This window comes from Homarus americanus, unplaced genomic scaffold (assembly GCF_018991925.1).
Source record: "Homarus americanus isolate GMGI-L3 unplaced genomic scaffold, GMGI_Hamer_2.0 scaffold54679, whole genome shotgun sequence".
Classification (NCBI taxonomy): domain Eukaryota; kingdom Metazoa; phylum Arthropoda; class Malacostraca; order Decapoda; family Nephropidae; genus Homarus; species Homarus americanus.
Genome location: NW_024722701.1, coordinates 3,017,678 through 3,089,766, shown reverse-complemented (window position 1 = coordinate 3,089,766; position 72,089 = coordinate 3,017,678). Strand labels below are relative to the sequence as shown.

General features: G+C 43.5%; 1 protein-coding gene across 1 annotated transcript; it reads right to left on the bottom strand.

The window, feature by feature from the left end:
• Nucleotides 1–14,872: 14,872 nt before the first annotated feature.
• LOC121863084 (protein crumbs homolog 2-like) lies at nucleotides 14,873–70,014 on the bottom strand. Its single transcript, XM_042361583.1, has 5 exons — nucleotides 69,951–70,014; nucleotides 37,104–37,185; nucleotides 25,646–25,779; nucleotides 21,538–21,667; nucleotides 14,873–19,252 (listed from the first exon to the last, which is right to left on the bottom strand). The coding sequence occupies exons 2-5, from the start codon at nucleotides 37,165–37,167 to the stop codon at nucleotides 19,179–19,181; spliced, it is 402 nt and encodes a 133-aa protein (XP_042217517.1). The 5' UTR covers nucleotides 37,168–37,185; nucleotides 69,951–70,014; the 3' UTR covers nucleotides 14,873–19,178.
• Between the last annotated feature and the right edge of the window lie 2,075 nt (nucleotides 70,015–72,089).

Genomic DNA, 72,089 nt, shown 5'->3' with positions numbered 1-72,089 from the left:
GGGTGGGGGGGTGGAGGTGGGGTGGGGTGGGGTGGGGTGGGTGGGGTGGGGTGGAGGGGGTGGGGTGGGGTGGAGGTAGGGGAGGTGGGGTGGGGTGGGGTGGGGTGGGGTGGGGTGGGTGGGGTGGGGTGGGGTGTGGGGAGGTGGGGTGGGTGGGGGTGGGGTGGGGTGGGGGGGTGGGTGGGGCTGGAGTGGGTGGGTGGAGGTGGGGTGGGGTGGGGAGGGGTGGGGTGGGGGGTGGGGTGGGGTGGAGGTGGGGTGGAGTGGGGTGGTGGGAGGGTGGGGTGAGGTGGGGTGGGGTGGGGTGGGTGGAGGGGGTGGGAGGTGGGGTGGGGTGGGGGGGTGGGGTGGGGTGGAGGTGGAGGGGTGGGGTGGGGTGTGGGGTGGGGTGGGGTGGAGGTGGGGTGGGGTGGGGTGGGGTGGGGTGGGAGGGGGGTGGGGGGGGGGGTGGGCGGGTGGGGTGGGGTGGGGTGGGGTGGGGGGTGGGGTGGGGGTGGGGTGGGGTGGCGGGAGGTGGGGTGGAGGGGGTGGGGTGGGGTGGGGTGGGGGGGGGGGGGGTGGGGGTGGGGTGGGGGGTGGGGTGGGGGGTGGGGGTGGGGTGGGGGTGGGGTGGAGGTGGGGTGGGGTGGGGTGGGGTGGGGTGGGGTGGGGTGGGGTGGGGTGGGGTGGGTGGGGGGAGTGGGTGGAGGGTGGGGTGGGGTGGGGTGGGGTGGGGTGGGGTGGGGTGGGGTGGGGGTGGGGTGGGGTGGGGTGGGGTGGGGTGGTGGGGTGGGGTGGAGGTAAGGTGGAGGGTGGTGGGGTGGGGTGGTGGAGGTGGGGTGGAGGGGTGGGGGTGGGGTGGGGTGGGGTGGGGTGGGGGGGAGGTGGGGGGGGTGGGGTTGGGGTGGGGTTGGGATGGGGTGGGGTGGGGGTGGGGTGGGTGGGTGGGGTGGGTGGGGTGGGTGGGGGTGGGTGGTGGAGGTGGGGGAGGTGGGGTGGAGGGGGGTGGAGGGGGGGTGGGGTGGGGTGGAGGTGGGTGGGGTGGGGTGGGGTTGTATAGGATGTTCGTCCTACCTTGGTTCATATTTGCTTGCTCCCCCTCCCGCCCGTCCTCCTTTGCCCTGGAGAGGGAGGAGATGGAAGGAGGAGATGGAGGAGGAGGAAAGAGTGGGAGGAAGAGGAGTGGGAGGAAGTAAACAACAGTGTGCATAAGGAACTTTCTCATGCAATATTGTCCTTCGGTAGCGTGCGTGTTGTCGGTACCCTCCTCCTTCCTTCCTTCCTTCCTCCTCCTCCTCCTCCTCCCTCCTCTCCTGCAAGCAAGCAATATCGTTCTACGAGTTTGCAATATCGGGGACTTGGTTTTACGAGCCACAATGTGTAATGTTGTTTGTCTGTTGCATTGCCACACCTGTTGACACCCCTACACCCCCTACACCCCTACACCCACTACACCCCTACACCCCCTACTCCCCTCCCCTACCTGGGCATATTCAATAAAAAAAAACATAAATATAAAACACCTTCACCTTATAAATGGGTTAATTAATATAAGAAAATATTAGAAAATTGTACTTACATTCCAGTTTATATTGTAGTATAGTTAGTGAGTTGTCCGATGCGTTGACGAGCAATATGTGGGGGTGATGAAAGATGTTTTGTTTGAAGCTCCAACACACACACACACAGGCCACAGTCAACGGGAAGTGATGTTGACACGCACTTACAACACATAGTTCTTACTTGAAGGCATTGTTTTTTTGTATCTTAAAGCTGTTAAAACACAGAACATATTCAGGCCGCACAAAACTTATCACTATTATTTTATCACTATTTTCAAGTCTTATATTGAGTTTAGAACTTGTTGATCGTGTGGAAGTCCTTGTAACACTGAAGGTACAAGACAACTCCACTCTCCTTCCATCACTTCGTTATATCTTTGAGCCGGGGCTCACAGTGGGTGGCGGGGAGGGGTGGGGAGAGGTGGGGTGGGTAGGGGAGGAGTGGGGAGGAGCAGAAGGGAGGGGAGGAGTCAGGGAGGGAGCAACAGTCTTTAGGCCTAATAATGGTTGCCCCTTGTGTAAGGAGGAGGGCCGGCCCAAGGGCCACCTAGGCGTGAATTTGTTTAAGGTGTAGAAGCTGTCGCCAACACAACAACCACACCCTGAGTTACGACCTGCATGACCCAGTGTCAAGGAATAGTCCGAGAAGACCGGACAACTCGTCAACTGCACTGGCTAACCATTACCCCGGAACACGATCCGCAAATCGATTAACATCCAGGTCCCCAATTACTGCTGGGTAGACAGAGGCAAATGGCGTAAAGAAACTTACCCATATTTTCACCCTACTCGGGGATCGAACCTGGGTCCGCTCGTTTGCGAGGAGAGCATGCTAACCATTACACCACCTCATGATCTGGGTTCTGTTTCCTGCCCATCATTATCTTCACCACCCAATACTATATCAATGCCACTCAGATCAAACAACTCTTGGTGAACAACACAACTGTCAATCAAATGTCTTCACTTGGGTGTAGAGGAGTGAGATGGGTGACAAGGGAGGACGTGTACCCTCACTACAGCTGGCTGGTGGGTAACTGACTAACAACTTAACTGACCATGACGAGATAAATACACTTGAGTTGCCAATTACCCAAATATACAAAGTTTTTCCTCCCGCCTCGACTACTCAAAATAATGCCACGAGAATTAAGAATGTTCAGGTCCGTCACCATGGGTTTGGATTAGGTTAGGGTCTTCTTCTACTACTCCAACTCCTTCTTCTACTCCTCCTTCTCCTAGTTCTTCTTCTTTGACTCCATCTTCACCTACCCTAACCTAACCTAAGCCCCTGTTGTTGACGTCTTACAGTGAAGTTAAATATCGTATTTTTTTTACCCCTCAAGTCACCTACAGTAAAAAAACCCCAAAGCGACAGATATTATAAAGAAAGTTACCTGTGCCGCTAATTAAAACGTCCAGGTAAATTTGTTGAAGCCTTCCTGTTATCCTCACTACCGCCCCGAGCGTCCACTTAGGGGAACAAGATAACGTCATTACAGTAGATGTCATTAAGATTGGATGTGTTTTTTTGTTACGTGGTTTCATCCTCATCTCCACTCCATTCCACTCCACTACCTCCTCCTCCACTACTTCCCCCCCCCACTCCATCTACCACCCCACTCCACCCACTACACCTCCACTCCATCCACACACACACACCTTTCACCTTTGACCTTTACCTAACAAGTTTCGATGGTCAAACTCTACCGTCGACCAGCCTGTTATTGTAGACCTTCTCGTCACTCCTCAATGCTTACCTTGAATACCTGGATGGTTGATTGCTCTGGCTCGCGACACTGTTACTTCTCTTTGCGTGTGTTTGAGAATTTGTCTGTTTTTTTATTTTACGTGTGTTCATTGCTTACTAAAACTGCTAATATGGTTTTTACTCTCTCTCTCTCTCTCTCTCTCTGTCTCTCTCTCTCTCTCTCTTTGGCCAATTATCTGTAATGTTCGTGTTTATTGTTGAAATTTAATGGAAAATAATTCATATATGGGCAAATTTGTTCTCATTTTGAATATATCGTTTAGTATATTGTATATATTATATCGGAAGAGTATAGTTAACTACTAAAGTCTGTTCGCCTCTCTCCCTGAACCACGAACCCACGAACCCCCAAGAGATTCAGACTCACGAATCCGAAGCATTTATAGGCAGAATAATATATCAATCTATGGTATTGGGTTCACGAATCTGAATCTCTGGGGGAGGGGGGTTGTGGGTTCTGGGTTCGTGGGTTCGTGGGTTCAGGAGGGATAATCGAAAGGACTTTATATAGTAATTAATGGTACAAAAGTATAAATATCCACAACTTATAGCAATATTTCTCAACCATAACAAGAGCTGAGGTTAGACTTTACAACAAAGGTGGGGGTAACCGCTGCCTCTGGTCTCGTGTTAAAGGAAAAAGTAATTGAAGTTTTGTTTGGTCTAAAGTTGTAGGTCACCTTCCATTGTGTTTTGTGATGCTTGGTTTAGTGGTGCTCTGAGTGGCTGTCTGGTGGTGTGTGTGTGTGAGAGAGAGAGAGGCAGAGATAACGTGTGTGTGAGAGGTGTACGAGAGGATATATATGTGAGAGAGATGCGGTAGAAGTGAGGGAGGGTTCGGAAGGGGAGATGGACAATTTGCATGAAGGTGTGAAGGGGAAACAGACTCAATATAAAGAATAAATAAACCTTTATTAAAAACATTAAAAAATTTCTGCTTAGTGTCCAGATTAAATGTTATAGAGGAGGATTAATTTAAGCGAAGGATTAAATTGTGGAAATATGGACCCCCCCCAAAATATAATCTAATCTAAGCTAACATGTAACTTAGTCGACCCACCACTTAACATAATCCAACATCTAACCTAATCTAACCCGTCCTTACCCAACCTGTCTGTCTGTCTGTCTGTCTGTCAGTGAGAGTAAGGCAAGGACTGTTGGTATCAAAGGAAAAAGTTGGCCGCCTGTCTGGGGATGAATGTATGTATGTTGGTGACAACTGTGTGATTCTGCCTCCCCCTTCTGTGTCCACACTACCGTACTGACTGTCTCTCTCTCTCCCCCTCTCTCTCTCTCTCTTTTTTTCTCCCTTTTATTCTCCCTTTTCTCTCCTCCTTTCTTTATTTTTCACCCTTTTTCATTCGTACTATTTTTCTTGGTATCTTTTCCATTTTTCTTATTTTTTTCCTCTCTCTCTCTCTCTCTCTCTCTCTCTCTCTCTCTCTCCACCTCCTTCACTCACTCTCTCTCTCTCCCAAATTTATACCTATATTTTCACACAGAACTTACTCAAGGAGAGGGTCGACTTGCTCTTCGTAAACACATCCATAACTTTCCTATAAATATTCTCAACCTAACGTAACCTAACGTAACCTAACGTAACCTAACGTAACCTAACGTAACCACTATAGGTAGAGAGTTATTAGAATTGGTTTGTTTGTGGTGGTAGTGGTAGTGGTGGTGGTGGTGGTGGTGGTGGTAGTGCTGGTGGTGGTGGTTGTTGTTGTTGTTCTGAGAGTATCTAATGATGATGATGATGATGATGATGATGATGATGATGACGATGATAATGATAAGACAAATACATTGTCTATTTATCTATCAATCCATCGATGACCTAACACTACCACTGCCCTGTCTATCTGCCCAACACACTTCTGTCTACCTACCCACCACACCTGTCCAACACACCTGTCCACCACACCTGTCCACCACACCTGTCCACCACACCTGTCTACAACTCTACCTGCTCACCACTGCTCTGTCATATTCCATCCTACAATAACAAACCCGAGTACTCACCTTTGCATATATTTCACTACACATGTAAATTACTATGATTCTCTACGTCCAGGTCACACAACAGGGAGTTAGCTGGTTAAGGCTTATATAAACAACAATATTAAACCAGGTGTAAAACATAAATTAAAACATATAGGTTTATTAGTAAGCATAGCCACGTGAATTAGTTTTGATGATAGTGACGATAATGATGAGAATGGTATTAGTAGTAGTAGTAGTAATAGTAGTAGTAGTAGTAGTAGGGGTAATGGTAGTAGTGGAAGTTGTTGTTGTAGTACTTAGCAAGAACAACAACCATAACAAACAAATATAGACTCAAAACACATTATTCCCTAGACAATAACACTACAGTAAGGAATAAGACAGAAATATCCCTAACACTGGGGGGAACTGCTGTGATAGCTAGGGAGATTCCATTACTGAGCATTAGTGATATTGAGTGTGTCTCGTAGCTGTCAGGAAGAGACAGGGTGGTATTGGTAGAGAGACAGAGAAACAGAGAGAGAGATAGAGAGACACACATACAGAAAGATAGAGAGAGAAAGAGAGAGAGTGAGACAGAGCGAGCGTGGACAGTGTGGCGGTGACATTTCTAATTGTTGTGTTGGTCTGGTTGTCAGGTATGCCATGTGTGGTCAAGGTGGACGCAGCAGAGAGCAATGGTTGACTAGAGTAAACAACAACGAATATATATTATTTTTGTTTTACAGGTAGAAATTCGAACACCTGTAATCAACGGAGGGATTACCTGTCCTAGTAAGACAATATTCTGCTGGGTTGGGTTGGCTTGGGTTGGATTAGACTAGATATTCAGGGATAGAATCGTACAGTCACGGAAATGTCAGGTTAGGTTATTGGTAAGTAGACCCTATGTTACTTTAAGGGGATGGGGGGGGTTAGATCAGGTTAGGTAGGAAAGGTTAAGTTAAGGGTAGGGGTAGGTTAGGCTAGATTAAAAAGGGGGGGGGGAAGGGGAGGGGAAGTTTAGATCACGCTCCAAGTGCTTTTAAAAGACACTTCCAAGATGTTTACCAACTCCTCAGGGTAGTTTTAGTAACGTTTCCATGCACCCTAATACCATATGTCTCTAGATCGACTTGGGAACGCTTCAGAGTGTCGTCAGGAGGCCGTGTACTAGAATGACATTTTCAACAACCAATGCCTGCGTTTGGGATCCGTACTGCTGCCTCCCCTGCTCTACTAAATCTCTCTTATGGTGCGTTTAGCGAGTAATTTCGACTAAGAGATCGCTTTGGAATGTCTCTAAATTGGATGTTTTCTCGTGTAAATCGAAGTTGGTAAACAGTATTGCTAGAGGCTGAAGCTTTAGCGAGGGGCGGAGGACGTGTCTCATTCGGTGTGTCCTGGAAGGTTCGTGTTTATAGTGATGTGAATATGATGTGACTTGGAGTTATAGGTAGATAAGACTGGGATGGGTCTTATATGATAGTGACTTGGGGTGGAATTTATATATAAATGGTATTTTATATAAATTTGGAATTATGGTTCGTCATCGTACTCAAGAGGTTAAGTCATCGTACTCAAGGGAATTCAAGGAGAGAGAGAAACAATGGGAGAGAATGCTAAGGAAGAGAGTGCGGGGAGACAAGTGAAAGAGACAGGGTAGAGAGATTGGAGAGAGACACTGTACAGAGTGACAGGTGTACAGAGTGACAGGTGTACAGAGAGACACTGTACAGAGAGACAGGTGTACAGAGTGACAGGTGTACAGAGCGACAGGTGTACAGAGTGACAGGTGTACAGAGTGACAGGTGTACAGAGAGACACTGTACAGAGAGACAGGTGTACAGAGTGACAGGTGTACAGAGCGACAGGTGTACAGAGTGACAGGTGTACAGAGTGACAGGTGTACAGAGTGACACAGAGTGACATGTGTACTGATTGACAGGTCAGAGACAAAGGTCATACAATTAGTTTTGTATAACAGATTGAATGAGTCCATCAACACACGTCAACGGTACCATATATTGTGAAGTATTTAGTGTGTGTGTGTGTGTGTGTGTGTGTGTGTGTGTGTGTGTGTGTGTGTGTGTGTTATAAACAATACATCTACGTATAAGAACAAGCAGACAGACAGACAGACAGGCAGACACAACAATTAGATTAGAACGTCTTCCTGCCCCACTACACTTACTCTACACGCCTCCACGACCTCTACACTTACTCTACACGCCTCCACGGCCTCTACACTTACCTTACACGCCCCCACGACCTCTACCCACGACCTCTACACTTACTCTACACGCCTCCACGACCTCTACACTTACTCTACACGCCTCCACGACCTCTACACTTACTCTACGCCTCCATGACTTCTACCTTACTCTACACGCCTCCACGACCTCTACACTTACTCACACGCCTCCACGACTTCTACACTTACTCTACACGCCTCCACGACCTCTACACGGCCCCACCTCACACTTACCTTACACGCCTCCACGACCTCTACACTTACCTTACACGCCTCCACTACGACCTCTTACTTTACACGCCTCCACGACCTCTACACTTACTCTACACGCCTCCACGACCTCTACACGCCCCCACGACCTCTACACTTACTCCACACGCCTCCACGACCTCTAAACTTGCTCTACACGCCTCCACGACCTCTACACTTACTCCACACGCCTCCACGACCTCTAAACTTGCTCTACACGCCTCCACGACCCCCTACACTTGCTTTACACGCCCTCAGCTGAGTTACTGAATCTTGTATATATACCTGGAGGGCCTGAGAGGTGGTTGAGAAAGTGGTACATTCTTCACAGTCGCCTACAGTAGCCTAGATTACTCCTACGTTACTTAAAGGTTTCGGCGAGTAGGTCGATTATATAAACGTAATTTATATTATATAAAATTAAATTACATCACGTCAATTTAGGCCATATTACGTTATATTATGCAATTTCCCATCTAGGTCAAATTAATTAAAACTCCAATATCAATTATACTCAATATGACTTAATATCAAATGAGCTTCCAAACTCAATGAAACTTTTCCAAAACACTGACTTCATTATGACCTCTGGCGGAGTGTTAAGCTTCACAGATAAAATAACTCAGTAGTCACACTCAACTAAAGTATTACCCTGAATGCCAAAGCTGGATAAATTTCCATTTGATATTAATCCATCTATTTCTATCAACAGCAAGTAATTACGCAAAGTCCAAATGGCATATTGAAGATCATAGCCAATATGAATAGTTTTTTTTATAACTGGGCATAACGTTGAGTCCCAAATAACATGTTTCTCCTGACTTGACTGATAGATTTTGTTTATTGATTTATATTAAGGTGGAATTCGTAGATGATAATTAATTCGTGTTTATTATTTTGTACTATATAATTATTAGATTGTTAATGTCAATATTTTCTCTTCGTGTAAATAGTAAACATCATATATTAATATTACAAAGGGAAAATATTTAAAACTTTTTTTTTTTTAGATAATGTTACTCCCAAAAATTATTTTTTTTAACCTCGAATGATAAAAGATTTAAACCATAACTTATTGTTAACTTTAAGCACAAAAATCTATTATATATAAAGACAAACAAATAAATAAATAAATAAACAAATAAATAAATAAATAAATAAATAAATAAATAAATAAATAAGTAAGTAAGTAAATAAATAAATGTTGTTTTTTTAGGAGCATAAAGTATTGGTTAAATTTCGAAACCTAAATAAAAAAATGGTTTTAAAAAATGTGGTCACTGTTAGAGTAATCCTTTTCACGTGTGCTGTTCACCTAACCCTCTCAGCCTGAAGGATTTGTGTGAGTGTGTGCGTGGTGTAAGTGTGTGTGGTGATGTGAGTGTGTGTGGGGTGATGTGTGTGTGGGGTAGTGTGAGTGTGTGTGTGTGTGTGATGATGTGTGTGTGTGGGGTGGTCTGAGTGTGTGTGTGGTGATGTGTGTGTGTGGTGACGTGAGTGTGTGTGGGGTGGTGCAAGTGTGTGTGGGGTGGTGTGAGTGTGTGTGTGGTGACGTGAGTGTGTGTGGGGTGGTACAAGTGTGTGTGTGTGTGTGTGTGACGTAGTGTTAACGTAAGGGTGGTGCAAGTGGGGTGGTGTGAGTGTGTGTGTGTGGTGACGTGGTGTGTGTGTGTGGGGTGGTGCAAGTGTGTGTGTGGGGTAGTGTGAGTGTGTGTGTGTGTGTGATGATGTGTGTGTGTGGGGTGGTCTGAGTGTGTGTGTGGTGATGTGTGTGTGTGGTGACGTGAGTGTGTGTGGGGTGGTGCAAGTGTGTGTGGGGTGGTGTGAGTGTGTGTGTGGTGACGTGAGTGTGTGTGGGGTGGTACAAGTGTGTGTAGGGTGGTGTGAGTGTGTGTGTGGTGATGTGAGTGTGTGGTACATCCCCTAAACCCCATTACCACAACACCACAAAACTCCCCCACTGCACCACAGTAAAACCACATTACTGCGGTTATCGTAGGCCACACACACACCGCAAGCGGCAGTGATAACAAAGTTAGTATTTGCCGCAGTATTTATGAACCACAGCGACAGCAAATACATATTCACACATCGTTTACCGTAACGGGAGACTCAGTGTTAGCAGCTTAACAGAGACGGACCATCTGGCACTGAGCGACTTAACGGAGGGTGTGGTGTGTTGTGTGGTGTTGTGTTGGTGTGGTGTGTGGTGTGTGTGGTGTGGGGTGTGTGGTGTTGTGTTGGTGTGGGGTGTGTGGTGTTGTGTTGGTGTGGTGTGTGTTAGTGTGTGTGGTGTTGTGTTGTGTTGTGTTGGTGTGTGTGGTGTGTGTGGTGTGTGTGTGGTGTAGTGTTGTGTTGTGTTGTGTTAGTGTGGTGTGTGGTGTGTGTGGTGTGGTGTGTTGGTGTGGTGTTGTGTTGGTGTGGTGTGTGGTGTGTGTGGTGTGGTGTAGTGTAGTGTCGTGTAGATTTTAGGAAAAAATTCGATGTTTAAGATGGAAGCTTTAAACGAGGTATTTTCTAAGTTATTTATTTTCATTTTGATAATTTCTCAAGTTTCAAAATTGACTTCATTAATATAAAACTTTTTAAATCCTAATTTTCTATATATAGTAAAAATTGGTTTTCGGTATTCAGTCACAACTGCATGTTAGCAGCTTGTGATGATGAGACTAACAGGAGAATTTTTTCACCAGGGGAGACCAAGAGAATTAAGGTAATATTATGAAAACTGGGAGACATATTAACATTTATTAAGTATATTTAACACAAATACATCGTACGGTTAATATGTTACTTTTAAGGTCAGGTCACTGCTGTGGGCCACTCAACACGATGCCTGTAGAGGTCAGGTCACTGCTGTGGGCCACTCAACACGCTGCCTGTAGAGGTCAGGTCACTGCTGTGGGCCACTCAACACTGCCTGTAGAGGTCAGGTCACTGCTGTGGGCCACTCAACATGCTGCTTGTAGAGGTCAGGTCACTGCTGTGGGCCACTCAACACGCTGCCTGTAGAGGTCAGGTCACTGCTGTGGGCCACTCAACATGCTGCCTGTAGAGGTCAGGTCACTGCTGTGGGCCACTCAACATGCTACCTGTAGAGGTCAGGTCACAGTGCATGATGAAGGCCTCAAAAGTAACTAGATACCAATATTTCCTTCGTTCACATGTAAAGAAAAAGCAAACAAACTTTCTTTGTTATGGATAAGTTGTTCATGATCCTTAAAAACAACAAAATCTCCTGAAGTCTTCACTATATTTAAGTACTTGAGGACCACAGATTCGACCCACAAGTTAACACCAAATATTAACGAGTGTTCCAAAAATATTCTAATAAATTAAAAAAAAATAACAACTCAGAATTTATACGGAAAACATTAAAAGATGAATTTATATAGATTTAAAACCAAGATATTTAACTCAATTTATGAAACTAAAACTTTATATTATTGGTGTTAAAATGAATGAGATTTTAACAAGATTTTAAACCAAGTTAAATTTAGATGTCCTTTTGAAAGTTTTCTATTTTAAAAAGCAAATTGACTTCACTAAAACTTAAGAAACTAAACTTAGTGGTTTATAGAAGTTAAATCGGTAAACTAGTCAAGTTACATTCAAAAATATAAAAAGTCAGTGATAAATTACCTTGCCAGTTTGGTGAAGGAACACTAGTTGATACTTCTCGTGTGGAGTGGAGTAATTCTTCAAGGATCTACTTCACAGTGCTCCTCCAGCCTACACTCCACACACACACCTCACACGTTATTCACTTCCTTTCATCTGTCACCAAACTGTTGCCCCAACCAGTTCTCCCTCAACAGTCTGTCCCGTGTATTAAAACATACTGCATAATCTAACCTTCCTCCATGTATGTCGGTAGGTTAGATTAGGTTGAATTACTACTGTTTGTCGTTGTTTATACACCTGTACTGTCATTTTTGGAAGTGAGTGAACCTTATCTCCTTCCATTAACGTTGCTGGGTCCCATAGTGCCCAGGACTTCGTGTCTACCATTAATATCACCAGCACTAGCATCATTAAATAACCACTCACGCATGACATCAATATCTAAACCTTGAGGATTTACATAGATGTTAACAATACATATAGACCTCCCTGGGACGTAGATTTTAACATACTAATTTGAAACCCCATTCTGCTTGTCCGCCATTACCAATTCAACCGGTACATTGTTCCCAACATAAGTTAACAGACCTCTTGTATTATCTATATCATTAGCTGATAAACAGACATTGATAATCACGTAAGGTCCTCGCATCACCATCCTCCGTGCCCGTCTCTTGTAAGGGTATAACATCCACCTTATACAACAGTACATAAACATCTGTGGTCCGAGGAAGTACAGTAAGCTATTTACACTCCATGACTAGACTTAAACTAGTGTCCTCCCTATTAACAGAAACTAACCTTATTCTCTCATTCTGTTCCATTACTTCTTTCACTCGAGCTAATACCTTATGATATACTTCGAGGATGTCACTCCCACTTGAGGGTTATCTCTTCCCTCATGTCCACATTTCCGGTCCCTCGAAGCAAAGATTGTCAGATTCTATAACAGTATTATTCTCAACCTTCTCTCCTCTTAGGTCAACATCCACATTTCTATGTTCGCAAAAATGGAGTTACTTTCTGGTTGTCCTTTACCTTATTTCTAAGCATCTGAATTTCTTGCCTGAGTTGAACTACTACACCAAACACATCACCAAACTTGTCAATTACCTTCTCTTCCTGAACAACTTTTGGTGCAGCTCTTGTACCATTTACTGTTACTTTCAACGCGTCACTCCGTTCCATCCTCTTCTTCCACACGTTCTCAGTTGAAGGTAGAGTTGTCTCACCTGCAACTCCTCCTCCTTCCTCCTTTTCTCACTGTTGCACTTCCCTCAGGCTCTGCCACCGTACATCATGCATCTGCGGCTTCGTATTGCAAATTGAGGAGCCTGCATTATGGGCGCCGCCACAATTGCACCAGCACGGCACAACATGTTGACCAGACTTTAATTTATTCCCACATTATATTGAATTATGATTTTTTCCACAGTAACGAGACCAACATTCACCTTAACATTTCCAGTCCATATGGCCCCACCTGCTGCACTTGTAACACAGAACAGGTCGTTCAATAAACTTTGCAATTCTCCTATATCTTATTCCTGAAATGAATATCTTTTCCGGAACGTCTCCCTTCATCAAGGCGACCACTTGGTTGTTCTCACTCCGGATTCCGTGTAACAGAGGAGAGAATTAACGGCTCCTACTTCACCTCTGCTTCCTGTTGACTGTGGGACTCGGGAGACGTGTGAATGAAGCCTCGACTCCTCCATAATGAACCACTGAACCACCAACTATCCTCGTCCCAGCTTAATAACGTAACAATAACACTATTACTGAACCACAAACGAGAAGAAATAACAACCTTAAGTAATAATAAGTAACCAGTTTACTTAATAAAGGTCAATTACTTATTAGATTACTTAAAATCATCAAGGGGATTCATTTTATATTTCGGATCCTTGGTATTTTGTGGTCCTGGTAGTGACGTCATCAGTGGGAGGACAAATAAAAAATGTTTAGACTATCAATTGGTTATTGTGTTTGTTTGTAGTTGTTAATAGTTTATTTATATAATTATATACGAGGTTTATGATCTAAATCTTGTAAAATGTGAAGTTGTACACACATATACATACACGTGTAGACACTTACACATATACGGAGATGTACACATACACACATACACGTACACAAAACCTAAACACAAACATACCTCACCTCAACACCACTCACCTCACCTCAACACCACTCACCTCACCTCAACACCACTCACCTCACCTCAACACCACTCACCTCTCCTCAACACCACTCACCTCTCCTCAACACCACTCACCTCACCTCAACACCACTCACCTCACCTCAACACCACTCACCTCACCTCAACACCACTCACCTCTCCTCAACACCACTCACCTCTCCTCAACACCACTCACCTCTCCTCAACACCACTCACCTCTCCTCAACACCACAATAATCTAAAACAAGAACGTAAGGAAGAAATTGCTCTAAAAATGTAAATCAATTGAAATTACAAGAAACGATGAAATTACAGGAAGTGGATACAAATGGCTGTCTCGTTCACTAGTAATGGAGTTTGGTCTAGGATGTGAGGGTAATATACTCATACAGACACACATACACACATACGTACAGTACACAGACACACATTCAGTACACACACACGTACGTACATTACCTTAGCAGTAGATTCGAGGTGGTGACCCATGGTAGACGTAAACAGCTTGTCGTCAATATCTGTGGCGTCAAATTCGTTCAAATCCCCACAGAGGTGAGCCCATGGGTACCTTACTCTGAGGTGAATGGTGTGTGAAGGAGTCGACTGTGTGAAGGAGTCGACTGTGTGAAGGAGTCGACTGTGTGAAGGCGTCGACTGTGTGAAGGAGTCGACTGTGTGAAGGAGTCGACTGTGTGAAGGAGTCGACTATGTGAAGGAGTCGACTATGTGAAGGCGTCGACTGTGTGAAGGAGTCGACTGTGTGAAGGAGTCGACTGTGTGAAGGCGTCGACTGTGTGAAGGAGTCGACTGTGTGAAGGAGTCGACTGTGTGAAGGAGTCGACTATGTGAAGGAGTCGACTATGTGAAGGCGTCGACTGTGTGAAGGAGTCGACTGTGTGAAGGAGTCGACTGTGTGAAGGCGTCGACTGTGTGAAGGAGTCGACTATGTGAAGGAGTCGACTATGTGAAGGAGTCGACTATGTGAAGGAGTCGACTGTGTGAAGGCGTCGACTGTGTGAAGGCGTCGACTATGTGAAGGAGTCGACTATGTGAAGGAGTCGACAGCACTGATGGTAGACAACAAGACTAAGGCAGGAACCATAAATAAAACACAGTCGTTTATTATTAAAAACATTGTTTGGGAGTAAAAAAGGCACAATGACAGAAGATTGTCCGCTAGACACATGTTGAATCCTTCTACCGTCAGGGGGTGGGGGGGGGTTGGAGGGAGGGGGTTGGAGGGAGGGGGTGGGGGGTGGTGAGGGGTGACATGCAGAACACGAAAGATCATATTTTTTTTTTACATTCAAGTCCTTTGGTTAACAGTATATACTAAACGGTGTCCATTGATATCATAACAGTGATTTTTTTTTAATAGCTGCTTCAGTCAGCTCCATGAATGTAAATCCATATTTACTTGACTCACTGAACTGATCTGATGCAGCTTTATGACCTGACTTCGGGTCACCCATAGACGGATGACCTGTGACGTAAGAGGAGATATGTCATAAAGGTGTATTATATCATTAATTAAATAAGAACAAATCTCATTAATCTTCATGGCTTTGCTTCGAAGAAATTACTTATTTTTTATTAGAAATAATCAGTTTATATCAATAATTAATTGGAATAAACTTCAGTAATTAAACAGAATAAATCTCAATAATTATCATAGTTTTTTAAAAGTAATTACTCAGTTTATAACACTATTATAAATGGATACCAAACAGCATAATATTTCTCCACTGTTTCTGGGACACTTTTAACCCTAACTAAACACTATTAGACATAACATACACTTCCTTATGATACGTGTGGTGACGTTACACACAACAGTAATCACTTAATGATACGTGTTTACTATTTACCATCCCTCGAGGCTCTCCTATGCTGTGTGGTCGAGCTGTATAGTCACCCCTTAAAATGTCCTTTCTCCTCTCCCTCCCCCGAACCCACGAACCCCAAGATTCAGATTCGTGAACCCGGAGCCGTAGATTGGTATATTATTCTATCTATAATTGCTTCGGACTCGTGAGTTTGAATCTCTTTGGGTTCGTGGGATCAAGAGGAGAGGAGAATGGATTTTTAAGGGTGACTGTTGACCCATACACCTCACCTTAGGTACAAGTGATATGTTGATATATACAAACATTAATTGATTATGTATTAACTCCAGAGTGTCTTATCCATGAATTTTCTAAGGGCTATGATGAGTTGGATGATTAATTTGTCTATCAAGCTGGATTTGTTGTCTGGTCTGATTAGTTTAAGATGTTGTTGTAATGTTGACGTGAGCTGTACAGTAGACGAAGGACCCATGATATAAAGAATCAGTTTTGGGTATAATTTTCTCGTGTTGTCAGAGTGAGGATAAAATGAGAGTTGTTTTACTATGAATGCTCTCTAGTAAAGTCACAAGTTTCCTGTGTAATAAAGCATTCAAGGTGACACAGCCTCCGGAGTTGTCCCACGGGGTGACCAAAACAGTTCACCAGCCGGAGGAAATTGTCTTGTGACTGTGAGACGCAAAATTGCACATGAAGTCAGCAAGAAGTTGTATCCTGACTCAAAAAAATATACACTCCATGGCTGAACTTGTTTCATGCATATCTGACAAGACTAAGTAGAGTGCAGTCCGTGTTATGCCGTCAGATAGAGTCTCTCTGATGAAATTCGCTACGTAAAATACCTCACAAAACTCCCTAAGTGGCAAAAACTTCCAGACAACCACGAGACTTGAAGCAACTTGTTTCCCCAGTCGCTAGGAGAACACAGCACCCAGAGTAGAGTAGGTTTTGTAGTGTGTCTAGTCTCCCACAGCAGCGAGTGATGGTCGTGGTTCCCCCAGATAACATTGGATGAGTTCAAGTTCACACAAGAGCTGCCGTGTGAGGATGTGCTAATTGCTTGGCTCTCCTGACGATTCCTAGGTCAATGACGGGCCGGACGCTCATTCAGAACGAGACGGTCTAAATATAGGCCCCCCTCGTGGGTCTATTTTCCTGTTAGAATGGGACCTATTAAGACTGGGGTCTGCTAAAATAGGGTCTATTGTAATTGGGGCCTGGTAAAATAGGGCCTTTTAAGAGTGGGGCCTGGTAAAATAGGGCCTTTTAAGAGTGGGGCCTAATAAAATAGGGTCTATTATCAATGGAGCCTGCTAGAATAAGGTCTATTATGACTGGGGCCTGTTAGAATGGGTCGTGTTAAGAGTGGGACCTACTAGAGTGGGATCTATTAAGACTGGGGTCTGCTAGAGTGGGTCGTGTTAAGAGTGGGACCTACTAGAGTGGGGTCTATTAAGACTGGGGTCTGCTAGGATGGGGCCTAATCAGACTTGGGCCCCAATTTAACGTTACAATCATTCAGACGCGACACGTAATCACACCAGAACATTTTGATTAGCAAAATATTGATGAAGGAATCCAAGACCCACAGAGGACCCACGGAACCTAACCCACGGGACCCACAGGAACCCACAGGAACCCACAAGGACCCCCACAGGACTCACAGGAACCCAAAGAGCCCATATATCCCAAACACAGAACCCACAAGAACCCACCAGAACCCACAGAACCCACACACATAACCCATGGTAGAGCTATAAGAGTTATGGAGTCATTCAACATATTCATTTCGGCGTTCAGAAATTTGTGATATTTTTTCTGTTCACTTAATTCCGTTAGTTTGATATATGTGTACAGTGAAACTTTTATTTAACGGACTACATGGAGAGTAAAGTCCGTTATATCGAGGGTTCTGTTATGTGGAACCTCCATATAAAGGACTATACGGTGAAGAAAATCCGTTATATCGAGGGTTCCGTTATGTTAAACCCCATCTAACGGATTATATGGAGAGAGAAATCCGTTATATCGAGGGTTCCGTTATGTTAAACTCCATCTAACGGATTATATGGAGAGAGAAGTCCGTTATATAGAGGTTTCACTTTAAATATAATATATATATGTATATAAACCATACCCTTATAAATCTAAATATACATCAATCACTAATATTTATATAATATAAACACAAACATTCTTAACCGAGTAAATTTTATAATATATATTTTCTTATATAACCAACTGATATCTTTCTTATAGTGTGTTAATATTTTAGTATATGTTAATTTTATCCTTTTTCTTCTTTTTTAAACAAATATTTATCGTAATATGAATGAATCTGTGAAATATTAACTGGTAAATAGTCTTAAAATTTTCATAAATGCTTGAATGTTTTGGTTATTCTTTTGTTTTGGTTATTCTTATGTTTTGGTTATTCTTTTGTTTTGGTTATTCTTTTGTTTTGGTTATTCTTTTGTTTTGGTTATTCTTTTGTTTTAAGTATTCATGACGTATTTATATCGTCTATAGCTGATCAAAAAGTCCCTGTGCACTTGCAATAATTAACAATATAGTTATCACTTGTTATATCTACATTATCATATACCTTATTATACTTAAAATAAATAACAGAACTGGCATCCACTCATAAAATTTACAGTGAACATTTCCAATATTGATTTTAAGAAGAATAAAATAAATACCAAAGAAGATATAACAAGGAACAGATATAGTCTCAATTATTACAGATGCACATGGACTTTTCGATCACCATACAAACGAGTATCATGATGGTAGAAAATTACTACGTGTATTATTATATTAAGTCTTATAAACACAAGACTAATTCACAGTACAGAATTTGTGTAGCCTTATACACTACAGTTTGATTCATATATACAAGATTATTTCATACTACAGAAACCCTTAGCATAAAATACATAATTTACAAAATACAAACTAACAGACTAATCAGAAGACTCCCAATGTTATTTATTGTGTATATTAAGTCACACGTAACTGTTCACGCCCAAGATGTTATGTCTGGTAATATTTTCCAAGAATTATATTAAAAATACAGGAAATTTTGTAGTTGAATGTATTAAATCATACAAAATACAGACTCATTGGAAGAGTGTACTAGTGAGCTTACCTATATCTTGTGGTCTTATTGTAGTGATTACAGGTGTGTCGTGACAACAATGTGCTGGTTTGTTCACCTGTGTTCACCTGTGATCACCTGTATTCACCTGTGCTCACTAGTGTTCACCTGTGATAACTTGTGTTCACCTGTGACCGCCTGTGATCACATATGTTCACCTGTGCTCTCTAGTATTCACCTGTGTTCACCTGTGCTCACTAGTATTTACCTGTGTTCACCTGTGCTCACTAGTATTCACCTGTGTTCACCTGTGCTCACTAGTGTTCACCTGTACTCACTAGTGTTCACCTGTGTTCACCTGTGCTCACTGGTATTCATCTGTGTTCACCTCTGATCACCTGTGCTCACTAGTATTCACCTGTGCTCACTAGTATTCACCTGTGCTCACTAGTGTTCACCGGTACTCACTAGTATTCACCTGTGTTTACCTGTACTCACTAGTATTCACCTGTGTTCACCTGTACTCACTAGTATTCACCTGTGTTCACCTGAGGACCCCACTGACAAAGGTAGTAAACGCAATATTAACATCAGGTGACAGAGATCGGCTTCACTTCACGTCCACTAAATCAACATGCACTCAATGGGGAACTGAGTACTCGGGTCCATGTTGTTGAATTCTTCCGGCGTGGGACATTCTGTGGACACGAAGGTAAGAATTAGTTGGGTTTGGGGACATATAAGGAAGAATTAAATGTGTTTGGGACATGTCAGGAAGAATTAGCTGGGTTTTGGGACATGTCAAGAAGAATTAGCTGGGTTTTGGGACATGTCAAGAAGAATTAGCTGGGTTTTGGGACATGTCAAGAAGAATTAGCTGGGTTTTGGGACATGTCAAGAAGAATTAGCTGGGTTTTGGGACATGTCAAGAAGAATTAGCTGGGTTTTGGGACATGTAACTTAAAATTAATTGGGTTTAGGATATAAAATTCGTTATATGGAGATTTCACTATATATACAACGAACAAAAATGATCAGGATGAGACGCAATAGTAAAGACAAGTTCATCAAAGGAATTACAAAGTTAGAAATAGATTGTTGTCAGTGTATAAAACTGTGTGAGGGTAAATACAATTATATTCAGCCAACGGATTCACTATTACACATACCTGGTCGAGAATTTAATGAGAGCTGTGGTGGTGGTGGTGATGGTGGTAGTAATGGTGGTGGTGGTGGTGGTAGTAGTGGTGGTGGTGGTCAGAACTTCTATTGATTTTTTTTTTATTGACGTGGGGTGGGAGTGTTATGTGTGTGTGTGTGTGTGTGTGTGTGTGTGTGTGTGTATTTATCACCCCCCTGATAAGATACGTGGTACCCAGATTGATGGAGACGACTTTCAGTACGACCTCCAACACAGCCTTAAGTACAATCTCCAACACAGCCTTAAGTACGACATCCAACACTAAGAACGACCTCCAGCACTAAGTACGACCTCCAACACCAAGTACGACCTCCAACACCAAGTACGACCTCAAATACCATGTACGACCTCCAACACCAAGTACGACCTCCAACACACAAACTCAAGTTCTGTAAAACACAAAATTGGGTAAATTCGGCTGGGCTCATGTGCAAAATTTACCGAGAGCTGAGCGAGGCGAGGCGAGGCGGGGCCGGTCGACGTTGGGTCTGGCTAATGGAGCCTCGAGGCTGGCGAGAAGTGTTTGGTGTGGCAGATGAGGCAACGGAATAAAAGAAAAAAAAGGTGATATAAACGAAGAACGTGATAAGCCATACTGATAAACGAAGGAAAAGAGAGAGAGAGAGAGAGAGAGAGAGAGAGAGAGAGAGAGAGATTTAACATGAAATTTACTGGAATATAGATTAACTTTAGGGGTTAGGTTAGGAGGTTAGGTTAGATGGGGGTCAGATCAGGTTAGGTGGGGTTAGGTCAGATTAGGTGGGATCTGGTTAGGTAGGGTCTTGTTAGGCGGGGTCAGATCAGGTCAAATTAGGTTAAGTTCGGTTAGGTTAGATTAGGTTAGGTTCTGTTACGTTAGGTTAGATTAGATTAGGTTAGATTACAGAAAATATATAATCTCACATCCATAACATTAGACAAATTTCCTCTACAACATCTGGATAAACTGGATAAAACAAATTGACTGGATAATTCTTCCCTCTCTAAAGATGATCCAAGATTACTGAGTTGTGTGGGGGATGGATTCAGTCGTTCTCTTTGTCTGGAGTAACAAATAGATTGCCAGGCTCAGTCTTACGGGAGATGGAGAGGGGAAGAGACTACAGCGATGATATTTGGGACACTGACGCAAATATTTGAGACTGACGCAAATATATAGGAGACTGACGCAAATATTTAGGACACTGACGCAAATATTTAGGACACTGACGCAAATATTTAGGACACTGACGCAAATATTTAAGACTGATGCAAATATATAGGACACTGACGCAAATATTTGAGACTGATGCAAATATTTAGGACACTGACGCAAATATTTAGGACACTGACGCAAATATTTAAGACTGATGCAAATATTTAGGACATTGACGCAAATATTTGAGACTGATGCAAATATTTAGGACACTGACGCAAATATTTAGGACATTGACGCAAATAAGACTGATGCAAATATTTAAGACTGATGCAAATATTTAGGACATTGACGCAAATATTTGAGACTGATGCAAATATTTAGGACACTGACGCAAATATTTAGGACATTGACGCAAATATTTGAGACTGATGCAAATATTTAAGACTGATGCAAATATTTAGGACACTGAAGATTAAAAAAATAAGACATAGGGACATACATACATTAAACACGCATAAAGATCAAGACACAGGAACACGTACGTCACCTCACAGGATTATTAGGACATTAAGACACATAAGGATTAGGACACAGGAACTCATACGTCACCTCACATGAATATCAGGACATTAAGACACACTTACTCTTATGGCAGACGTGGCCGTAGTACCCAGTGTTGACACAGAGGCACTGGTAGCCCGGGTCTCGGACTATCTGGGAGCACACGCCAGAGTTCTTACAGGGGGTCGATTCGCAAGGGTCCGCCTTCTCGCCCTGTAGGAGAACTCTATCAGATTACTCGTTATTACAACCACTCTGTCTGCCTGTCTTTTTGTATGTCTGTCTGTCTGTTTGTTTCTCTCTGTTTCTTTTCCTGTCTGTCTGTCTGTTTTATTATATATTAAGAAAGGTGACATCCCACTTACCTTCATGACAGGGTTTAACCTCGACTGCTTAAAACGTTTCCACAAATCCATGAGAGAATTAAATCATCTTGTATAGGCTTCAGATTTATCACTATCACCACTACCTCTATCACCACTAATTATCACCACTAATTATCACCATCATTATCACCACTACCACTACCACTATCACAATTACCACTATATAGCGAGGAAACGTCAGTGCAGAAAATAATAAACTTTCAGACATCAAGAAATAGTGAGATACGTGTCAATATCGTGTACAATATTGTAGTGATATTTATAACCTCTGCTGTGTGGCCTCAAGCATCTAGGAGGCCGAAGAGGTCAATATCCTGTGCTGTCAAGGAGGTCGATGGCCTGTTGGTGACCTCAAATAACCTCACCATCATAGTTGTTGTTCATATTCATTAACATTTTGAATATTGTTTAATGTTTACTAATGTTTAACTTTCTGGAAATATTTATGAGTTTCCCGAATAAAAAAAAAATATTTATCCTTTCCTACACGTAAATTTTTTATGAGTTTACTGCTAACATCACAACAAAGAACATTCGAGTTTAAATTAAAAACAAAATAAAAACAAATGAAACAAGTCTCGTTATATAAATCTTTAGTTAATTAATTAATATTCTAAGCCTTTTCACGTTTTTTTTATCACGTTTCTTTTTTTTTTTTTTTAGACTTTGGTGTTTTTTTGCGGCAAGAGTGAACGTGTCTCTCTTCCAAACACAATTCTGCTTTTTGCTAATTTTCCTCGTATTTACAATTCCCAGTCCGCTCCGATAAGCTTTTGTGCCAACGGAAAATACTATCCATTTTTCCCCAACTGTGAGCAAGAGTTTACACTACAGTAAAACCTCTATATAACGAACTTCTATAATATAATCCGTTATAGGGAAATTCACATCTAACGGACCCTCGATATAATGGCTTTTCATCTCTATATACACCTTAATAGACCCTCCATATAACGGAATTAACGGAATTTTCTCTCCATGTCGTCCGTTAAATGGAGGCTTCACACTGTTTCAGAAGCGAAAAATGACAATAAAAATCTTACCAGGTTAATGACCAGGTTTACACTCAGCCTTCTCTAAATATTTACGCATTATTATTATAAACAGGTGAGTCTTTGTTTGTTTGTTTGTTTGTTTGTTTTTACGCCTCATTAACAATACTGATTCGTTCGTTAAAAATAATAATGATTTTGTTGACTAATGAACTCAGTGATCACGAGAATCCACACAACCCCTCCCCCACCCCTGCCCCCACCTAACCTAACCCCCCCCACCCCGCCCCCAACTCCAACCCCCCCTCCACTAACCTCCCCACCCCGCCCCCAACTCTACCCCCCCCACTTCCACTAATCCCTCCCCCCTCCTCCTTTCACTCTCCTCTTCTGCCCATCCTCTTCCTTCTCCCCACTCTCTCCCCACCACCCCACCCTCCCTCCCCCACCCCCACCTCCCAGATTCTCAGATTCTCAGACGGGGTTCGATAATAGTCACGCAGCGAATGAAACTGGTTCATTTTAGGGCCATTTCAATCGGATGAAATTTTCGCCAATGGCCCACTTAAGCCTATTAGGAGGAGGGGGATGACGACACACACCACACACACACACACACACACACACACACACACACACACACACACACACACACACACACACACACACACACGTTCAGGGGTTACATCGGGTGTTCGACTATAGGTGAAGACATCCAGGCGGTGTCCAAGCATTACCTTTTATTTATTTTATTTATTTATTTTTTTTTTTAAAGGTAAGTCCCAAATTGTTAGTTAATGGATGTAAAGGTGTGTAATTACAGGTAGGTTATGTGTGTGTGTGTGTGTGTGTGTGTGTGTGTGTGTGTGTGTGTTCTTTCAGCACTTTTCTGTCATTTTCCAGACATCATCTTTATCATCACCACCACCATCACCATCACCACCATCATCACCACCACCACCATCACCACCACCATCACACCACCACCACCACGTACTGTTCTCTTACACTTTCACCATTCCATCTCATTCCTCTCTCCCTCTTTAGTGCATTTTTCACCCTATCCTTCCATCTCCTCTTCCTCTTCTTCTTCTCCTTCCCTCTCCCTACTACCATCTCCCTGAATTATACTTTCTCTTTTACACACATCATTCGCCACACACAATATTACATCTCCTCCTCCTCCTCTCTTCCCCCTCCCGTCTTCCCCCGCCCTGCCATCACCGGCCCTGGAGATAAATTAGTTTTCCTTCGTTCTTGCGTCAGGTGAAGGCTCCCCCCCAAACTTTGCTGCGCATAAGTTACACATTAGGGAAATGCCAGCACTCAAAGTTGGACTGTTGGGAGTAATTAAGTTGACCGTGTTGGGTTATCATAGACGGAGGAGAGGTTAAAATAATCTATCATTATAACCTAACCTAATCCAACCTAATGTAATGTAATGAAATGTAATGAAATGTAATCTAATCTAATCTAATCTAATCTAACGTATTCTAACATAATCTAGTCAAGACTAATCTAGCCTAACCTAACATAACCCCAATCTATCCTAACCTAACATAACCCCAATCTATCCTAACCTAACATAACCCCAATCTATCCTAACCTAACATAACCCCAATCTATCCTAACCTAACATAACCCCAATCTAACCTAACCTAACATAACCCTAACCTAACCTAACCTAACATAACCCCAATCTAACCTAACCTAAACTATCCTACCACAAACCTAACTTTAATCTACCCTCGCCCTAACCTAACCTTATCTAACCTAATTTAAACCTCTAACCTAACCTACCCGGAACACAAATCAATTGCATTCAGGAACAGAACGTGTCTAGATCGTGGTGTTTACTCTGACCTAAGACATAACCTCAGTTGAGATATGTGAAGAAAAACTGGAAATATTACCAAGAAAAAGAAGTTGTTGATATTGCATTTTATTGGGATGTGTTGGGGTGGGGTGGGGTGGGGTGGGGTGGTGGTAGGTGGGTGGGTGGTAGGGGTGGGGTTTGGCTGGTATGGGGGTGGCTGTGGGTGTGTGGGTTGGTGGGGTGGGCTGGTGGTGGGTGGGGTGGTGGTTTGGTGGAGGGTGGTAAGGGGTGGGTGGGTGGCTCTGTGATGTCTAGGTATTTTTTGATCAACTGAAGTTATTTGTTGCAAGAAATCAAAAAGTTGTGGAGCTGAAGTTTAATGACCCATCAGGATCAACAACAACAACAACAACAACTTGAGGGCTGTCTAACATTTCCCTTGAGGGCCATTTGACACTCCACTTGAGGGCCATCTGATACTCACCTTAAGGGCTATCTGGGGGCCATCTAACATTTCCCTTGAGGGCCATCTGACACATACCTTAAGGGCTATCTGAGGGTCATGTAAGGGCCATCTGACACATACCTTAAGGGCTGAGGATCATGTAAGGGCCATCTGACACTCACCTCAAGGGCCATCTAAGGGCCGTGACACTAACCTTAAGGACCATTTAAGATCCATGTGACACTCACCTCAAGGGCCATCTGAGGGCCATGTGACACTCACCTCAAGGGCCATCTGAGGGCCATGTGACACTCACCTCAAGGGCCATCTGAGGGCCATGTGACATTCACCTCAAGGGCCATCTGAGGGCCATGTGACACTTCCACCTCAAGGCCATCTGAGGCCATGACACTCACCTCAAGGGCCATCTGAGGGCCATGTGACACTCACCTCAAGGGCCATCTGAGGGCCATGTGACACTCACCTCAAGGGCCATCTGAGGGCCATGTGACATTCACCTCAAGGGCCATCTGAGGGCCATGTGACACTCACCTTTAGGGCCGTCTGACACTGGTCGCGGGTGGAGTAGCGGAAAGAGGTGTCACAACCAAGACCACAGACACACGCCCCATCGTCAATCCGGCATCCCTGAACCAGCTGTTCCGGCTCACACGCCCACGCACCACCTGTGGGCGTACAGAGTGCTTCATGATACAGGCAAGAATACAGTAAAATACCTCTATTTAACGGACTGAATGGAGGGAAATCCGTTATATCGATGTGTATGTGAGTGTGAGTTAACATTGAGTATATGTATAGCTATGAAACCCTTATTTAGTATAATATTGTAACTATAACATCATCATCATCGTCATCGTCATCATCATCGTCATCATCATCATCATCGTCATCATCATTAAGTTACACAATATTTCTACCAAAAGGTGACATCATTCCGTGAGTGTTCTGTGTGATATGAATACATTAATAATTGGCATTAGGAGAATCGTATGAATATTCATATATATATACATAAGAGAGAGAGAGAGAGAGAGAGAGAGAGAGAGAGAGAGAGAGAGAGAGAGAGAGAAAATAAATAAAGTGAGGGTTTTTTCCCCAGCTGCCCCTCAGCGTGTGTTCGTCTGGTGAGAGAACACAGAAACTTTCCTCCTCTCTCACTGTTGATGATGGTGAGGACAACCACCATCTTGCAGCAACCAGGTGAGGACAACTATCACCTTGCAGCACCAGGTGAGGACAACTATCACCTTGCAGCACCAGGTGAGGACAACTATCACCTTTGCTCTGGACTCTTCAGACAGACAGACGTTCATGAATTGTTCCAACATGAGAACCTGTCAGAATCCGCCTTAGTCAGTAGCAACAGGAGACGCTACACAGGTAAGAACTCTCTGTTGGTTGGAATATTTGAAGTTGATGTGACGATACTAAAGGCAGTACCAGTCAGACCCAGAGGGAGAATCAAAGGGAGAATCAGTCAGAACCAGAAGCAACCCAGGCAGAACCAGTCATAACCAATCAGGACCAATCAGGACCAAGCAGAATCAGAGGCAGAAGTTATCGTCATAGATAGTACACCACTGGTCGAGACACTATCCTAACCTAACCTAATCTATCCTAACCAAACCAAACCAAACCTAAACTCACCTACATCAAAGACCCGTGTTGTCTACCCCAAGAGAATACCATCACCCCGAAGTGCACTCTGCCCCGCCACGTATAAAAGAAATGACGCTGTGTCTGATGTGTATTGACAGTCGAGTCACAAGTCAGAGGGTGAAAGTCCTACAGGAGGAAGGAATCTGAAGGAGAGTGCCAGGAACCTACCACAGTACCACATTCCTACCACAGCTCCCTGATAGGTGACAGGGACCTACCTAACCCCCTGACAGATGCCAGGAGCCTACCTAACCCCCTGACAGATGCCAGGAGCCTACCTAACCCCCTGATAAATGCCAGGCTACTAACCCCCCTGATAGATTAGAACCCACCTTAACCCCTGATACCAGAACCACCTAACCCCTGATAGACAAAGCAGGAACCTACCAACCCTGATAGATGCCAGAACCCACCTAACCCCTGATAGATGCCAGAACCTACCCAACCCCCTGATAGGATGCCAGGAACCTGGTCTCCAACCCCTGATATGCCAGGAACCTACCAACCCCTGGAGGATGCCAAAACCTACCTAACCCCTGATAGATGCCAGAACCTACCCAACCCCCCCTGATGCCAGAACCCACCTAATCCCCCCTGATAAATGCCAGAACCTGCTTCAAACCCTGACAGATGCCAGGAACTCTACCTAACCCCTGACAAATGCCAGGAACCTACCTAACCCCCTGATAAATGCCAGGAACCTACCTAACCCCCTGATTGATGCCAGGAACCTACCTAACCCCCTGATAAATGCCAAAAACCTACCAAACCCCCTGACAAACTAGAGAGGCTTCCTGCGTCACAACAAGACTCATCTGCTTAGCCTCATCACAGACAACAACACCAAAGTATATAACAAGGAGAGAACATACCACTAACACCCTCACATCTCCCCCCAACACGACGTGGCTCTGTGCACCCAAGAGGAGGAGGTCACCCAGGGAGTCCCTACTGATCAGACACGCAGCGGTGGAGGGGGACAAGACGACCATTACCCAAAGACCTGATGTAGTTGTTGTAGGTTTATCCTGTTACCACTTCAGAGAGCTCAGCCTTGAAAACATGTTGTTGTGTTGTGTTATAGTGTTGTTGTTGTGTTGTGTTGTTGTGTTGTGTTATAGTGCTGTGTGGTGTTGTTGTTTTGTATTGTGTTGTGTTGTGGTAAATGCCAGAGAAAGTTATTGCTTCCCATTCTTCTATGTGTTTAGTGATTGTGAGGTAGAAAGACAGACAGACAGACAGACAGACAGACAGACAGACAGACAGACAGACAGACACAGACAGACAGACAGACAGACAGACACAGACAGACAGAGCCAATCTCTACACCCTATTTACCTCATTACTCAGCCACGTGATATATAATTTACATCCTAATTACTTTTTTTACTAATTAATTTACCTGTTGGTGACTTAATTAATGGTCTAATAAGTGTAAAACACCTGCCCGGTAATTTATTTATGGAATTGACTCGTCCGTGTGTACATTTGGCCTTACTACCGCACTAAAAACTCCTAATGGGGTCCGTTAATGGGTGCTTCAGGGGTCTAATGGGTTGCTTCAGGGGTCTAATGGGTTGCTTCAGGGGTCTGTCCTAATGGGCTGCTTCAGGAGTCTAATGGGTTGCTTCAGGGGTCCGTCCTAATGGGTTGCTTCAGAGGTCTAATGGGTTGCTTCAGAGGTCTAATGGGTTGCTTCAGAGGTCTAATGGGTTGCTTCAGAGGTCCTAATGGGTTGCTTCAGAGGACTAATGGGTTACTTCAGAGGTCCTAGTGGGTTGCTTCAGAGGTCCTAATGGGTTGCTTCAGGGGTCCTAATGGATTGCTTCAGATGACAACTAATGAGTACTTCAGAGGCCAAATATTGAGTACAGTAAAATGGACTCAATATTATAAGCCAAATATTCTCTTGACATTAGTTGACAAATCCAACAGTTTGTCCCAGAATGTGTTGAGTTGTTGAAGAGTTATATTAATGAGTTAACTAATACACCTGGACGTGAGTTATAGCAGTAGGTTAATGAGGTAAATGGTATAATCACTGAACTAGCTATAATTTCGTTTTCCAGGGGATTATATAGTATCGGAACTGTGACCTGAATGACATGAATTTAACCTTTGAGCTTTGGGCCACGTACAGGAAGCAGCTAAGGTCCACAATGTCATTATAAACTAACGATTAAGAGACACTCGGTACATTGGCCCTAATACTGTCCCTCTGATCGTCACTGTGTGTGTGTGTGTGTGTGTGTGTGTGTGTGTGTCGTTCTCACTAACACCACAAGAGCATCAGCACTACATGACCCCACAGACAAGACTACAACACAAGTCTCTCTCCAACCAATGTGAAATATTTATCAGGTTTTATAGTTAATTTGTGTGTCTCTCTCTCTCTCTCTCTCTCTCTCTCTCTCTCTCTCTCTCTCTCTCTCTCTCTCTCTCTCTCTCTCTCTCAGCTGACAAACATAAACAATAACAAAAGGCTATACAATGTGACGTGTTCAATTAAGGACATTAATGTAGGTCGCATCTCTAACAATAATTATAATGTAACAGGAGATAAAATTTATTGGATAGTTTATTTATTTAAAGTATTTTCTGGGTTTTTTTTTTGTCAACATTCATTTATTTACGTTGTATTTGACGCTAGAGGGTTGGTTAGGTTAGGTTAGGTTTGGTTAGGTTTTGGCCACCACCAACCACACAACACCACTCCCATTCCGAGATGCTACTGATCGTTGTCGTCAAAACCCCTCTCCATCATCTCCCCTCCCCTCCACTCCTCCCCCCTCTCAAAAATCGACACAGTTTCCTCTCTTACCGGCAAGATGGGATTGTGTAAGATATGAAATGTGTCTGATTGTGTACCTCCCATGTCTGGAAGGCGGCTCACTCAGGGCCCCTCACAATCATATACCCTCGGCAAATGGCGGTGAAATTTGAAGTCATTTTTTTTCTCCTGGGAGTCTTTACATAATGGTATTGTTTTTATATATATTTTTTTCCTTTTCTCGGATATTTTTGGTTTAAGGATTTGTTTTATGTTCCAATATAGCGGTTTGTTGATATATCTTGAGGGGGGTGGAGGTGGTGTTGTAAATGTTTTGTTTAGTTTGTGTTATTTTATACTTTTTCTTTGGTTTATCTTCAGATTATATCATTCTACTCTACCCTCATCTTCACCCCCACCACACCCCACCCCACCCCACCCTACCCCAACTTTCTCGACTTTTCTTGGAATTATGAATTTAAAAAAGTTATCTGCCAACCCCGAATCTCTCTCTCTCTCTCTCTCTCTCTCTCATGGTAAAAGACAGAGGGAGAGAGAGAGAGAGAGAGAGAGTAGAATACCTTGTGATGAAATTATATCTCTAGAGACAGGTAGTAGAGACAGGTAACAGACAGGTAACAAACAGGTAAATAGACAGGTAACAGAGGGACACAGACCACAGCTAACAGAGGCACAGCTCACAGACACAGCTAACAGAGACACAGCTAACAGAGGGACAACACAACACAGCCAGCGAGCAGAGGGACACAGGACGGGTTTGCAATGTAGGCAACTCGGGCTGCATCCACAAGTTGAAGGGGGAAGTTGTTTGGCCGCAGTTGTGGCCAGGGAGGGAACGGCGAGTCTGTTGTGTCTGTTATTGGCTGTAAACCACAGACACGGAGGCAGACGGACACACAGATACGTACAGACACGGAGGCGAGCAGGCAGGTACAGACACACACACACACACACACACACACACACACATTCAAAAAGAGATCATTTTCATTGCTCACCATCACTACAAGTCACTATTATTCTTACTCATCACTATTATTATCCCATTCACTATCACTCACTCTCATTTATCACTTATTTCACTCATCTTCACTATTAAAACTCACCATTACTCAGTTACTCTATGTAATAACACAGGTATAACAACAAACAGGTATAGTGTCTAATTAACCCAGGTACACAGGGACTTTTCGATCACCAGGTAGGATATTTTGATACAGTATAAGTAACGAGAGATTATAAGGAGCACCAGATGACGTCAGGTGAATAAGTAACGTAAGTAACACGTCGTTATAGAGGGGATGTCTGGAGCCGATCGTCAGTATCCCTCCAAGGTTTTCAGGGGCTGTGTCAATGGAGTATAAGCGACCAAAATAGTGGCTGGGTCATCTAGAGGGGGAAAAGGCGGTGTTGGGAGTGTGTTTACAGTCGTCAGAAGGAAGGAAGGAAGGAAGGAAGGAAGGAAGGAAGTGATGCAGTTCCTGGTAGCTTCACTTTCAAGATGATGTGAAGTAGAGACATTCCTTCCTCATCCTGTTGAGTGTTTGGTCTTGAGGTGATGTTTATGCTGCTTTCTATCACGTTTTTCCTTCCTTCCTTCCTTCCTTCTTCTTTCCTTCCTTCCTTCCTTCTTTCTTTCCTTCCTTCCTTCTTTCCTTCCTCCCTCCCCTTTCTTCCTTTCTTCTTTTCTTCCTCCTTCCTTCCGTCCTCCTTCCTCCCTCCTCCTTCCTCCCCTCCCTCCCTTCCTTCCTTCCTTCCTTTCTTCTGACGACCCAGGACGCTATTCTTGACCTTCCCATGAGTGAGTGTTTGGGATCGACTTTGATCTATACTTAGCGCCGCTTTTAGGGAGATAGGGAGACAAAGAGACTGGCCCTGAGAGAACTTACTCCCAGAGACCTCTTCTTATGTCTCTCTAACAAAGGGGTTTCATTCTCTGTATCTCTGAGCTGTTGAGAAAGAGATGAGAGATCTTTTCTTTCTTCAACTATTTCAGCTAAAGTTAGGTCACTTCTCCTCCCGGGTCGTGGTTGAGTGACGGTAGGTATGTGTGAGTGGTATGTGGTGATTGTAGGTATGTGGATGGTAGGTATGTGGGAGTGATGTAGTGAGTGATTGTAGGTAGGTGATGGTAGTATGTGGAGTGACGGTATGTGTGAGTGTGTGGTGATGGTGTGGGTGAGTGTGTGGAGTGGTGTATGAGTACGGTATGTGTGAGTGATTGTAGGTATGTAGGTGATGGTAGGTATGTGAGTGACGGTATGTGTGTGAGTGATTGTAGGTATGTAGGTGATGGTAGGTATGTGTGAGTGACGGTAGATGTATGTAAAAGACTACAGATATATGTGTGTGGAGAATCGCAGTAACTGTGTGTGGTGAGTGAATGTAGCTATGAGTGACGGCATATGTATGAGTCCTAAGGTGTTTGTTGTCTCCTCGACCCAGTCCTGTCTCGACTGGGACACTATGTGAGCCTGAGTTACCCGCCAACATACTGCCTCCAATTACTCTGTCCTGTTGGAGAGATTGAAGATTTCACTTTGTAGACTGTGTAGGCTAAGTGTGTGTGTGTGTGTGTGTGTGTGTGTGTGTGTGTGTGTATGTGTGTGTGTGTGTAGGTATGTGAAGGGAAGAAGGACAGGTAGTTCCACAAGATACTGCAACACACACACACACACACCCCACACACCCACACACACCACACACACCTTCCCTCCCCAGAAATAAAAATAACTCTCTCTGGAATATCAAACCTTGTTTTAAGAAATACACGACCACAAGACCCACACACGAGCCCTCACCACGGGTCTTCCTCAATCACCCGTATACAACTCCATTCTGCCTGCGAGGATGTTAGTTGATGGATGGATGGATGGATGGGGTGGATGGATGGATGGATGGGATGGATGGATGGATGGACAGGTAAATCATAATCTTTCATACCTGTATCGTCCATCAGCCTGTACTCTCTGTTTAGTGCCTGTGGTATACCTCCTGACCCTCCCCACCTCTCCTCCTCCCTCTATCCCTCTCTCACCCCCCTCTCTACCTCAACCCTCCTCTCTACCCTTCTCACCCCCTACCCTCACCCCCCTCAGAGCACACCTGAGGGAAGGGAACGTGAGACAAAAATCGAGGGAGAGAGAGAGAGGACCACACCTCATACAGACAGAAAAAGTTCAGAGTCACACACACACACACACACACACACACACACACACACACACACACACACACACACACACACACACACACACACACACACACATCACCTCAGATTTTTCCTCTAGCAAAACAACGTCAGAAAAACACATACGTCTCCAGAGACCACGAAGGGAGAGGGGAGGAGGGGGGGAGGGGGGAGGGGGAGAAGAGGGTGAAGAGAGTGGCTGATTGCGTGGTGGTGGTCAAGCCACATCAACACACACCTCCACAACGAGACCAGCCAGCCAGGATTCCCTGACCTGACCAGCCAGGTATTCCCGACCCGACCAGCCAGCCAGGTATTCCCCGACCCGACCAAGCCAGGTATTCCCTGACCCGACCAGCCAGCCAGGTATTCCCCGACCCGACCAGCCAGCCAGGTATTCCCAACCTGATTCCCCAGACCAGCCAGCCAGATGTTCCCTGACCCGACCAGCCAGCCAGGTGTTCCCCGACCTGACCAGCCAGGGTATTCCCCAGACCCGACCAGCCAGCCAGGTATTCCCCGACCCGACCAGCCAGCCGCACAGGTATTCCCCAACCTGACCAGCCAGAGCAACTAAAAAAACACTACCACTAAACCACAAGACACGCCACCACCAACACCTTCACCACAGAGCAGAGGTGTGTGTGTGTGTGTGTGTGTGTGTGTGGGAAGAGGAAGGAAAGGGGAACAGAAGTATGAAGGAGGAGGAGGGAGGAGGGAGGGTGGAGAGAGAGAGAGAGAGAGAGAGAGGAGGAGGAGGAAGGGAAGGAAAGGAGAGGAGGAGAGAAGAGGACTAAGGAAGAAGAAAGGATTGAGGAGGTGCAGGAAAACATACATGTACACACACACACACACACACACATCCTCCCTGAAGGTATAAAGCATAACAAGATGTGAAGGCCCCTACAAGCGCCTCTGAGCAGACTCATTATCGTCAGTATCCCCCTGAGCTCCCCCAGACAGCTGAAGAAGTCCTGGTTACATAACTACCCGTAATTAAGTCGAGTCCTGGGCACACAACCCTTTGTTACACAGGTCTTCCTTCGTCATCATCCAGAAGGGAGTTAGATGTATGACCTGAAGCAGAAAAAACACAGAGACGCAGTGTATGTCTCTGTGGCCTTTGCCTTGGCTGTCATTGTGTGGGGGAAGGGGTGTAAAGGTGAGAGAGCCGTAATTAAGGGAGGATATACAGTTGTCTGGGAGTGGATGAAGGGCGTGGATGAGGAAGACAATCACGAAATTGAAAAACAAGAAAAAAAAGAGTTGGTGCTTGTACACATCCTTGTCTTAACCTCGAGCTGTTTGGACCATGAAGTAGAACTCAGACTGGGTGATATTATGCCAACGAGGAGTTGCCTTATGGTGGTGATGAATTTGGGTAGGCAATAAGAACAATTAAACTTGAATAAGGTCAATATAGGTCATTTAGAGGTCACGGCGCTGTTCACTATTGATTTTTTCTTTCTCTAGAGGGCAACAAAGGTGCTGTGAGAGTTTCTACAGGACGCCCTGACTCGGATAAAGTTTCCTCGTCATATATCAGTCCGTACAGATGGACCGAGGCGATAATCTAGCCAGCTATGGACAGAAGCGAGATCCCAGGGTAGTAGTTACAATCTGGCCTGTCTCCCTCATTCGTATACATGCTGACAACATCGTGTTTGAGGTTCAGGGAAAACATCTTCCTGAAAGTGGCTAGTCATCAGGGATCGTCGTGGTTTAATTAGGTCAGCTGGGCAACCCTGAGGTCTCGTGGCTTTGTTATTTTTCATCTGGTTGATGGACGGGACGACCTCGATAAGGGATGGTAGTCCAGCTGCAGGTTGGTAGGGAGGAAACCCGTGAAGAGTTAGGCAATCCACTACGGTGTTTGGCTGCAGCTGGGAATAGTAATACTCCTTCCAGCGCTGAAGTGAGGGCTGGCATCTTGGTCTTGAAATAGTAACCGGAGGAAGGCCGTGTAGGTTGTAGTTACACATTAATGCTTAAGGTTGGGAAAGGAATTTAAGGTATAATTTAAAGGTAAGTAAATAATTTAAAGGAGCTACAACACTTTAGGGGGGTTTATTTAAGGTATTAAGAGAATTAATCACATTAATTTCCTTATTACATCAACGGGAGTGATTACATTTTAAGGATTGAGTTTATTTTAGGTAATGGTTATATTTAAAGGATGGGATTACATTAGTGAACGTTAAGGCAGGGAGTACGGGCTTATTTATTGTTGGTTGAGAACGGAAAAGTTTGGCAATATCATGACGTCAGCTCTACCACGCTTCTCTCCCTTCCCTCCCTTCCTCTCTCCCTTTCTTCCTCACACTCCCGCATGTAATTCTCCCTCCCTTTCTTCTCCCTCTCCTTCCATCTTTCCTTCCTTCCTTTCTCTCTCTTCTCCTCTTCTTCCCTTTCTTCCTACTTCACACGTAACTCTCCCTCCCTCCCTCCCTTCATCTCTCCCTCACACGCAACTCTCCCTCCCTCCCTTCCTCTCTCCCTCACACGCAACTCTCCCTCCCTTCCTCCTCCTGTCCCACACTCACACACCCAACTTTCCCACAATCTACATATGCTAATCACCATCCCACAATCTGTATGCATATGTCTACTGTCCCAAACATTCATCTTTAGACAGACAGACAGATCGAATAGACAGGGGAGACACAGACAGACAGACAGACAGACAGAACTAGTTTCCCCTCCCAGCAACAAGGTCATTGCGATTTAATTACTTCTCAGATCCTCTCATCTCACAACACAGGTCTCAGCCACGTCAGCTGGGAGCTCTTCATCTCAGAGAAGCTTAAAACCCCTCGCAGCCTCTGGAATCATTTTTTAAAGATTTTTGAGTCTCCCCTAAGTCTTGTATTACATAGAAAACGAGAACTGCATTGTTGTTGTTTTGCTGTTGTTGTTGTAGTAGTAGTAGTAGTAGTAGTAGTAGTAGTAGTAGTAGTAGTAGTAGTAGTAGTAGTAGTAGCTGTAACTATGAAGTATTATGTGGCAACACTGCGGTGAAAGTGGACAATAAACTCACCTAAGAACAGTAAAATATTTTCTAATTTATTGTGTTTGTTGTCACTGTGTTCGTGTTCTCACTTCAACATTGTATATAGTTACTTATATTACTTATAAGGTGTTAGATAATAGTGTTAGTGGTATAATTAAACACGTAAATAGTATAATATATAATTATGTGGATTATGTCACGTCTTTCTGTATCATTAGACAACACTGACGTAAAGTCTGTAGGTTCGTAACTTACTTAGTTTTTAGTCTATGGGAATTATTTAAAGTTCTCGAATAAAATAATCAACCCGTATATAATGTTGTTTTCGATTTGGGAACTTGTGAAAAAAAATATAGTTAGTGGTAATAGGTAAGGTGTGTGACAGGTGTGTGGTAAGGTGTGTGACAGGTGTGTGGTAAGGTGTGTGACAGGTGTGTGGTAAGGTGTGTGACAGGTGTGTGACAGGTGGGAGGTAAGGTGTATGACAGGTGTGTGACAGGTGGGGGGGGAGGGGAAGAGAGAGAGGGTGTGTAGTCCAGGTAACGCCGCTCACCTGTCCTAATAAACAGGTAATGAACTGGTTAATTCACCTCACACAGACAGTTACAGACAGACATCTCGCCTCGTCAATAAGTAGGTCACTCATCTATAAAAATCACCTACATAACTCCTGTAGGAATGTACTTAAACTACTGTATTGTCTATTACATACATACATACATACATACATACATACATACATACATACATACATGAACAGTCACAAGTGATATCGACATGAATACAGTCATGGATACTAACCCTTCATGTGTACATATTTATATACGTTCATGACTGTTATATATGAGTGTGTACATAAATAATAATATAGACAGGTGTGTGTGTGTAACCCAGTAGTGTGTGACGTCATATCCTTGTAATATTATCCAGTGCTTGTGTAAACTCCCTCCCTTCCTTCCTTCCTTCCTCCCTCCCTCCCTCCCTCCCTCCCTTCCTTCCCCCCTCCCTCCCTTTCCCTCCTCCCTCCTCCTCCTTCCTCCTCCCTCCCTCCTCTCTCCTCCCTCCCCCTCTCTCTCTCTCTCTCTCTCTCCTCCCTCCTCCCTCCCTCCTCCCTCCTCCTCTCTCCCTCCTCCCACCCTTCAAATCCTTTCATTACCTCACGCTCTGACTGGCCCTCCCTCCTTCCCTCCTCCTTCTCTCCCTCCTTCCCTCCTTCTATCCATCACACTACAGTACCTACTACAGCTTCATACAGAGACGGGGATAAAGACAGACAGAGAGACAGACAGAGAGACAGAGAGACAGAGAGACAGAGAGACAGAGAGACAGAGAGACTCACCTAACAGTGGCAGCATCCCAGCTAGCAGCAACAAGAGGGAGGCCAGGGTCACCACTCGTCTCATCTTGAACTTGTGAAGAATCTGTTGAAAAGAAAACACAATTAATTCTTGCTACAGGTGTACTTAATTAACTCTTGCTACAGGTGTTGTCTAATTTAACATGATACACCTGTACTTAATTAACTCTTGCTCCAGGTGTTGTCTAATTTAACATGATACACCTGTACTTAATTAACTCTTGCTCCAGGTGTTGTCTAATTTAACATGATACACCTGTACTTAATTAACTCTTGCTACAGGTGTTGTCTAATTTAACATGATACACCTGTACTTAATTAACTCTTGCTCCAGGTGTTGTCTAATTTAACATGATACACCTGTACTTAATTAACTCTTGCTACAGGTGTTGTCTAATTTAACATGATACACCTGTACTTAATTAACTCTTGCTCCAGGTGTTGTCTAATTTAACATGATACACTTAGACGTTTTTTACTTGAGGTTTTGTCTAGTCTATCATTATATCACCACCATTACCACTACCACCATTACCACTACTACAACCACGACTACTATCACCACTATTACCACCACCATTACCAACATCACTCTTACTACCACTACCATCATCACCACAACCAACACCACTACCATTACCACCATCACTAATATTACCACCACTACCACCACCACTACTACCACCACTATTACCACCAGGGAAGCTGCTGTTGGCAACTGGGTGTAAAATCATATTTGAATACTGATGTGGCCAGACCCGCGACCATTGGTGAGGGAGAGAGAGGGGTGGCAGGGTGTGTTGCTAGGGGTGGCAGGGTGTGTTGTTAAGGGTGGCAGGGTGTGTTGCTTTGCTAGAGGTGAGTGGCAGGGTCTGTTGCTGGGGCAGAGTTTGTTGCTAGGGGCGGCAGGTTTGTTAACCAGGGGTGGTGGCAGGGTGTGTGTTGCTGGGGAGGTGGCAGGGTGTGTTGCTAGGGGGCGGCAGAGTGTGTTGCTAGGGGTGGGGTGACGGGGTGTATTGCTAGGGGCAGCAGAGTTTGTTGCTAGGGCGGCAGAGTTTGTTGCTAGAGACGTAGAGTTTGTTGCTGAGGGTGGTGGCAGGGTGTGTTGCACTAGGGTACACACACACACACCTGGTAACCTTTCTGTCCCTCCACACACACCTACCTTCCCCACCCCCCACACACCTGCAACCCCTCCCTCCCTCCCCCCACACACCTCAAAAAGTTCCTGGGGAGTAAACTTTACACTCAGAAAACTCCCACCACAAGACTTTCTCTCCCCCTCACAGAACTTTACCCCGGTCTGAATGTCTTCACTTAACGCGCTATTACTCTCGCTAACTGTGCTGAACGGCCAGTCCCTATGACACGCTACTGTGAGTCTCTCTTAACCTTTCTGGATGACTCTTAGTGTGTGTGTGTGTGTGTGTGTGTGTGTGTGTGTGTGTGTGTGTGTGTGTGTGTGTCTATCTATCAGTCTGTCTTTGTCTGTCTGTCTATACAATAACTCGTTCCATTCACACCTGTAATTTAACCTAAGGAGTCACACACACACACACACACACACACACACACACACACACACACACACACACACACACACACACACACACACACACACACACTGGTCTGTAACACTAGGAAATTTCTATACGAGTCGAATTCTCTTGACTGGTTCATTCCTCTTGTAACTTTTAGTAAACTCCTGCACTAGAGTTCTCCTCATGTAGCGAGAGACAGTTTATATCTCCTTAACTTGGGTAAATCTCTCTCTCACTCACCTAACTTAACCTAAACATCATTATTATAGTATATACACGTTATTAATACTTTTATATACATTGTTTATACACATTACACAGTAGCGTCAGTCAGTGTATATTCCTCACTAGGGCGTCAGTCAGTGTATATTCCTCACTAGGGCGTCAGTCAGTGTATATTCCTCACTAGGGCGTCAGTCAGTGTATATTCCTCACTAGGGCGTCAGTCAGTGTATATTCCTCACTAGGGCGTCAGTCAGTGCGCATATTCCCTACCAGGGCGTCAGTCAGTGTATATTCTCACTCAGGGCGTCAGTCGCGCATATTCCCAGGCGTCAGTCGCGCGTATATTCCTCACTAGGGCGTCAGTCAGTGCATATTCCTACCAGCGCCAGCCAGTGTATATTCTCACCAGGCGTCAGTCGTATATTCTCAGCGTCAGTCAGTGTATATTCTCACGAAGTCAGTCAATGCATATTCCTCACTAGGCGTCAGTCAGTGCATATTCCTCACCAGTGTCAGTCAATGCATATTCTACTAGGGCGTCAGTCAGTGTATATTCCCGGCGCCGGTTATATATTCTAGGGCGTCAGTCAGTGTATATTCCTCACTAGGGCGTCAGTCAGTGTATATTCCTCACTAGGGCGTCACCATACAAGGCAGGAGAGACGCACACAAAATATTATATTCTGAAACGCCATAAACCTAATGACATTAACTTATATAACAAGAACAAAAAAAAAACAACGAATGAAACAAATAAAAACAAATAATCTGATTGTCTCTGCCTCGTGTCCTGGCCAGATTTATTTTATTGTTGTTTGATTTAGTAAAAAGATTAAAAAAAAAAAATATGGGAAGTTTTCGTAATTTTTCTGTTGATAAAAATATAGTGAATTAATGATCACCTTTATTGATGCTTTACAGGTAATTGGTATTATTGTTTACATTTATGGACCTGTTGTTTATTTTCTTGTTTAAGTGGACCAGCTTTTTTGGGGGGACAGACAGACGGACAGACAGACGGACAGACAAAAGATCCAAGCAGAAAGGTAGGATACGTACAAACATTTGGGACACCCTGTAGGATACGTACAAACATTTGGGACACCCTGTAGGATACGTACAAACATTTGGGACACCCTGTAGGATACGTACAAACATTTGGGACACCCTGTAGGATACGTACAAACATTTGGGACACCCTGTAGGATACGTACAAACATTTGGGACACCCTGTATGATGATACGTACAAACATTTGGGACACCCTGTACATCCTGGTTGTCGTCAGGCTGAGAACAATATAATCCACTTTTTGAATATTTCTCTACGTAAACTATTTCACCAAGGGAGGAGAACTGAACCTCAGGTCAACATTACCACCACCACCTACCACTACCACACCACCACTGCCACTACCACCGTACACCACCACTACCACCACCACCACCACCACCACCACTACCACTACCACCACCACCACCACTACCACTACCACCACCAATACCACCACCACTACCACCACCACCACCACCACTACCACCACCACCACCACTACTACCACCACCACCACTACTATCACCCACCACCACCACCACTACTACCACCAATATTTCACGTATTTGTTGTCTGATGAAATAAAGGTATAGAAAGGTTTATTTTGTCGACATTTTTGCCTGCGATACTCACCCCTACTCTTGTAGTTTCCAAGGGGATTATTGGTTTGGCTGTGTGTGTGTGTGTGTCAGGTGTGTGTGTGTGAGTGTGTGTGTGGGTGTGGTGTGTGTGGGTGTGTGTGTGTGTGTAGTCTCAGTTTTACCTTCACCTGTACCACTATCCACCTCTCGTCAACCATGAACACAGACTATTATATTGTCGCCTTAATCATCAATTTGGCCAACATGCAATTTATTCATAGGTGTAGTTAGCTCGCCGGCTCAAATTGTGAACAAATTCCTGAGACATTTTCAGCCAGTGATGAGTCGGGAGCCATGAATACTAAGTTCGTGTGTGTGAGAGTGAAGAATTGACTCAAAGAATATTATATCTCTATTGTGTGAGGGGAAGTGTGTGGGGGGGGTAGACTTTCTCCACACACACACACACCTGGTAGACTCATCCCCACAGCAGGTAGACTCATTAAGGTTAAATACGTCAGGATAACATATAATCCCCCACATCACTGCCACACCTGGGTGAGGAGGTGAGCGTCGAGTGTCGGGAGAGAAGCCTCAGGTCTCATTAACGATTCACCTGAGTTACTGACGTACAGGTAACTTAAGAGGTGAAGTTAAGACGCCCTGAAATAACGCTTCGGTTGTCTATACGGTAAGGAACATACATACATACATACTTTCATGCATACATACATACATACATACATACATACATACATACATAAACAACGACACCACAAATATCACCACTGCTACCACACCACCACCACTACCAACAACAACATCTACATATGTAAGAAGTTGTAGTAGTAGTAGTAGTAGTAGTAGTAGTAGTAGTAGTAGTAGTAGTAGTAGTAGTAGTAGCATCAGGAAGAGGTACAAGCAAATAGATATTTTGTACTGGAAAAATTTTAATGGTAGTCGTAGAGTTTTAACTGAAGTTCCAGTTTTGTGTTGTGTTGTGTTGTGTTGTGTTGTGTTGATGTGGTGTGGTGTAGTTTTGTGTTGTGTGAAAATGAAAATAACAGACAGACAGACAGACAGACAGACAGAACCCAGGTGTGTGTGTGTGTAATTAATAAAGCTCCCACAGGTAAACACATCATTATGGGCTGAGTATGATGATGATATTTATGACAGTGTATGATCAGCGGTTGTCATGACGTGTGTGTGTGTGTGTGTCTGGGTGTGTGTCTGGGTGTGTGGAGTGTCTGAGTGTGTGTCTGTGTGTGTGTCTGGTGTGTGTGTCTGCGTGTGTGTGTCTGAGTGTGTGTCTGGGTGTGTGTCTGAGTGTGTGTGTGTGTGTGTCTGAGTGTGTGTGTCTACGTGTGTGTGTCTGAGTGTGTGTGTGAGTGTGTGTGTCTGCGTGTGTGTGTTTACGCTTGAGCACAGTTTTACATCCGTCTGCAGTAGTTACCGCTCTGGTGTACAGTATGTGTAAGGGCCTGTGTACACCTACGTTCCATGAGTGTTCCGTACGTACACATTAACAAGTGGACGTGTGCAAATAAACCTTTTATGGGCGCTGGGAAAAAATCCTCGCTGGCAAATCGTAAACAACAAAGGTAGAATGACCTGTGAATGTGAGTTCCCCGTGTTGTTGTTAGTCTGTGAACACCTGTGAACACCTGTGAACACCTGTGAATATTTGTGAACATCTGTGAACACCTTTGAACACCTGTGAATATTTGTGAACATCTGTGAACACCTTTGAACACCTTTGGATATTTGTGAACATTTGTGAACACCTTTGAACACCTGTGAATATATGTGAACATCTGTAAACACCTGTGAACACCTGTGAATATCTGTGAACACCTTTGAACACCTGTGAACACCTGTGAATATCTGTGAACACCTTTGAACACCTGTATACCAAAGTCGTTCATTATTTCCTCCACTAATGTTCAGTGTTTAGTTGAATAAAATATTTTGTACTGATGAAACACAAAGCAATTATTTTACTATTGATTGTTAACGAAGAGTATTTCAGCCAGAGTGATTTATTATGACTGGGGTAGAGGGGGTGGGGGTGTTTCCTGCTAGGGGAGGGTAGTATTGTGCTCTCTCTCTCTCTCTCTCTCTCTCTCTCTCTCTCTCTCTCTCTCTCTTGGTCCATCGCTTTCTCTCTTTTTCTCTCGTTAATTTACTTTAGTTTTCCCTCACTGTAGAATGTAACAGGAAATTGGTACAGTAAACAACAGCAAATGGGACCACACACATACACACACATACACACACACACACACACACACACACACACACAGTGCTGACTGCTATATATTTTGGTAGCCCACGATAACAATAGGAAGAGAGGCCAAGCTGTGACAGTAATATAGATGACCTCCTGGGTAGACGGCCTCACCATAGCCTCGCCCCGGCCTCAGCCCTGCCTCAACCCGTCCTCACCCTGGCTTCACCCCAGCCTCACCCTCCATCTTGAGAGGTTAATGGTCGTCTTAGTGACACTCGGTAACAAAGTTTAACGAGTTTGGTCTGGCACCACACAAGGACGTCACCTCCCCTCCCTAGTGAGTAGATTAATGATGCTACGATCCTCCCTAACCTAACCTAACCTAACCTAACCTAACCTAACCTAGATTAATAAGGCCAATGTTCTGAAGGTGTCTCGTAGGGGCTCAAATGAAGAACAGCTCCTCCCTAACCTAACCTAACCTAACCTAACCTAACCTAGATTAATAAGGCCAATGTTCTGAAGGTGTCTCGTAGGGGCTCAAATGAAGAACAGCTCCTCCCTAACCTAACCTAACCTAACACACAGAGCTTCATTAAGACATTAGAGAGCGTAGTGAGAGGTGTGGCCCCATTCATTCCTGTTTCAAACTCGTTAAACTTTATCCCGAAGTATCAGTACAATGTTCCCCTCCTTGTTAATCCCCCCCCTGTTCCCCCTGCTTCACACGCCCCCCTGCCTCTGCCCTGCCCCCCTGCCTCTACACGCCACCTGCCTCCACACGCCTTCTGCTTCCCTTTTAGCACTTAACCTTGGCTCTCACACACACACACACACACACACACACACACACACACACTGACAGCCCTACACACATGGGTCAGGTCAAAGGTTAGTAATTACGATACAACTTTATACATAAATATTCCTACTCAGGCGTCATTAAACAGATGGTATTAATGGATGGTATATAATTCACTCCGGTCCAGCTAATACAGAGAAAAGACGTGGGTAATGTACATAGTCAAATAATTATTGTAGTTTGTCTCTGTGGTAATAGATTACTTAGTAGTAAATAGGCATTTATGGGTGAAAATAGGATTACGACTACTGCTACTACTACGCCTCCAGCCTCCCCCAATAGCCACACCTTCGCCACCATTTTATTACCTTAAAATTAAATATCCTAATACATAAGTAGCTATCCTAGCTGTGTTGAGTTAGTTGAGCCGCAGATCTATGCGGCATTCGGTGACTGTTGCCTCATAGTCAATATCTGCAGCTGTTGTCGGCTTTGGGGCCGATGATCTCGTTCCCCTGAGGCAGAACAAAGCCGACCTAAGGAGAGAGAAGGACAGTCGACATCTCATCCAGGCTGTGACATAACTTCTGGGCTGCTGCTTCTGTTCGGAGATCACCTCCGCGAGTCTGGCGTAGAAGCATCTTGCGCTTGGTCCCATCCCACCAGAGGTTGTGAACACTAGAGGAGTGAAGCTGCCTTGATCAACGTTCTGAATTCTCTCCCCATATGCCCTTATCTTGTCGTTCTCGTTCCTCCTATGTGCAGCATCGAGAGCTAAGTTACGGTGACATGCGGCCATGGGATCAAAAATCCTGATGTTGAAGAAGGCTCGCTGTCCCCGCGTCCAGAATCCTCGAGCACTGACGTCAACACGGGCTTCGTTGGATGTGTTTGAAGTCCTATGTTGGAAATTCTCACCGTCCAAGGGAAGGAGGGTCGGTTCTACCCTGACATCATGACATATTTACTTCAACATATTTGCTGTGAGATCCCTTACTTCGTCATGCCTCATGCATATGAAGCCCCCTTTCTTGCACACCATGGCGTGAGCGACGTCATAGGAAGAGCCACACGGGCGTTGGGAGGGCAAACCTTCTACTGGCCTACCGTACCTTAGAGCATTGGCATCTGTAAATTCTTGTTTATTGAGACTGAAACCATTTGCCCTTATCGGTAACGTAGTTAACCAGTTCGAGGCGCCCACCTCCTGCGCTATAGCTACTTTTTTTTTCAAATTCTCTGGTACTTGCAGCAACAGTTGCTGCAACTTATCACTTTGGAAGTGCTGTCGATCTGTCGTAATGGACCTTCGAATCTTGTTTACTTCACTGGTATCCACCTCCCCTGTTGCGTTCTGAGCTATTATGTGGTCAGTGAGGGCTGCCGCGAGCTTAACTGAGTTTTGATGTTCGGTGGCAGCAATCTCCTCTGGATTGGTCAATCCCATACCTCCCAGTCTCGGTGGTAGTGCAAGGAGTGATCTTTCTGCTGGGGTTAAAGTGAAGGTGTTTCACTAATTTGGGAATGAAATTGACGCTGATAGCCTCTTCCAGAGGGTGGAGGAGGGGTCCGATATCAGGGATAGTGAGCATCAGATAGTTCCAGCGATGCTTGACTTCTTCTACTACTAACAACAACAACACCAATAACAACAACAACAACAACAACAACAGCAATAAAATTAATAATAATGATAATAAAAACACGTAATGGTGATAAATTAAACGCCATTGTGTACACTACTGACGAGGTCTGTCCAGCGCCACAATAACACGTGTTGTTGAATGAGCCATTAATTTGGTGTGTCAGATTGGAGAGGTACACACACACACACACACACACACACACACACACACACACGCACACACACACACACACAGGTATGGTGTGAGCCGTGATGACCTGCCTACATAGATTGCTTCACCACCACTACCTCACCCCCACCACCACCATTACCACCAGGTGTTATGGATGAGGTGTGGGGGAGGTGGTGACGCCAGGGACACAGCTTAACGAGTCCTGAACACGAATGAACTAATTTCCAACGAGTTTTTGGACGAATTTGGAACGTGATTGGACGAGTTTTGAGCATGGATGTTCAAGTCACGAACACGATTGGACGAGTCACGAACATGATTAGACAAGCTTAGAACACGAATGCACAAGTTTCAAAAACAATTAAAGACGAATTTTAAACCGTATTAATCCAGTTTCATACGCGTTTCGACAGGCCTGGTACATGATTGGACCAATTCCAAACCCCAATTGATTGACACCATCCCCCGACCGTCCCTAATGACCCAACCACCGTGTAGGAGGGTGGATGGCTTATTCAGGCTTCAGGTAATGCATGTAGATTTATGTATGCGGGCAGCACAGTTGGATATATAGCAGGAAGGAAGAGAAGCAAAACTTGTGTTGTCAGTTTCCATTTGCTGGGGATAATTCATTTCAGTTTTGTCAATCTATCTATCTATCTATCTATTTCTGTCTGTCTATTTATCTATGTGCCTTTGTCTGTATGTCTGTCTATCATATATACATACATACATACATACATACATCACTGACTGACCTACATGCATGATCCCACCGGCGCGAGTAAATAAACCACTAATTGGAATATTAATTAAGGTGTATTTGGTTACCTGAGTAAACACTGAGGTGGGTCCCAACAGGTGGAGTTTACAGCTCGTCTCTACAGTAGGCTTTGTGAGTCGTGTAGGTTCTGTAGCTAATGTATGATGTATGATGTATGTGTGTGTGTGTGATGTATTGAGATGGGGGTATTGTATCCTGTGTATGATGTAGTGAAATACGACGAGGTGGTGTATGAATGTTTTATGGTTTAAATGCCGGAAATGTGGTTTTAATGCCTTAAATTCTGGTTTTATGCCATAAATTTGGTTTAATGTCACAAATTTGGTTTTAATGCCACAAATTCTGGTTTATGCAAAGTCTGGTCTTTAAGCCATGAAATCTAGTTCTTCATTATATATAAAAACGAAAAAAAAAACGGAAAAAACCCCCAAACTTTAAACCTGTCAGGAAAATTAATTAAAATGGTAAAAATATATATCACATTAAGTTTAAGGCTTCATATATTAATATGTTATGCAAATACAACAGTGATATTACATAGAAAAAAAAATGTTTAGCAGTGGCACATGAAAAAGTGGTTTTGGTGGTAGCATTGTGAAATTAACGTCAGTCATGCAGCCAAATTAATAACCCTTCAGAATACGGTAAATTAATTCATGTATGGTAATGGAGAGAGAGAGAGAGAGAGAGAGAGAGAGAGAGAGAGAGAGAGAGAGAGAGAGAGAGAGAGAGAGAGAGAAGAGAGAGAGAGCTAGAAATAATGGAGACAGAGAGGGAGAGAGAGAGAATGCCGTCACCACACACACACACACACACACACACACACACACACACACACTAATGACATCAGCAACCGTAACAATGACACACACATTCACTCAGCTGGACTCATACACAAGGTCTTGGCTAATGGGACCAGCAAATAGACTGCTTCCTTTACGAGTTTAGAGGTCCCATTAGGTAAGAGGTCCCATTAGTTAAGAGGTCCCAATAATACTAAAAAATCATACAGTTTTACAGGCCATAAGTGTACAGACGCCTACAGTTCTACAGATTAATACAGACGCTACAGTAAAGACACTACAACACACCGGGAGAGGAGAGAGTGTGTTGGGAGGTGATGGTTGGTCTTAGCTTACACCACCGTCAAATTTTTTACCCTCCAAAACAGCATCAATAACAAACTACAAAAGAAGCCATTAAGTCACACTATGGTCATGATACATCCCTGTGTTTATCTTGGGAGGTGTGTGTGTGTGTGTGTGTGTGTGTGTGAAGAGGGGGTGGTAGAGAGGGGAGGGGGGAGAGAGGTGTGGTGTGTCGGTGTGGTAGGGAGGTAGGTAAGGGAGGGGTTACGTTGGGTTGGCTTGGCAAAGAAGAGGCAACCAGACACACAGAAAGACAGACAAACAGACGGGAATGTAGACAGAAAAGTAGACAGACAGGTAAACAGGACGAGACAGACAGACAGACAGACAGACAGACAGACAGACAGACAGACAGACAGACACTCATGCAGGCAGGCAGGTTGGGTTCTCAGGTGTTGAGCTAAGCTTAATGTTTTGTCTCAACCTAAGCTGGTGTGAAAGGGCATTAGCCAAGCTTAAGAGCGAGGCATCAGACAGTAAGACGCTTAATACCTCCACGTTCTTGTGTGAGTACCGTGTGTGTGTGTGTGTGTGTGTGAGGGGGGGGTGTCAGCGTAGGTATGTGAGTGTCGGGGTAGACCACACACACAAACACACACACACACACACTTACACAAACACAAATACACACACACACACAGAGGCCACATCGGCTTCAACTTGCCTCAAAGCTTCAATATCCACACAGAGAGGCTGGCTGGAAGCTCTTCTTTGTGCTGTCCTTCTGATTGAATATTCTGAAGCCGAAATGAAAACTGTATCCGCTGCTGTTGTCTTAATTCTGTTCTTATATTATTTAACTCTCTCTCTCTCTCTCTCTCTATCTACGTATGTCTGTCTGAGGCTGTCTGTGTCTCTTTCAATCCATTTGTCTCCTTCCCTCCCTCCCTCCCTCCCTCCTTCCTTCTCTCCCTCCCTCCCTCCCTCCTTCCTCCCTCTCCCTCCCTCCCTCCCTCCCTCCCTCCCTTACATCATGCTAATTCACCTCAGTCTCACCACACACTGCAGCACGAGAAGGAATGACAGACACCTGGATGTTTAAATCATTAGCTCCCTTCAGGTATGCAGGTGATGCGGAGGAGGGGTGAAGGGGTGGGCGGGTGGTTCGAAGGGGGTGGTGGTGAGGAGGTGGTGGAGGGGTGAAGGGGGTGGGGTGTGAAAGCTGCAGATGTTTGGAGGTTAAATTTTAATGTTTGTCCTTGAAATGGATGTTGGATGTTGATTGTTTAACCCTTTGAGTCCAGGAGCGTTAACTCACCGTCCTTGAAGGGTTAAATCATCGTCCTTAGAGGGTTAAATCATCGTTCTCAAAGGGTTAAATCATCAAAGGGTAAACCATCATCAAAGGGCTAAACCATCATCAAAGGGTTAAACCATCATCAAAGGGCTAAACCATCATCAAAGGGTTAAACCATCATCAAAGGGTTAAACCATCATCAAAGGGTTAAACCATCATCAAAGGGTTAAACCATCATCAAAGGGTTAAATCTTGAAGTCATCCTCGAAAACTATAGCTATCAGAGTGTTCATATCCCAGTTGATCCTTGAAATGAAAATATATCTGAACATCTCAAGTGGAGGGATACGTTTAGAAGTAAGAGTCCTCCATACACTCATACTCCAGTTGATAAGGATACCTCATCCACACTCCAAGTTGACACACACACAACACACACACAACACACACACAACACACACACAACACACACCAACTTTCCTGGGTTCCAATATTGCAACACAAAACATTGATGCTTGCAATTTACTCTGAACAATATTAAAGGTGATAAAATTCAGCATTGCAACGCTCCAGTATGGGGTACAAGTGCATATTGCAATAAGTCAACCATTCAATAGCACCATATATAACAAGTTAGAGTGCACCAACGCTAACTATATTCCAAAAATGTGCAATATTGAATCCTTAAACATTGCAACATCAACTTTTACTACAAACTTTGCAACATCAAATCAGTGAAATCATTAAACATTGCAACAGTAACTACGACATATTATCAACCTCTGCAATTATTAGTCTGTGCAAAGTAATATTTTCTAAGCTGCCACCACCATATTAACAATCATGCAACCAACACATTAAAGCTTAACTACCGTCTTCAGCTTACGTACGTGCAACATTACTGCATATTGCAACATTAAATAATAAACAATGCTTAATGAACTAGTCCTGATGAATAGACTAGATACTGTTTTTGTTTCTTATAAGTGTCAGTGTGTGTGTGTGTGTGTGTGTGTGTGTGTGTGTGTGTGTGGGGGCTCTCACCCTCTGTTGTCTGGAAGTTCCTACACATCCACTTCCTCCTTAATCCACCCTACACGTCCATTTCTCCCTTAATCCACCCCTACACGTCCATTTCTCCCCTTAATCCACCCCTACACATTCATTTCCTCCCTAATCCACCTCTACATCCATAATCCACCCCTACACATCCATCCCTCACATCATAATCACATCTATTTCTCCCCTAATCCACCCCTCCATTTCCTCCTTAATCCACCCCTACACATCCATTTCTCCCTTAATCCACTACACATTCATTTCTCCTTAATCCACCCCTTAATCACCCCTACACATCCATTTCCTCCTTAATCCACCCCTACACATCCATTAATCATTCATTTCCTTAATCCACCCCTATCCACATCCAATTCTCACACATCCATTTCTCCCTAATCCACCCCTACACGCCCATTTCTCCCTTACACCCAATCCACCCCTACACATCCATTTCCTCCTTAATCCACCCCTACACACCCATTTCCTCCCTTAATCCACCCCTACACATTCATTTCCTCCCTTAATCCACCCCTACACATCCATTTCCTCCCTTAATCCACCCCTACACATCCATTTCCTCCCTTAAACCACCCCTACACACCCATTTCCTCCCTTAATCCACCCCTACACATCCATTTTCTACCTTTCTTGCGGTTTGTCTCTCCCTTAATCCACCAACTCCTTCCCTTAACGCGTTACACTATGCAATATTTCTCACTTTAGGCAATATTGTGCAATATAACAACGTACAAGATTACCGGTTGCAATTTCGTTTTGTGCAACAGGAAGCAATGGCGGGGGTTTTCAATTATAAACGCTGGGAGTATTTCGTTGTGGATTTAGCAATATATTGTACTGTACATCACGGCATTGTACAGAGGCGTTGTACACAGAGTCAGATAGAACAACAGTGTTGCTATGAGGCAATAACACTTGACGTACAGTGTTGCAGTGTTGCCGTGTACAGATCATTATTGAAACCCTGATAAATGGAACACCACCATTATGTTACCTAGTGTTGACTCTTACGGGTTGTACAGTACACTCTTGGATGTACTGTTACGGGTTGTACAGTACACTCTTGGATGTACTGTTACGGGTTGTACAGTACACTCTTGGATGTACTGTTACGGGTTGTACAGTACACTCTTGGATGTACTGTTACGGGTTGTGGTTGTTTGAGTATTATAATTAAACTTCCAGGTTGAGACAGAACAATATACCTTACTCCAGCCCTGAGCATTGTAGAGCATAATGCTACTGACTGTTATATAATGCTCCTGACTACAGTATTATAGAGACATAATGCTCCGAGCTACAGCACTAGAGATTATAATGTCAAGGTTGAAACAATGCAATACACGTCACTCTGGCTGGAACATTGCAATATACAAACCGGTTTTATTATCTTAACATCCTGTCTCTAGGGTGCAAGGCTTCAAATTGCAACATTGGATCACTCAAACACGTTAACCATTTCAGTGTTGCAAGGCTTCAAAGTACCCCCCAATGGGCAACTTTAGCACATTAACCATTTTAGTGTTACAAGGCTTCAAATTGCAACAATGGCTCACTCAAACACGTTAACCATTTCAGTGTTGCAAGGCTTCAAGGTAACCCCCAATAGGCAACTTTAGCACATAAATCATTTTAGTGTTGCAAGGCTTCAAATTGCAACAATGGGTTACTCAAACACGTCGACCATTGAAGTCTTGCAAGGCTTCAATTTGCCCCCATTAAACACTCAAGTCTGCAACAAGAACACGGCTCGCCAAGCTACGACACTGCCACGTACAATGTTCTCGGCTGTAACCTGTTGTAATATGGAGGAGAATGACCTACAGCCAGGGATACTGCAGCGGTGGGGAGGGTTATACTACTGCAGAGGAGAGAGAGAGAGGGAGAGAGAGAGAGAGAGAGAGAGAGAGAGAGAGAACAGTGTAGTAGTAGTGTTGTTGTCGTGTTGTTGTCGTGTTGTTGTTGTTGTTATTGTTGTTATTGTTGTTATGACAGGGCCAACAGTAAAACGAACTGTTAATTACACACAGCACAGATACAATCATTTGCAACACATAAAATATAGTTTGCAACCGAGTTAAATCCTTGCAACTCAGATACCATTATTTGCAATACAGAAAAATATCACTTGCAATGGCGAGCTCATCATTTAAAGCAGGTAAACTATTATTTTCAACACAGAATATCAATTGTAGTAAATTTCAGTCAACATGAAATGCATCACTTGCAACACAAGGCAGAAAACTTGTATTACAGATGATAACAATATTGCAATGCCTCAAAGCGTTCATTACATGCAACAGAGAATATTATTAGTGACAGTTATTGTAATACAGTAAATAATAGTTTAATAATAATAATAACAATAACAATAATAATAATAATAATAATAATAATAATAATAATCCACTACCACTATTACTACGCCTAGCATGGTCTAATGACAGCAGTAGAACGAAGCTCATTATTACGGCAGAGTAAGTGAAACGTGGGTAACAAACACCGTAGACTTTTTCACATCACCGCGCACCGTAATACATTAAATGATAATAATAATAATAATAATAATAATAATCATAATAATAATTATACTAATAATACTATTACTAATACTAATACTAATTATACTAATAATACTAATACTAATACTAATACTAATTATACTAATAATACTATTACTAATACTATTACTAATACTAATACTAATACTAATTATACTAATAATACTAATACTAATACTAATTGTACTAATAATACTAATACTAATACTAATACTAATTATACTAATAATACTAATACTAATACTAATACTAATTATACTAATAATACTAATACTAATACTAATAATAATAAATAATAAAAATAATATTAATAATAATAATAATAATAATAATAATAATAATACTAATACTAATAATAATAATAATAATAATAATAATAATAATAATAATAATAATAATAAAAATAATAATAATAATAATCCACTACCACTATTACTACGCCTAGCATGGTCTAATGACAGCAGTAGCACGAAGCTCATTATTACGGCAGAGTAAGTGAAACGTGGGTAACGAACACCGTAGACTTTTTCACATCACCGCGCACCGTAATACATTAAATGATAATAATAATAATAATAATAATAATAATTATACTAATAATACTATTACTAATACTAATACTAATTATACTAATAATACTAATACTAATACTAATACTAATTATACTAATAATACTATTACTAATACTAATACTAATACTAATTATACTAATAATACTAATACTAATACTAATTGTACTAATAATACTAATACTAATACTAATTATACTAATAATACTAATACTAATACTAATACTAATTATACTAATAATACTAATACTAATACTAATAATAATAAATAATAAATAATAATAATAATATTAATAATAATAATAATAATAATAATAATAATACTAATACTAACAATAACAATAATAATAATAATAATAATAATAATAATAAAAATAATAATAATAATAATACACTACCACTATTACTACGCCTAGCATGGTCTAATGACAGCAGTAGAACGAAGCTCATTATTACGGCAGAGTAAGTGAAACGTGGGTAACAAACACCGTAGACTTTTTCACCTCACCGCCCACCATGCGGTTGTCGCTTATACCTGTTATGACGCGTTCCTTTGTCATTTCTGCATCAAATCTTACCTAAATTCATGGAGGTGTTGTTTTGTGTGTACTTTAATCATTGAATATTTTTGGAAACTCTCGGTCAAAGATCAAGCATATGGGCGTAGAAAATACATATATCAACATTTTTCATTATAACTCTACAATAAAACGTTGTAGAATGATGAAACTTGTGGCATTATATTCATCGATAAATTACACATAAAAGTTGTTATAAATAGTTTATTACTATAACGTCAAGTTTCTCCAGAAAATTGCGCCAAAAATAACGACTATGTAGGGTTAGGTTAGGTAGTGTTAGATAGCAAACACTGTAGACTTTTTCACCTCACCACGCACCGTAATACAGTAAATGATAATAAATGCAAGAGGTTACACAGACAGTATATAAGTTTGCCAAAGGTGATTCTTCTTCTTTATTAAACTCCCTCAGGTACCCAGTGCTCCACTACTTGAGTAAGAAATTTTCCGCAAGAAACTCAATACTTTCAGTGTCCTTCTAAAATATCTCTCTTTAACGGACTATATGGAGAGGTAAGTCCGTTATATGGAGAGTTCGTTAGATGTGAAACCTCTTTGGGTCTTCATTAACGTACTGGGTATACGTGTAAACTTCAAAAACAATTAAATACGAATTTTAAACCGTATTAACCCAGTTTTATACGCGCTTCGACAGGCCTGGTACATGATTGGACCAGCACCCAGGTAAACTCAGGTACATTACTTCAATTATTCACACATCCGCACAGTACTCGGAGCCGTGGTACATATTTAACATAGCCATGAAGTTCCAACACATTATCGGTAATGTTGCCTCGTCGAAGGAAACATCTCATTAATTTGATTTATTCTGTAATGTTTCACAGTTATGAGGGAAGAGCTGTCTCCTGTATCACGTGGCGGTGCTTGAAGGGGGTGACGGTAGCTGGTGTGGGTGTGACGGTAGCTGGTGTGTGGGTGTGACGGTAATTGGGGTATGGGTGTGACGGTAGCTGGTGTGGGTGTGACGGTAGCTGGTGTGGGTGTGACGGTAGCTGGTGTGGATGTGACGACATTTGTTTTGAGAGTGACGGCAATCGCAAGACATCAGCGTGCCCACTGCATAAGGGAACACACTCTCTCTCTCTCTCTCTCTCTCTCTCTCTCTCTCTCTCTCTCTCTCTCTCCAGGTAAAAATAGCTGGGGGTGTCTAATCTTCACTCGACCGCACAAATAATACAAACCCAAACTTCACTACACGACACCAAATAATCAGAGTTCTCAAAGACGTAAAAATTATAATTGGAAGAGAATTTACAAGCTAAAATGTATTACAGTAGTGGAGTTTAGACCAAGTTTCCAGTAGAATTTGGAGGAAACAGCCGGGAGGTATTCGGTACTGGGTGTGCAGCTAAGCGTAATCTTGGTATTTGCGTTCGGTGGCGTCACGAAGAAGAGTTAATGAGTTTTCTTACATTCAGAGTAATTTTGTGAGTTGTTATACTTATGTAATTAATATCTTGGGAGGGAAAATGTATCTTGGTGCGGTGGAAGAGTGATTAAATTTCAGTAATGTTCAGTTTAAGAGAGAAATTATGAGCCATTAAAAAGATTGTTGTGATTATTTTTACATTGACTGAAGATTACCCTCTTAGCTTATTTCACCTTAAGATTAACCACCTTGACACTAATCCGACTTAACCTAACTTAACTTAACCCCCTAGGTATGTTAGGGTGTTTAATCATCAGATGAAATAAACTCTTCGACAAATCTCCATGTATTCTAATTTTACTTAAGTTATACATAACCGTTTTCTATGGACTTCTATCACAGAAAACGAAAAAGTGTACAGTACCGCGTTAGGTCTGTCATCAAGTATTTTATTCTGTTGATAACTTGAAAACAATTCCACTAATTCAAGTGAAATTTGGTACCCGGGCTCATATTAATATTATCGAGATATGGTTAAAAAGACAGCGTTATTTGTGCTTATTTACTGGATTTATGGACGATAATCAACTCTTTTTAGTCAGTTCACATACAGTATAATTGTCAGCTTTAGCTCCTATCACACGTCAGTCTACACAGTTCTGAGTGTCAGTAAATACATCAAGTGTCAGCTCTTGCTTCGTTCATAGGGACTTTGTCTGACAATGTTTGCTTTTTGTAGAACTCAAAAGAATAAATAAGGAATCGATCGTATCTAAAGTTAAATTATCGTAATCAATGGGGTACATCATTGTGTTCAAGGGGTTAAATCATCGTATTCATGGGTTAAATCATCGTATTCATGGGTTAAACCGTTAAATCATCTTAAATGAGGCTAAAACATCGTACTCAGAGGATTAAATCATCGTACTCAAAAGGTTTAAGGTACATATCGAAATACGTAAAAAGAAAGTTGCTTACCCGACCACCAGGACGAGTGTTGACAGTCACGCTCAGCTGAAACGAAAAATGAGAACACTGTTAGCATGAAGAACTTATGGAGGGAGAGAGAGAGAGAGAGAGAGAGAGAGAGAGAGAGAGAGACTTGGCCTAGGACACTATCGAGAAAGTCAAGTAAAAAAGCTAACTGCATTTGCAATAGCCTGGAGCTGCCCCTTGTGTTGCCTCCCCCTGCTGTTATTGTCCTCCTCCTCTCCTTCCTCCTCCTCCTTCAACTTTTCCTTCTCCTCCTGTTCCTCCTTCTTTCCCCTTCCTCCTCCTCCTTCAATCTTTCTATCTGTTCCCCCTTTTCCACCCCTTCTTCCACCTCATTTTTTATCGTTTTCCTTTTCTCCTCCTCCAACTTTTCCTTCTCTTCCTGTGGCCCCTCCTCTCCTCCTCCTCCTCCTCCTCCTCCTCCACCTGCCTCCTGTGACCCTCCTCCTCCTCCTCCCTCCTCCTCCTCCTGCTCCCTGCTTGACCCCTCCTCCTCCTCCTCCTCCTCCTCCTCCTCCTCCTCCTCCTGTGGCCCCCCCCCCCTTCCTCCTCCTCCTCGCCGCAGTGTTGTGTTCAATAAACCAAGAGAAGTGTTCGCCTCACTGACTCCAGGATCATAAGAGTTCTGTCTGTTGTCTAGGAATTACACAGCACTACACAGAAACGTACAAACTACACAGACACTTACACAGCAATACACAAACACCTAGACAGCATTACAGACATACACAGCACTACAGAAACGTACACAAAGTTACAGACACGTACACAGAGCTACACAGATATACACAGGCATTATATATAGACGTACACAACTCTATATCATCCTACACCTTCCTGTCTCTACTCAATCCTGTGTCCTCTGTCTGTCTGTCTGTCTGTCTGTGTCGAATCTATCTATCTATCTATCTATCTATCTATCTATCTATCTATCTATCTATATATCTAATTAAATACGTCAATGACCTTGCTACATCTATTTTTCTAACCATGGTCAATTTTATGAGGCAAAAGTATAAAATTTATCCCCAAGAAAAAGGTGTTTTGTGTTCATTAGTAGAGTCTAGGAGTAAGTCGTTCCAAGAGTAAGTTTAACTAATTGTGGGTAAAATATTAGTTGGGGGTATAATTATTTATGGTCATGTAGAGTTTCCCGTTTATTATGGTTCTTTTTATTCTATAGAAAACGAGTGTCTATAGAGGATGAACACAAGCATAATAAACAAGTCCCTCCTCATAATGAACTGTAGTTTGTGGTTTGTTTAATAAATTATATATTACTTGTTAAGGAAGGAAATGTTCAACTACAAGTCAGATCTAAATGTCTAAGATGCTGGAGTGTTTTCACGACCCCACCAATCACTCCTTCAGGCATCAAAAACATCCGCCATGTCAACACAATCATCAAGGAGATGTAACAGTCAATATGACCCACTCGATCCTGAAAAAATACCTAGAGATTATACCATGCGATCCATGCGTTCATTCCCTCTCATACCCTCTCATTCCCTCTCATACCCTCTCATACCCTCTCATTCCCTCTCATACCCTCTCATTCTCTCTCATAACCTCTCATTCCCTCTCATTCCCTCTCTACATGGTAAGCTTAATCATACCTCGAAGAGCTTAGCCATCACTTGGAATGTTTACAGAGACGAGAACCAGTGAAGCCAAACGCGAGAAAAGTCCAGGTTACCAAAGGACTGATCAGAGAGGCCTTTCATTCTCACAAACTGGGTCAGGCTTCACTCTGATGCGATGCCAATAAGAATTATACTTGAGTCCTTAACCCAGACCATATTGGTGAAGGTGGTGTAATATATTGGACTGTGTTAGGTTAGGTTACGTTGGGTTAAAGAGAGAGAGAGAGAGAGGACAGTGTTGGAAAGGCCCATTTATACCACTAAAAGACAGAGAGAGAGAGAGAGAGAGAGAGAGAGAGAGAACACCACACTGCAGTAGCCAAGTCGCCTAAATTTGGAGTAATTTATGGTTGGTACAAACTGGCTCTTGGAAATACACGAATTTCTCTGCTAGTCTTCCCTTCTGTGTAATTAATTCCAATATGCAAATTAAACTACAATTTTCCTAGAACACATTTATCTACTGCAAAAAAATGGGGTATTTTTATTTCGTGTACAAGGAGACCTTTTGTTTGTCTTGAGTTCTTATGCTTTGTTTTAACAGAGTATAAAAGAAAACTTACCTTTTTTTTTAGTACGTAATGAATTAACACTAGAATGTCTGCTCGGTACTTTTGGAATTATTAAGAATGTAAATATATCAAAAAAAGCTATATTTACTCTAAAGTATAAGGGTTAGTTCAGCAGAAAAGCTAATTGTATTAAGGGCATAAGTATTTTTAAGGCTACAAGTTATATTTAAAAGCTACGTTCACTTAGTTAATAAGAAATACTGATGTTGTAAAGTTATTCCGGTGTTATTAGTTGGCGTTCTGTTGAGAGAGAGAGAGAGAGAGAGAGAGACAGAAGCTTCTCATTACATTATTAATTAACCTGATGCTATGACCCACCACCACTACCACCACCAACACCACCACTACCACTATCAGCAACTACCACCACTACCACCACCACTATTACCACCACTATCAACACTACTACCACAACCACCACCACCATCCAATAAAACTATCACCACTACCACCACCACTACCAACAATTACCACCACCACCACCACACCACCACCACCACTATTACCACCACTATCAACAACTACCACCACTATCACCACTACCACCACCAGGACGACAACACAGACGGTTTATCTAACCCAGTGCATAATATCCGGTCTTTACAGCAGTGAAGGAAAGTGTCGGGGCAGAAAGTCGGGCTCTGGGTGGTGTCGGGGCAGAAAGTCGGGCTCTGGGTGGTAGTCGGGGCAGAAAGTCGGGCTCTGGGTGGTGTTGAGGCAGAATGTCGGGCACTGGTGGTGTCGGGGGCAGAAAGTCGATCTGGGATAGATAGATAGATAGATAGATAGTAAGGGGGAAAAAGAAACGCGTTTATACAGTTATTTTACGATTCAATATTTTTTTTCTTTTTCATACAAACACACATCGTAAATTATGTATGAATAACGTGTGTGTGTGTGAAATTTTTTATACCAAGCTCGTATTTTTCTTCCTTTGTAAACCTTAAAATACGAGGTGCATCTATATTCCCGATACCGAACCCAATACCAAACCCGATACCGAACCCGAACCCAAAACCGAACCCAAACCCGATACTATCCTCATTACCCTGTCTAACACCTGGTGCATCAGTTAATACATAGGTTATATTATGATCAAAGGTGTAGTGTTCATTCAGCTGATGTTTCTCTCAATCTCTGTACATTAGTTAAAATATATATGAATATGTGGTGATTTTATGACGTTTGATAGCTGCATGAACTTATATGTAAGTTAATTAATGTATACACCCCACATACGTACATACACACACACATAAATATACATACATAGATGCACACACAAACACTCACTCTTATACACATATTCAGTCCTCTCCTCTCCTTCCTCTCCTCTCCTTCCTCTCCCCCACCCTATTTTGGTGACATATTCTCTCTCTCTCTCCTTTCCTAAGATCTCTATTTTCCACTCCACCTCCCTGCCAGAGAAGATAGAGAGAGAGAGAGAGAGATGTCGTCTTGTTAATTATTACTTATATTGTTTAACTTAACATTTGGAAGCCGACAGCAATATCTCTTATTCTGATTCAAGGGTCTGGGGTGTACTGGACTAGTAGACCCCAGACAGTCTACACCCCAGACTCCCCTCCCCAAGTCACAGCAAGGGTCTAATCCTTCAAAATACCAAAAGTCATTATAATCTTTAGCCCATTAGGATTAAGGTATAATAAGATTTTGGGCTTATTAGGTCTTGGCATCATTAGAACAGGATCCTATGAAAGCAAGAAAGAAATGAAAGCACCACATCTCGCCAGAAGAAAGAAGGAATTAGTAAAGAAATTAACCTAACGAACGTATGTGAAAGCAGCTTATCATCCCATAAGAAAAAATGAAATAAAAAAAACACCGCTAAAGAAAGTAAAAGAAAGAAAGTAAAAGAAAGAAAGAAAGAAGTGAAAGTAGAGTGTCTTCCCCTCAGGCCACTCAGGTAATTACAACAAGGTCTTAATGAGTGAAACACCTTCCCGGATATTTCACCTAAATTTACAAGGGGTCAAGAAATTCACTTCAAGACGACGAAATTTTCCAATTAAACTTCTGGTTAAAATTAGAATAAGTGGGTGGCGATGGGTGTAGTGGGTGGGGGAGGAGGTGTAGTGGGTGGCGATGGGTGTAGGGGTGGGGAGGAGGTGTAGTGGGTGGGGAGGAGGGTGCGATAGGGATATGGGGGAGGAGGTGTAGGGTGGGGTGTGTGGGTAGCGATGGGTGGTGGGGGAGGAGGTGTGTGGGTGGGGAGGAGGTGTGGGGTGGGGGAGGAGGTAGGGGTGAGGGAGAGGGGTGGGGAGGAGGTGTAGGGGTGGGGGAGGAGGTAGGAGGATGGGGGATGGGGGGAGGAGGTAGGGGGGGAGATGGGGGTGGGGGGGAGGAGGTGTAGTGGGTGGGGAGGAGGTGGGTGGGGGAAGGGGTAGGGTGGGGGGAGGAGGTGTGGGTGGGAGGAGGGGGTGGGGGGAGGAGGTGTAGGGTGGGGTGTGGGAGGGAGGGAGGTGTGAGGGGTGGGGGAGGAGGTAGGGGAGGAGGTAGGTGGCGATGGGGAGGGATGGAGGAGGTGGGGTGGGGGGGGAGGGGTGGGGGGGTGTGGGTGGGGGAGAGGGTGGGTGGGGGAAAGGTGTGGGTGGGGAAGTGTGAGGGTGGGGGGTGTAGGGGTGGGATGGGTGTGGGATGGGGGAGATGTAGGGGGGGAAAAGTGTAGATGGTGGAGGAGGAGGTAGTGATGGGGTGTAGTGGGGTGGGGAGGAGGTGGGTTGATGGGTAGTGGGTGGGGGAGGAGGTGAGGGAAAGGTGTGGGTGGGAGGAGGTGGTGGAGGGTGTGGGGGGGGAGGTGGTAGTGGGTGGGGAGGAGGTGTGGGGTGATGGGTGGATGGGGAGGAGGTGTAGGTGGGTGGGGGGAAAAGGTGTAGTGGGTGGGGAGGAGGTAGGGGTGGGGGAAAGGTGTAGTGGGTGGGGGAGGAGGTGTAGTGGGTGGGGGAGGAGGTGTAGTGGGTGGCGATGGGTGTAGTGGGGACGATGTAGTGGGTGGGGAGGTAGTGGGTGGGGGGGAGGAGGTGTAGTGGTGGGGGAGGGGATGTAGTGGGGTGGGGGAGGAGGTGTAGTGGGTGGGGGAGGTGTGGGGTGGGGAGGAGGTGTAGGGGTGGGGAGAGGAGGTGTAGGGGTGGGGGAGGTAGGGGTGGGGGGAGGAGGTGTAGGGGGGAGGAGGTGTAGGGTGGGGGAGGAGGTGGGGGTGGGGGGAGGGGGAGGTGGGGTGGGGGGAGGAGGTGGGGGTGGGGGAGGAGGTGTAGTGGGGTGGGGGAGGAGGTGTAGGGGTGGGGGGAGGAGGTGTAGGGGTGGGGGAGGAGGTGTAGGGGTGGGGGAGGAGGTGTAGGGGTGGGGAGGAGGTAGGGGTGGGGGAGGAGGTGTAGTGGGGGAGGAGGTGTAGGGGTGGGGAGAGGTGTAGGGGTGGGGGAGGAGGGGTGGTGGGTGGTGGAGGGGGGGGGAGGAGGTGTGGGGTGGGGGAGGAGGTGGGGTGGGGAGGAGGTGTAGGGTGGGGAGGAGGTGGGTGGGTGGTGGGGGAGGTGTAGTGGGTGGTGGGGAGGTGTGGTGGGTGGTGGGGAGGTAGGGGTGGGGGGAGGGGTGGGGGAGGAGGTGTAGGGGGGAGGAGGTGTAGTGGGTGGGGAGGAGGTGTGGTGGGTGGGGGGAAAAAAGGTAGTGGGTGGGGGGGGGAAAAGGTGTAGTGGGTGGGGGAGGAGGTGTAGTGGGTGGGGGAGGAGGGTGAGTGGGGTGGGGGGAGGAGGTGTAGTGGGTGGGGGAGGTGGGGAGGGTGGGGGAGGAGGTGTAGGGTGGGGGAGGTGTAGGGTGGGGGAGGAGGTGTAGTGGGTGGGGAAGGGATATCATTCACTCATACTTGGTCCATTGTTATTCACTTTGTGGCTGCTGTAATGGCAGCAGACCCTTATACCCTGACCTGTTGTTTGTCTCCCTTTATTTCCCTGGGGGTTAGGGTAAGGGGGGGTAAAGGGACGTGGGTATGGTGTGGTAGGAATAATCTATCTATCTATCTATCTATCTATCTATCTATCTATCTATCTATATATCTATCTATCTATCTGTAATGGATTAAAGGAAATTGGAAATGAAAGACGCGAAGACAATAGTGTATGTGTGTTGCAAGACTAGTGCAAAGTGACTGGGAAGTACACACACACGCACACACACACACACACACACACACACGCGCGCACACGCGCACACACACACACACACACACACACTCACAGCTGGGGGTGGACACTTGAGGCAGCCAGGGTTCGATCTCACTGAATTCCAGACCTGAGATCTCAAGCCGAATCAGATTAAGATCGAATCAAACCCTCGGCTATATTGACCTAACCTAACCTAACCTTTGTTGCTTCTAGACAATGACTCTTAAAGGTTACTCTTGGAAGTCCCCCTTGAAGGTCCCACTTGAAGGTCCCCCTTGAAGGTCCCACTTGAAGGTCCTCCTTGAAGGTCCCCTTTGAAGGTCCCACTTGAAGGTTACTCTTGGAAGTCCCACCTTGAAGGATACACTTGAAGGTAGCTAATGATAGTGCCTCTTGAAGATATCTCATATGCTCCCCTTCAGACTTCAGTTGTGCCAAGTACCTGAGTGTGACGTCAGAGTGCCAGCCAGAACATGAGCTGAAGTGTTCTTGCGGTCTCAGAGGACACTCGTTCGAAGCTTCCTGCAAACTTGTTGGATTTTCTTTTAAATTCTGGCTTTTTTAATAAATTTTTCCCCGGATTTTATTTATTACTCGTTTTTGGGGACATTTTTTTCGTGGGGTTTTTTTTTCAGATTTTCCTGTTTTCATTTTTTTTATTCCTTCTTTCCGGATTTTCTATTTTAGGATGTTTCGGATTCTGTGTTTTCGGATTTTTACGGATTTTTTAATTTCCGGATTCTCTTTTATCGGACTCTGCTCTCTGGGTCATGGCGTGGACCTAAGGAGCGTAGGCGTGGAGGACGACAATCTTGTTCTCAATGGAAGGGAATTCAATACTGCAGCCCTGGACCAGACCCCAGCAAGACTATTCACCAAGAAATGTGATTTAATCGTCTCCATCGCCTCACGTGCCGAAGTGGAATTCAAAGATCATCCGGTTTAGTTCAGATTCCGGTTTCCAAAAGTTCTCGTGATGGGTGAATCCGGTTAATTGGTTCATTAAAATTTGTGGCATCAAAATTTCAGTGTGATTCTATTGTATCGAGTTAGGAGACATAATTTACGAACTGGATCACTGTATTTGAAGGTTTGTTTAGAACGTGTGAAGTGAAGGTCGAGTCTCAGTGCAATTTGAAGCCATTTTTTGTACTCTGTTTTATTACTTTTAACTTCAGACATCGTTACACTCTCCAGTTACGGGGGAAAACAAACTGAGAACGAGTCTTAACCTCCAGCAACAACTATCACAAACAAACATTGAGAGGAGCATTGTTTACATCCATCAGAACGAGTCTTAACCTCCAGCAACAACTATTACAAACAAACATTGAGAGGAGCATTGTTTACATCCATCAGTACAGTCTTAACCTCCAGCAACAACTATTACAAACAAACAATTGAGAGGAGCATTGTTTACATCCATCAGTACGAGTCTTAACTCCCCAGCAACAACTATTACAAACAAACATTGAGAGGAGCATTGTTTACATCCATCAGTACGAGTCTTAACCTCCAGCAACAACTATCACAAACAAACATTGAGAGGAGCATTGTTTACATCCATCAGTACGAGTCTTAACCTCCAGCAACAACTATTACAAACAAACAATTGAGAGGAGCATTGTTTACATCCTTCAGTACGAGTCTTAACCTCCAGCAACAACTATCACAAACAAACATTGAGAGGAGCATTGTTTATCCATCAGTACGAGTCTTAACCCAGCAACAATATCACAAACAAACAATTGAGAGGATCATTGTTTACATCCTTCAGTACGAGTCTTAACCTTCAGCAACAACTATTACAAACAAACAATTGAGAGGAGCATTGTTTACATCCATCAGTACGAGTCTTAACCTCCAGCAACAACTATCACAAACAAACATTGAGAGGAGCATTGTTTACATCCATCAGAACGAGTCTTAACCTCCAGCAACAACTATTACAAACAAACATTGAGAGGAGCATTGTTTACATCCATCAGTAAGAGCAGGTATCGGCTGACAGAGATGTGTTGTGGAGTAGCGGGCCGTAAAGCAGCCATCAGTTCAATTATAATGTATTGAGGAGTAAGCCGGAGTTGATTGTTCCATCATAAACAAACACGGGGCAGAAATTTAGGGTCATCACTCCAAGGAATACCGACTCTAACCTAACTTAACCTAATCTTACCTAACCTAACTTAATCCAGCCTAACTTAACCTAACCAACTATAATCTAATCTAATCTAACCAAAACTAACCAACTGGTGCCACGGTAACACTATGCGAGAGGTTTTCTTCAGCAGCTATAGAAAACGGGGATATAAGACAGTTTCCAGCGGTGACTATATTAATTCACGTGTTCGCTCGGATGATGTTTTAATTGGCTGCTGATGTTAAAGCTGACTACATCAAGAGTCAACCAGAATAGTTTGTCGTTATATGGACTCCTCTGTGATATAGGAAAGGTGTTATTGGTATAAAGTTTGATCTGAGTGACATGATAATAACTTGAATGTAATGTCTCGGTTGTGTGTCGTTACTGAGTGTTGAATATAAAGGCTTCTTCATCATGAGTTACCATAAGTGATTCATGAATACTGAATCACCTGAGACAATACAGTTACTTAATGAGTTGGTGATGAGTTACCATAAGTGATTCATGAATACTGAATCACCTGAGACAGATTGTTTAATTACATTTGAACTCTGCCAACTATGAAACCTTGATGGTGAGAATGAAACAGAAAACCGAAAACAGATTAAACAAAAAAAAATTCCAAAACTCCATCACAATCATCCCAGTTGTCCACTTTTACTAACTTTCTTTGGATAGACAGAGAGAAAACAGACTCGGTAGTAAAGATGTGGAAAGTGAGTGAGGAAAAAGATGCAATAGGAGAGAAAACTTTGAAACTAAAACTTGGGACACAAATGATATCAAACAAGTGTAGGTGTGGATTCATCTGTAATGAGACAGCACCCTATATCCCCCACACCTCCATCAGACACCCACACACACCCACACTACCCCATCACACCCCCACATTCTTGTCAATACATGCTAGCATGATTTACGAACAGGGAGGCTCACTGTAACATATTGAGTTTATTAAGGATGATAGTGAATGATAGCGAGTGATAGTGAGTGGTAGTGAGTGGTGGTGAGTGGTAGTGAGTGATGGTGGGTGATGGTGGGTGATAGTGAGATTAATGGGACAGAAATATGCAATTGAAATTCTATGAACCATCTATTTAGGAACTGGTAATGTAGTCCAGTGATTCATGTGGCGTGATTTATGGTGCTTCTGTGATGATGGTGGTGGTGGTGCTTCTGTGATGGTGGTGGTGGTGCTTCTGTGATGATGGTGGTGGTGGTGGTGGTGGTTCTGTTCGATGAAAACATACAACTCACGTATAAATGTCTGTCTATATTGTTCAACGCTATTTAATTAGAGTTTCATGACCTTTTTTAACCTATTTGGTGGTTTGGTTAAGTTTGGTTAAGTTTGGTTAGAGTTAGCTTTAACTACGAATTACTAAAAAAAAAAAAATTATCTCACGTGATGACTAATTAATTTACCTGCACCTCATCAGACAGCATTTACTTGAGACACACACCTGGTTACGACACAAAATAACATTAACTTTAGTCCCGTATTCCGTCCACACTCACCTGGTTATTTAATTACAGTGCAGTTGTCAAGACTTAATTACACACAGCAGCTATTGGCTAAATTACTAACAGCTCTAGTAGTGTCTGTATGTCTGTTCTATTTACTCGTAAGTTAATCGACTTTGATTTGTTAGTTCTACGATTTTTTATAAGTTAATTGTATGTTACTTTTTTTTTATTTATTTCTCTGACAGTGGGTTTCGTAAGGTTGATGGTTAGGTTAGGTTAGATTAGGTTAGGTTGGGTTAGGTTAGGAAAACTCGGTTCAAAATGACAGTACAGGTATATAAACAATGTATATAGACCGTACAGGTATATAAACAATGACAAACAGTAGTAATTCAAGCAAGGATAACCTAACCTAACCTAACCTTACCTAACCTAACCTACCTAACCTAACCTAACCTTACCTAAAGACTCCCTCAACCTCACAAGTTAAGACTCCACAAGACACCTGAACGAGTCTTAGGGAGGCAAACTCAGCGTCATTATGAATACAAACGCCATTACAAGACTATCAACCCCTGAGACTCAACAGATTGTGTGTGTGTATGAGGCTGAGACGTGGATATAACCAGCCCTGGGAGTATATATGGGCCGCCAGAGCCTTGTCAACACCCTCCCTCCCTCCCTCACTTGTGGCGAGTCTTAACACCTCCTCCTCCGAGGCTCCCAGTCACCTCCCTCCTCGAAGGCTCCCAGTCATCACCATTACCCAGTGCCTTTATGATATCCTTCCTTCTTCTGCTTCTCCTTCGTCATTTTGAACACATACGTCACCATACACCATCACCACACAACACCATACACCACTACACCATCACCATACACCACACCACACCACCATACACCACCACACCACACATCAACATACACCACCACACCACCATCCACACCACACCACCACACATCACCATACACCACACATCACCATACACCACACAACCCTACTACCCCATCACCATACACCACATCACCATACACCACACCACCCCCTCGTAATTCTTCCTCTTTGCTCAACCATGAAATTGAAGTTACTTTGACAAGATTGTGCAATTTATATGTCAGGTTGTGTTGTTGTTATTAAAAGGGGTGTGGGGGGGAAGTGATCTGTCTCCCATCTCCCCCCCTCTCTCTGTCTGTCTGTCTGTCCTGTCTCCCCCTTTCTCTGTCTCCCCATCTCCCCCTCTCTCTCTCTCTGTCTGTCTGTCTCCCCTTTCTCTGTCTCCCCACCCTCCACCTCTCTCTCTCTCCCTCTCTCTCTGACACGACCAATAAGACAAATATCCTTCCAAAGTCAAATTTACTGAGACGACGACAAAAGTTTTCTAACCTAATGTGGTTTCTAGTACTGACCGAGGAGGAGGAGGAGGAGGAGGAGGAGGAAGGGGAAGAGGAGGGAGAAGAAGAAGAAATGAAGGAGGAAGAGGAGGAGGAAGGAGGAAGAGGAGGAGGAATAAGAGAGAGAACAGAATAAGTAAATCACCAGCCAGCAGGGTAGACACTTAGGGCCGTTCGTAAACAAACATATGAGTAGGTGAGCGTGTCCCTGGCTCCTACCTGTACGCCCTTGACTACCAGAGTGCCACTTAAGGGGTATGAGTGGCACTTGAGGGGTTTAAGTGGGACCTAGTGATGTTTGAGTGGCACTTGAGGGGTTTGAGTGGCACTTGAGAGGTTTGAGTGGGGCTTATGGGGTTTGAGTGGCACACACACACACACACACACACACACACACACACACACACACACACACACTTGCCACTAGGGAAGAAATTTAATTAAAGAAGATGTTTTCCCGAAAAATTATCTTACGCGTGTTGACTTGCCGCTGAACCGATCAATATTGAGAAAAGAAAAAACATCAAATACTTGTACCTAATCTAACCTAATCTAACCTAACCTAACCTAACTTCACCCTAACCTAACCCTAACTTTCTTCCTAATCTAACCTTCTAACCTAACCTAACCTAGCCTAATCTAACCTAACACGTCCCACCCCCAGAAAAATCCTCTCTCTCTCCTCTATCTCTCTTCCCCCTCTCTCTCTCCTCCCCGTCACCCTCTCCTTCTCTTCCTCTCCTCTCCTCTCTCCCCCCTCTCCTTCCTCTCTCCTTCCCCCCTCCTTCTCTCCTCTCCTTTAAATGTTTCCAGGTGTTATATAGACGAATTCGTTACCTCGAGTCTCTGGGAACGACACAGAACATAGTTGAGGCTGTACCCGAAGCCTTTGCACAGTGTTGAAGAGAGGAGAGGAGACGCCTATTCATTACTTAAAACAAACCTCCTCGAGGGATTTTGGTCGACAGGGAGGAAATCCCCCCCTCCCTCCCCCCAAGAACGTCAACAAGGAATGATTCGGTGAAGTAGAATGTCCATGCGGCTTTTGACAGCTGGGGAAAAAAAAACGAACAGAAGAATAACTAGAGAGAGGAAATGTGAATGTCTCTTTTGTTGTTCTATCCTAAAAAAAAAAATAGAGAATGTCAGAGTGGAGTTACTTAGATTAAAATGCCCTGAGGGAGTCTGTCAATCGTGGAAACAACTCGGTGTGTACGAGGTAAAATACACCTATAGCTGGTATAAACTTTAATACACTCAGCAACACACACACACAGACATTGTATAGTGAAAGGAAACTATCTACCTACACCCCTAAACAAACCTGACAGCGGACCAACGCCTGAATGCACAAGAGAGAAATACAAACACCAGCTTACCGAGACCTTGAAAAACCCAAACAACAAAGTGTGTGGGAGAGCAAGGAAAAAAAAACACACACACACACACACAGAGCCAAGAGGTAAAACTGCCCGATGTTACTAGAAGCGGTGAAAGGCCTCACTGAAGGGGAAAAAATGGGTAGTGCTTTACAGAGCCGCCAGGGGGAGACGTGGGTGAGTGACTGAGTGAGCAGTTTACCCTCAGCGGCTGTGAGGGGTGAGGCAGGGAGAAATTATTGGGCCCGTTGTGTTTCTTGTTCCCATTGTAGGAGCAGTGAGAGGGAGTGAGGATGGGGGGAGGTGAGGAAGGCAGAGGGGGACTAGGTGGATGGAGGAAGGTTCAGTAGGAAGGAGAGTCTGAGTGGAGGGAAGGACGGAGAGATAGGGAGGTTGGAGGCCACAAAAAAGTAGTAGTAGTAGTAGTAGTAGTAGTAGTAGGATTTAGAACCACAATCACTCATGGGAAAATAATTAACACAGTCACTATAACTGCCCCAGTGCTCCATCATAACAACAATAAGTCACTATAAAGTATCTTGAACGCTTCACCATCCAACTGAGAGTAATGGTGAGACGAGGGGGGATGGTGAACTCTAAAATGGTGAATATTTAAGGCGTGTGGTATGGGCGTGGGTGGTGTTAGGGGGGGGGGTGGTGGTATGGACGCCCACATGAAAGTGTTGACAGGCCGGTAAATTGCTGCAGCTCTGAGAAAAATGAGGAGGAAAATGTGAGCACTTTAGTGAGGTGTGTGTGTGTGTGTGTGTGTGTGTGTGTGTTCTCTCTCCATATAATCCGTTAAATGAAGGAGTTTTCACATTTTAAATTCCCTCGATATAATGGAATTCCCTCTTCATATACAGTCGTCCATATAACAGACCCTTGATACAACGGGTCTTCCCTCTTCATATAGTCCGTTTAATAGAGGTGTCACTGTATTAAGTTAGTGGTTTAATATAACATACACCACCTCGCACTTAGAACTAATGGACGCTGATTTATTATGTAGACGATATAAGACACACACACGGGGTGGAGGAGACACACGGGGTGGAGGCACACGGGGTGGAGGGGGGTTGCTGTGTTGAGTGCTGCTTGGTGTACTTAACAGTGCTCTAGCGAGATACGTTCCCGCTTGAGTGGTAACTTTTTTCTGATGATATGAATAGTACTAAACCTTCCTAGCTTATTTCACCTTCAGATTAACAACCTTAATTATAACCTAACCTAGCTTAACCTAACCTAACCCAGCGTAACCTAACCTAACCCAGCCTTCAAGTGAGATAATCAGTTAACCTAATTTTCAAACGATCCTCATTTGTTTGCTCATTCATCTTATTTTATTAATTAAAAGAAAATTAGAACCAAAATTTTTTTATATGGGGACATTATTTTCTTTTCTTTTTGTCTTATTAATATTTCCCTTATATTAGATTCATATTCGTGCATAGAAAGTGGACTTACTGGTTGTTTGACGTTCACTGTGGTAACTTGAGACAGTAGGGATGACCTGACCTGACCTGACCTAAGATGACCTGACGGTACCTTCCCTCACAGTAGTTTAAGACAGACTGAGGGACGAGGGAGGGTTGAGAGCAGGCAGGCTGTGACTTCATGTCCGCCCCCCTGTTAGTACGCGTGACCCGGGAGATACCACGTCAGTGTGTGTGTGTAAAACGAACACTTAATCTAGACCAGGTAACATACAGGTAGATCACAAGGTAAGTCACATCTCCTAATTAGATTCACCTTACCTGGCTAGTGGGTCCTGCCCAGCCAGTACTAACACACTGTTCCCCTCAATAGCTGCTTCCCAATTACACGTCTACACACAGATTCGGGGTCGCCACATTCCCAGACGAATCCCTATCATCACGCCGAGCAAGGATAAGAAAGTCAAGCCAGTGCCTGAAACACTCCTGATTTGTGTACTGTACAGCCCTGTAAATGTATTGAACGTTTATCATTATGTCTAAATCACACACACGCACACTCCACCCCCTTCAAACACCCAAAACCTTAATTAAAACGATGAGTAATTAAAACTAAACCCAAATATATGAAAAACTAGATATAAAACTCCAACACCTGCGTTATTAAACCACTTGAGCCACTTACCTCAATAAGGTGGGATAGAACGAATGGTTTAGTCAGTACTCGTAGTCAAGTCCATTCACCTGGAGCCAATATGGACAACTCATAAGTCACGGCGCATAGCACTCAACTCCTACCTCGCCAAAGTACACAGGACTCAAGACACTGCTTCAATCTCAACCGAAGACTCACTTGTATATCACTAATCGACTATAACACCTTGATGCTCCTCAGCTTTCAACAAATCAGTACTTCGGTTTATTACCCACAAGAACGCTGAGCAATATGCATAAAACAGTGTACCTCACTCGTCACTCCAGCCCCAACAGACTAAGCAAACGAACTGAAATAAATAGAACAGCACAAGCAACTTTCAAGGTGGATATGATTCAGAGCAGATACTCACTCGTGTATGAATGATACAGAATATAATATCAGTTTCCCTTACACCTTGACCCTCCACCTGGTGTTGGGACGCGAAACTATTCTACCAATGTCCCTCTGGCGACTGGCGAAGTAGAGGAGAGGTATTTTGCTCTCTGGCAGACACTATCCATACATAATTGAACCTAACCAAACTTATCCTTAGCTAAAATAAGCTATCCTAATCTAAGCATACCTGGCCTAAGCTATTCTTAACGTTCTTAGCTCGGGAGATTCAGTAACACGACATTGGACCTTATGTTATATATTAATAAGGTATATAATCATGTAGAAGGATAACATTAAATTTCAATAAACGGCATGAAAGGGAAACAAAAGGCAATCAGATATGTAAACACACATATTTCAGGGTTATAAAAATAATACAAGAGACGTAATTTAAATCTAGGGATACGGTTTAATTAATGGATGTATTAAAGGATTCTTGGGTAAATATTGATAAATTAAACTAGCGAGATTAACGTGCCAGAAATTATATATCTAAAACAAAAGCAACTGGGAACATATTTGTGTTCTCTGATCTATTTCACATACATAAAATTCACGATTGTATAACACTGATTTATATGCCTCGAGTGTGGGAACTAATGACGAGAAGTTAATCCAATTATTATTTTTTATTTACTTATTAACCAAAATTTAACATTAACTAAACTATTTACCTGAGATCACTGATTACTTATGTTAAATTAAGTTAGTTTTACGTTGGATTGGTTAAGGTTAAGTTAGGTTAAGTGAATTTAGGTTAACTTAGTGTTCGGTTAAGTTAGGTTAAGTTGGTTAAATCCTAAGGTGAAATAAGCTGGGGTGGTTATTCTTCAGGTGATCCTTGCCATACCTTCTTTTAATTAAGGTGAGTTAATTAGCATAAATTACTCAATATCTCAGAGACTAATAATGAAACATGGCTCCAGGTAGAGGCAGGGGAGAGACCGTGATATAGACACCGATTTACCAGTCTATTGCCGTTGTAAAATAGACCAAAATAGCCAAAATAGCCAATAAAATAGCCAAAAATAGCCAATAAAAAACAATAAAATAACCAAATTAACCACAAAAATAGCC

What these genes read in the sequence shown, in the direction of transcription:
- LOC121863084 (XM_042361583.1), bottom strand. Translation starts at nt 37,167, where the DNA reads ATGAGACGAGTGGTGACCCTGGCCTCCCTCTTGTTGCTGCTAGCTGGG. An exon ending in TGGGATGCTGCCACTGTTAG is followed by an intron (nt 25,780 to 37,103) that starts GTGAGTCTCTCT and finishes GTACGCCCACAG; the next exon opens with GTGGTGCGTGGGCGTGTGAG. An exon ending in CGGCCACGTCTGCCATAAGA is followed by an intron (nt 19,253 to 21,537) that starts GTAAGTGTGTCT and finishes TCGTGTCCACAG; the next exon opens with AATGTCCCACGCCGGAAGAA.